Source organism: Rhinoderma darwinii, chromosome 6 (assembly GCF_050947455.1).
Source record: "Rhinoderma darwinii isolate aRhiDar2 chromosome 6, aRhiDar2.hap1, whole genome shotgun sequence".
In the NCBI taxonomy this organism is placed as follows: domain Eukaryota; kingdom Metazoa; phylum Chordata; class Amphibia; order Anura; family Rhinodermatidae; genus Rhinoderma; species Rhinoderma darwinii.
In genome coordinates this window covers 147,836,392-147,908,480 of record NC_134692.1, presented here as the reverse complement: position 1 = coordinate 147,908,480, position 72,089 = coordinate 147,836,392, and the positions used below count along the sequence as shown (strand labels likewise).

The 72,089-nt window shown below is 44.1% G+C and overlaps 1 protein-coding gene across 1 annotated transcript; it reads right to left on the bottom strand.

Moving 5' to 3' along the window:
* Positions 1 to 11,900: 11,900 nt before the first annotated feature.
* On the bottom strand, positions 11,901 to 63,488 carry LOC142656115 (E3 ubiquitin-protein ligase RNF25-like). The gene is made up of 10 exons (XM_075831006.1): positions 63,411 to 63,488; positions 44,361 to 44,432; positions 44,169 to 44,262; positions 17,012 to 17,079; positions 15,526 to 15,595; positions 13,278 to 13,349; positions 12,849 to 12,947; positions 12,635 to 12,721; positions 12,422 to 12,556; positions 11,901 to 12,340 (listed from the first exon to the last, which is right to left on the bottom strand). Exons 1-10 carry the CDS (start codon positions 63,431 to 63,433, stop codon positions 11,957 to 11,959), a joined length of 1,104 nt encoding a protein of 367 aa, XP_075687121.1. The 5' UTR covers positions 63,434 to 63,488; the 3' UTR covers positions 11,901 to 11,956.
* Positions 63,489 to 72,089: the final 8,601 nt, after the last annotated feature.

The following is a 72,089-nucleotide window of genomic DNA, read 5'->3' as shown; positions in this document are numbered from 1 at the left end:
ATTGGTGAGGCACAGCCGGATAGGCAGTTGTGACACAAGTGATTATAAGCTGCATGTTATGACGAGCAAGTTGTGGACCCACTGGGCTCCTCCATTGGTTTGGCCTGGGGCCACCTCTAAGCGTTATCTAAGTAGCCTCCCCGGTCTTCACCCTTTAACCCCTAAACAGGGATCTGTTCTTTGCTGTGGGGAGACTACCAGGTCTTGAGGTGGTCTCAGCGGAGTAGCTGTTGGCCAAGCGGACTAGAAACAGGCACTGGCAGATGGTATTTTGATGTCTGGAAAGTTTGTGCATGACACCTACAGTTGGACGATGGCTGACCTTGGAAACTCGATGGAAGCTGATAGTGGATTGCTGGACATTGGTGGATAGCAGATGACTGGACATGGGCAGATAACGAACAGCTGGACACTGGCAGATAACTGGATACTGGCTGACAACAGGCAGCAATAGTGGACTGGATACAGGCTGGTAGTGAATGACTGGATACAGGCTGACAACAGATAGCAATAGCGGACTGGAATCAGATGCACATGTGAACCTTTGCGGGATACAACTAGGTTGTTCCAATGTTGCTCAGGAACCAGGTAGCAGCGGTGCCTTAAATAGTCCTGGGGTAACAGGAATTGGATGAATGAATTTTGAATTTCACAGACACTGGCCCTTTAAGAGACTGCCGGAGCGTGAGTGCACTAGGGACACTACGGGCAGAAACACAGGACCCCTGCAGATGCTGAAGGGCCGCTGGGAGGGACAGGCCACCAGAGGAGTTGCGAGACCCATCAGCGGGCAATATACCGCACAAGAAGATGAACTGGAGGGTGGACTGAAGAATGGCCAAGAAGCTGGGCTGAAGGGTAGACTGGAGGGTGGGCTAGAGGATGGACTGGAGGACATGAAGCTGGGTTGGAGGGTGGATCGAAGGGTGGATTGAGGGGTGGGCTGGAGGTTGGACATGAGGTTGGGTTAGAGGATGGACAGGAGAGTGGGTTGGAAGATGGACATGAAGCTGGGCTGCAGGGTGGCTGGAAGATGGACTGGAGGATGGACATGAAGCTGGATTGAAGGGTGGACTGAAGGATGGACATGAAGCTGGGCTGGAGGATAGATGTGGGTGGGCTGGAGGATGGACTTAAGTAATGCTAGAAGGGGGTTGGAAGATGACATGAAGCTGGGCTGCAGGATAAACTGGAGGATGGATATGAACCTGAGCTGGAGGATAAACTGAAGGGGGCTAGAGGATGGGCTGGAGGATAGAAATGAAGCTGGGCTGCAGGATGGACTGAAGGGTGGGCTGGAGGATGGACTGAAGAGGGGCTAGAGGGTAACTGGAGGATGGATGGGAGGATGGACATGAAGCTGGGCTGGAGGGTGCACTGAAGGGTGGATAAGAAGATGGGCTGCAGAATGGGCTGGAGGGCGGACTGAGAGTGGATGAAAGAGTGGGCTGGAGGATGAACTGAAGGTTGACCACCTCTCAATTCTTATCATTGATGAGTTAGAATCAGTTCAGCTGCTGTCTCTTGATGTTGGACCTTCAGTAGTCGCTCTTCCTTGTGTTTCTGCTTCCACCTTCTTGATGAGTAGTAATGTAGACAAGTCCTGCCCGGGGCCAGGGATAAGACGTCAGCCACTTACTGTCAACCTCCGCACCATTGCATTTAGTGTCCTCCTATTTGTGACACACACACCTATGGAGAGTATGTTGGACGTGGCATAATGTAAAGGGTCATGTTTTGCTCGGACATTGGTTCTGTAGATTTTAGTTTGTTGAACAGATTTGGCCTAAATACAAATTAGTTTTATCAATTTCAGTTAAAAAAGCCTTAATTTCATGGATATTGTGTCCTGATATCCGTGTTCTCTTGCCCTGAATTATAATGTAATGTATATAGACAAATTGCCTCTGCACTTCAGAATCTAGACCATGACCCTGCTGCTCGCAGGACTTTTTTCCCCATACTGGTCATGAAGTCTTTTTTAATAGTCGGTTTGAAGGAACCAGTAACAACCGGCAAAATCAAACCTTTGGGCCCGAACACTTGTATGAGTGACATATGGTCTGAGCCTGTGTCTGTGTAACACCTACCAATGTCCACCAGCGGACGAGACCCCAAAATATTGTATTGTTTGAGTCATAATGCAAGATCGGTTTAGCATTAGGCCTAATTCACACGAGCGTTCGGTCCGTGATATACGGTCGGTACGTCGGCCGCGCTCCTCACATCATGGTTATATATGAGGCTCGGGGGCCTCGCTGCGGGATACGGTCCTGTACTGAAAACATGATTACACTACGGGATAGTTTCCGGCAGGGACTCCAGGAATCGTACATAACTATGAGGCTAGTAGCGTTCCTCCCTGCACTGTGTTCGGTCCGGGAAATACTGCCGACATGCGGACCATTATCACGGACCGAGCAAGGTCGTGTGCACGAGGCCCCAGAGTCATTGCACGGACGGAGATTGAGAAAGGCATTAATTTCCCAAACTGTATTAGGTGCAGAGTCGGAATTAGGGACTAGGTTATAGTAAAAGTGTTGGCTAAGGGCAAGGCCAGTATGACACAAGCGTAATTAGGGCCACAAATCCCGATCCAACCGCGGGTCTATTGACCCAAACTAACAGCATTATGGGGATTTACGATGCGGTCAGTTTGGATCATCAGACCCGTAGTCGGGTTAGGGCATGTGTGTCAGGTCCGTATTTCAGGGAGGCTTCCGTCCCGTTATTTCACACCGAATAACCACCTCTGTAAATTGAAAGCTGAAGGCATGCCTGGAAAGAAGTACACCACACAGACAAATGTTGGTAGACATCTTCCCCTCAGTCCAGCAGGAAGCGAACTAATTTTATTCAGAACAAAGAAACATACAGAGCAAAGACACATGCCCCTCCCTAGAGATGTGGGACTTGCTTAAGTCCCATTGGCTCCTCAGCTGTAAGTTTTCCTGTACATTCTTCTGCACACTCCTCTTTGCATTCCAGGGGGGCGGTGTCTTCCAGAGGCGTGTTATGCGGGCTCTTTGTGCTCCATGAATCCAATCTCTTTGTGTAATATACTGAATATATATATATATATATATATATATATATATATATATATATGGATAATATTTTTCAAACAATATATATGGTAATGATCCCTGACATGTGCACACGAGAAGTGGCTTTTACGTCTGAAAAGACAGACTGTTTTCAGTAGGAAACAGCTGCCTCGTTTCAGACGTAAAAGCTCCTCCTCGTATTATGCGAGGCGTCTTTGACGCTCGTAAATCTTGAGCTGCTCTTCATTGACTTCAATGAAGAACGGCTCAAATTACGTTGCAAAGAAGTGTCCCGCATATAATGTATATAAGTGTCCCGCATATAATGTATATAAGCGTCCTGCATATAATGTATATAAGTGTCCCGCATATAATGTATATAAGTGTCCCGCATATAATATATATAAGTGTCCCGCATATAATGTATATAAGTGTCCCGCATATAATGTATAGAAGTGTCCCGCATATAATGTATATAAGTGTCCTGCATATAATGTATATAAGTGTCCTGCATATAATGTATATAAGTGTCCCGCATATAATGTATATAAGTGTCCCGCATATAATGTATATAAGTGTCCTGCATATAATGTATATAAGTGTCCCGCATATAATGTATAGAAGTGTCCCGCATGTAATGTATATAAGTGTCCCGCATATAATGTATATAAGTGTCCCGCATATAATGTATATAAGTGTCCCGCATGTAATGTATATAAGCGTCCCGCATATAATGTATAGAAGCGTCCCGCATGTAATGTATATAAGTGTCCCGCATATAATGTATAGAAGTGCCCCGCATGTAATGTATATAAGTGTCCCGCATATAATGTATATAAGTGTCCCGCATATAATGTATATAAGCGTCCCGCATATAATGTATATAAGTGTCCCGCATATAATGTATATAAGTGTCCCGCATATAATATATATAAGCGTCCCGCATATAATGTATATAAGTGTCCCGCATATAATGTATAGAAGTGTCCCGCATATAATGTATATAAGTGTCCTGCATATAATGTATATAAGTGTCCCGCATATAATGTATATAAGTGTCCCGCATGTAATGTATATAAGTGTCCCGCATATAATGTATATAAGTGTCCCGCATATAATGTATATAAGTGTCCCGCATATAATGTATATAAGCGTCCCGCATGTAATGTATATAAGTGTCCCGCATATAATGTATATAAGTGTCCCGCATATAATGTATATAAGTGTCCCGCATATAATGTATATAAGTGTCCCGCATATAATGTATATAAGTGTCCCGCATATAATGTATATAAGTGTCCCGCATATAATGTATATAAGCGTCCCGCATATAATGTATATAAGTGTCCCGCATGTAATGTATATAAGTGTCCCGCATATAATGTATATAAGCGTCCCGCATGTAATGTATATAAGTGTCCCGCATATAATGTATATAAGTGTCCCGCATATAATGTATATAAGTGTCCCGCATATAATGTATATAAGTGTCCCGCATATAATGTATATAAGCGTCCCGCATATAATGTATATAAGTGTCCCGCATGTAATGTATATAAGTGTCCCGCATATAATGTATATAAGTGTCCCGCATATAATGTATATAAGTGTCCCGCATATAATGTATATAAGTGTCCCGCATATAATGTATATAAGTGTCCCGCATATAATGTATATAAGCGTCCCGCATATAATGTATATAAGCGTCCCGCATATAATGTATATAAGTGTCCCGCATATAATGTATATAAGTGTCCCGCATATAATGTATATAAGTGTCCCGCATATAATGTATATAAGTGTCCCGCATATAATGTATATAAGTGTCCCGCATATAATGTATATAAGTGTCCCGCATATAATGTATATAAGCGTCCCGCATATAATGTATATAAGCGTCCCGCATATAATGTATATAAGCGTCCCGCATATAATGTATATAAGCGTCCCGCATATAATGTATATAAGCGTCCCGCATATAATGTATATAAGTGTCCCGCATATAATGTATATAAGCGTCCCGCATATAATGTATATAAGCGTCCCGCATATAATGTATATAAGCGTCCCGCATATAATGTATATAAGTGTCCCGCATATAATGTATATAAGTGTCCCGCATATAATGTATATAAGTGTCCCGCATATAATGTATATAAGTGTCCCGCATATAATGTATATAAGTGTCCCGCATATAATGTATATAAGTGTCCCGCATATAATGTATATAAGTGTCCCGCATATAATGTATATAAGTGTCCCGCATATAATGTATATAAGTGTCCCGCATATAATGTATATAAGTGTCCCGCATGTAATGTATATAAGTGTCCTGCACTTCTTTGCCGAGGCAGTCATTTTACAGCTGTCAAACGACGAGGCGTAAATGACAGGTTGTCCGCACAATACGTCAAATGAATGGGCAGATGTTTGCCGACGTATTGGAGCCCTATTTTCAGACGTAAACGAGGCATAATACGCCTCGTTTACGTCTGAAAATAGGTTGTGTGAACCCAGCCTAAGAGTCACAGCACCGCAATAGAATTAGAGTTTATTTGGCAGTTTAGAATTGGGGTTAAAATAAAAAAGTAAAAGGTGAAGCAGAACAAAAAAATTAACCTACAAATTGACATTACAATAATTATTAAAAATATTTCAGAGATCTCCCATTCTTTTTGCGGAAAAAGTAAACTCTAATCCCCCTTTGCTCTAGTCCCCGGTGTTCTTTCTACTCTCTACTCCCCGCTGTTTCCACCTTTTAGCTCTTGTCCCCGGTGTCGTCCCCCCCTTTGGCTCTAGTCCCCGCTGTTTCTCCTTGCTTTAATCCCCAGTGTTCCCCCTTTGGCTCTAGTCCCCTGTCGTCCCACTTTGCTCTAGTCCTCAGTGTCCCTCCCCCTTTGCTCTAGTCCTCGGTGTCCCCCCCCCCCTTTGCTCTAGTCCTCGGTGTTCCCCACCCCCGTTGCCCCCCCTTTGGTCTAGTCCCCGATGTTCCCCTCCCTTTGTTCTAGTCTTCGGTGTCCGCCCCTTTGGTCTAGTCCCCGATGTCCCCCTCCCTTTGTTCTAGTCTTCGGTGTCCGCCCCTTTGGTCTAGTCCCCGGTGTTCCCCTCCCTTTGCTCTAGTCCCCGGTGTGTCCCCCCCTTTGCTCTAGTCCCCGGTGTGTATCCCCCTTTGCTCTAGTGCCTGGTGTCCCCTCCCCTTTGCTCTAGTCCCCGGTGTGTTACGCACTTTGCTCTAGTCCCCGGTGTGTTCCACACTTTGCTCTAGTCCCCGGTGTGTTACGCACTTTGCTCTAGTCCCCGGTGTGTTCCGCACTTTGCTCTAGTCCCCGGTGTTCCTCCCTCTTGCGGACACAACCTCCAGCCGGCGATTCTTATAACCGTCCACGTCTCTGACTTCAGCTGTGAGACATTTTCCCTCCTCCATGGTGAACGTCTCCCGCTGTGCGATGTTGGGGGGGGGGGGGGGGGGGGGGGTTTCTTCAGTTACTGGGATGTTGGGGGTTGAAGTCAATGAGTGTGTGAAAATCCCGCGCACCGTACTGAAGCCCTTCCGTGTGCCACGAGTGATTCGCGCAACAGCAGTAAAAAGTATGAATGAAAACAGAAAAGCACCACGTGCTACAAACATACAGAGTGTCATCATGATGGCGGCCGCGCGACAATCACGCATCATACGGGGTGACACATGGGGCTGTTAAGTGCTCGTGTAAATCCGGCCTAAGACAAATAGAAGCGCACAAATGTTTAAACCATTAGACATGCGGCGCGTTTATAAAGTCTGAGCTTTAATCTTCTGACGGATGGTCTCACATTATCCTCCAGCCGCCTCTGATACAATGAACAATTCATATAACGGTGAGCTGCCAGCCCTGTAACAGAGCATCCCTACCACCATGCTTTACACTGCAGGTATCAGCTTCTTGTGGTGAAATGCACACATTGTGACAAAAGCCCTGCTGTGTCCCAGATGTTCATGGGTAATCATTAGTCCTCCTGTAGATGTGATGTGTGCAGTGTCTCTCTAACAGTGGCCCGCTGCTCGGGAACCTCAGTCGCGGTGAGAAGGTCCTGTAGGTCCCGGGATAAGTCCTGACTTCTTTGAGACGACTTCCAGCACCTTCTGCTCTGGGTCTGATCCTGCTGGGACCCGCTGGAGAAGTTTTCTCCACTTGTAGATGATCCTCTGGATAAACCTCTCTCCAGCCTCTGGAACCGTCTATGTGAAGCATCAGAGATCCCCGTGGATCCGGAGCTGGCGATGGCGCACGTCGCACTAACACAAAGGCAGAAATAAGAAAGTCCCGGCCAGAGCCGCTCTGACAAGGTTCCCATTATTTGTGCCCGATTCAGAATTGAGGTCTTTCACCTAAAGAACCGCGGCAAGAGAGAACGTCACTTCTATTTCAGTGCTAGCGGCTTACAGCCACCGCCGCCCCCGCAGGAAAAAACGCCTCCGCCTCCCCTTGAAATCAAAGGAAAGCGGTTTTGGCTGTTTTTTCTCGCTGATTCTGACGCGGTGTGAACTGGTCCTTATATTGAGCGACTGAGGATCAGATACTGAGATTTCCACATCTGGTGTACTTACTTTCTGCCATGACTGTATATATGAGGTTTTTATCACTTCTATTTCCACAGGTCATGGACTCCGCTAATAAGTCGCAGCTAACAGTCCTATCGGAGCTGCTGGATAAAGTGTCCACTCCCGGTAAATATCTGACCAGACTCCACATCTTTTATTCTGCACTCGTTTTCGTGGCTCTCGTGGCCGTTGTTCCTTAATTAGCCCTAAACTCCCACGGGTCCATTGTTAAGGCTTCCTGGTATATGAGGCATGCGTAACATTACTAGTGGTTAGGAGGGGGTCTCCTCATCCTGACCCCCCACTGGTGACTGGCAGTACTCTCCCTTCCCCACCACCCCTTTCTGCTGGTCTGGAGACTTCCATGTCCATCCTGACCCCGTCACAGAGACACAATTGTTGTATCCGCGGGGCGGAGCGTGGACTGTATATATCTCCCTTCAGACGCTACGTGACCGTTCCTTTCATTGGTTTCTTAATTCCAGGAACATCGCTGCAGCTGAATTCTAGTTTATCTCTGGACGATCTGCTGGGCGACGTCAATCTTACCACGTACTACCGCTACAAGGGCTCCCTCACTACCCCCACGTGTGACGAGGTCGTGATCTGGACCGTCTTCAAAAACCCAATCACTGTCCCCTCCACAGTGGTGAGTATGACAATGTAATGGCGGGAATCTTCCCCAGGTCCAGACGACACAGGGAGCGCTTTGTTGGAGCAGCTTCTTCGCGCTCCTTCTGCTCGCCGCATTGACATGAACACTGTGGTCAGAGGCGGAACTTGAAGCTCCAGGGCCCCAGACCAGGGCCCCCACCTGCCGTATATCATTTATAATACTGATGTTTTCATATGAGGCTGAGGGGCTTTACCTCCGCACCCCCTATAGCTGCCCCACGACTGTGGGTCATTCTGAAGAAGGAGTCATTCGCACGGCCGGGTTTGTGAGGGTATGTTCACACGCACTAATTCCGGACGTAATTCAGGCGTTTTTGCCCCGAATTACGTCCGAAAATAGCGCCTCGACAGCGCTGACAAACATCTGCCCATTGAAAGCAATGGGCAGACGTTTGTCTGTTCACACGAGGCGTATATTTACGCGCCGCTGTCAAATGACGGCGCGTAAATAGACGCCCGCGTCAAAGAAGTGACCTGTCACTTCTTTGGCCGTAATTGGAACTGTTATTCATTGACTCCAATGAATAGCAGCGCCAATTACGTCCGTAATGGACGCGGCGTTCAAGCGCCTGCACATGCCGTTACAGCTGAAATTACGGGGATGTTTTCAGGTGGAAACATCCCCGTAATTTCAGCCGTTACGGACGCCCTCGTGTGAACATACCCTAAACAAAAACCGGGAGTGAAACCTACAAAGAGAAGCCGTGTGAGGGAAAGGTTTGTAACTATCCAGTGAGTTAGAAATACTCAAGCAGAATCCTGAGCACAACCCTGCAGTGTGAACGAGGCCTTAGCTCGAGGAAGAGAAGAATTATGTCAAGAGCTGAGAGGAGAATATAGTATGAGCCATCAATATTACTATAGACCGGAGAGATGTGGGATCAGTGGACAGGCAATGTGTATAGTGACGCGGGCTGAAGAGCTTGCACTTTTATTCTTGTATGGTCTCCTCATGTAATGCTGCCGCCTCCCATTTATTTTGGATAAAGCTGCCAATTTCTCTTGTATTTCAGGTTAAAGCTTTCGCGTCTGCTGTAAAACACAACATTTCAGGAAATTTCGAGATATTGCAAAATAATTTCCGTCCCCCTCAACCTCTGAATGGGCGCAGAGTACAAGCCTCATTCCCCATTTCAACGGCACTGTCTCTGACCAGTACAGCTGCATCCCAGGGGACGTCGGCCTTCAGCTCCAGCCCTGCACGCCACTCCTGCTTCTCCATGTCCGTGTTAACGCTGCTTCTACTTCTGACACAATAGCCTGTCAGGTGGAGCATGTTGTGTGATCTGCGGGCAGCACGTTATAGAGCAGGAGGAGCAGAATATAGTTATGTGGGAAGAGTCAGGACGAGGATGTATCCATTTCCCTGCTCACTGAGGGCTAAAGAGTCCAGCGGGCGGTCTCACCCATTGATTTTAGACCTCAGTGAGCAAGGAAGGCTGACAGAGTCCAGTGGGCGGTCTCACCCATTCATTGTCAGCTTTCCCTGTTCACTGAGGGGTAAGAGTCCAGTGGGCGGTCTCACCAATTCATTGTCAGCTTTCCCTGTTCACTGAGGGGTAAGAGTCCAGTGGGCAGTCTCACCCATTCATTGTCAGCTTTCCCTGTTCACTGAGGGGTAAGAGTCCAGCGGGCAGTCTCACCAATTCATTGTCAGCCTTCCCTGCTCACTGAGGGGTAAGAGTCCAGCGGGCGGTCTCACCAATTCATTGTCAGCTTTCCCTGTTCACTGAGGGGTAAGAGTCCAGTGGGCAGTCTCACCCATTCATTGTCAGCTTTCCCTGTTCACTGAGGGGTAAGAGTCCAGCGGGCGGTCTCACCCATTGATTTTAGACCTCAGTGAGCAGGGAAGGCTGACAGAGTCCAGTGGGCGGTCTCACCCATTCATTGTCAGCTTTCCCTGTTCACTGAGGGGTAAGAGTCCAGTGGGCGGTCTCACCCATTCATTGTCAGCTTTCCCTGTTCACTGAGGGGTAAGAGTCCAGTGGGCAGTCTCACCAATTCATTGTCAGCTTTCCCTGTTCACTGAGGGGTAAGAGTCCAGCGGGCAGTCTCACCAATTCATTGTCAGCCTTCCCTGCTCACTGAGGGGTAAGAGTCCAGCGGGCGGTCTCACCAATTCATTGTCAGCTTTCCCTGTTCACTGAGGGGTAAGAGTCCAGTGGGCAGTCTCACCCATTCATTGTCAGCTTTCCCTGTTCACTGAGGGGTAAGAGTCCAGCGGGCGGTCTCACCCATTGATTTTAGACCTCAGTGAGCAGGGAAGGCTGACAGAGTCCAGTGGGCGGTCTCACCCATTCATTGTCAGCTTTCCCTGTTCACTGAGGGGTAAGAGTCCAGTGGGCGGTCTCACCCATTCATTGTCAGCTTTCCCTGTTCACTGAGGGGTAAGAGTCCAGTGGGCAGTCTCACCAATTCATTGTCAGCTTTCCCTGTTCACTGAGGGGTAAGAGTCCAGTGGGCAGTCTCACCCATTCATTGTCAGCCTTCCCTGCTCACTGAGGGGTAAGAGTCCAGCGGGCGGTCTCACCAATTCATTGTCAGCTTTCCCTGTTCACTTAGGGGTAAGAGTCCAGTGGGCAGTCTCACCCATTCATTGTCAGCTTTCCCTGTTCACTGAGGGGTAAGAGTCCAGCGGGCAGTCTCACCAATTCATTGTCAGCCTTCCCTGCTCACTGAGGGGTAAGAGTCCAGCGGGCGGTCTCACACATTCATTGTCAGCTTTCCCTGTTCACTGAGGGGTAAGAGTCCAGTGGGCAGTCTCACCCATTCATTGTCAGCTTTCCCTGCTCACTGAGGGGTAAGAGTCCAGCGGGCGGTCTCACACATTCATTGTCAGCCTTCCCTGCTCAGCTCCTTCTGCTCTAGAACCTGCAGATCAGATAACATGTTTAACCTGCCGGGTTCCCTATAAAATCAGGCCGTAAGATCCAAGCAGATCCCTGAGCTGCATAAAATGCCAAGTGGAATGTAATTGGTTGAGCCACGTCAGGCTCTGTTCACACCTGGATTTTGGCGCTCCGGACCGGTTACACCACACGTGGGGTCGTGACGTCTACACTGAATGTCACACAGGATTGTACGTCACCTACTGACTCCCATTGTAAATTGAGGTGTTGTTTTTCCTACTTTATGAACAGGTCGGCGTATAAAACGAGGTGAAATCACGTATAATAACGGCCGCCGTATGTGACCGTCAATAAACCTGAATACATTCACGCTGCCGCAGATTCTCTTCATTTTACGCTCTCGTGATGTCGTGCGGTGTTTCTGCAGAGCGGGCGTCTTAGAGATTAACCACCGTATGACCGTAATTCACAAGCGCACGCTCATAAATGGCGGACATCCCTACATACGTTTATTACCTCCGCAGATTTACTGCTCCTCCTGCTCATGTTACATCCAATCTTATACTCACATGAACGGACAGGTCAATGCAACTGCACAAGGTCTGCACGCTCTCCTCCTAAAATACTCTGTGCTGCTGTGGGAGCCTGTTTTACCTCTTAGTATTCTACATCTTAGCAGTTACTCATGATCTTATACCCAGAGGGCCAGAATATTGTCCATGTCCAGCAGATCACTACTAAACGCATGAGCAGAGTCCCTTATACTTTATTCACTTATAACATGTGTTAGGGAGGAGGCTTTACCCCTAGTGAGCGTCACTGCCGCCCCTGGGAGGTGCCTGGACTGTCCCATTGCTCCGGCAGCTTCGCCCCATCACCCGTCCTCGGACTGTCGTTTGGTCCTCTTTAGCAGCAGTCTCTTCTCTCCAGACTCTTCGGGTGTCCGGCCGCCTCCTGCCGCGTGCTGCCCATCCTCGATCTCGCCACGGCTGGCCGTCTGGATGGTCATTACGGAAAGGTCTATTTCCACACAGATGCATCTTCACGCCGGCCCTGTGCCCCCCTACATGCGACTTAGAGACCACCGGAAGCAGATGGAGGTCTGGCCTGGTTTCTATGCCTGCATCAGTTTGTTGGGCAGAGACTTGCTCTTCTGGTAGCACCGGATGTTCATTTCCAGTGGCCGAGGTCTAGACCGGAGAAAAGGAATGAGCTTCACACGAGGCTACGAGGAGGTCATCAATAATGTAGGCAGTAAAACGTCTCCTCACCTCCTGGATACTGATAAAAAAGCGATTTCTCTCGGCCTCAAGATCAATTATTCCTCCATTTGCCAATTGCCGCTCATAAACCTGGCGCAACTCCTTCTCTCTCTGTAACGTGAGCGAGTCTGGAACGTAGAGCTCCTGGAAATGAAACACCGACCCAATCAGTCACAGCACAAAGAGAAAACGTGGGGGTTCAGGAAGATCTGGGGCTCCTACCTCGGGCTGCTGCGGTGGTCTGGCTGCCTGGATCTTGCTGAAGTCACAAGTCAAAGCTTCACGGCAAACCGGACAAACAACAGGTCCCTGAAAGAAGATTCATTAAAGGACCACAACAGGGTTCAGGTAACTGGGCTGCGAGGGGAACTGGGGAGTTATCCGTCAGCCCAGATATATATTTTATATACATATATATATACACACACTCACTCACCTCTCCATGGCTGTTATCCAGGCAGTGCTTGGCATAGTGTCCTAGACAGTACGAGTGGAAGTGATGGAAACACCGAGTCTTCGTGAGACAGTCCTCGTCCTACAGGAAATAGAATAGTGACGGCTGACAAAGACCCCAAGAGCTCCAACTAATGTCCCCAAAAAAAGCTGCAATCCTCCGGCAGAGCAACTATTCCAGCCCGGCCCGGCATCACACAGGTCACATCCGGTGGCATTTCTTAGGGTAGTTGATAGGACAACATTCTATACCCACAATGCTTTTTTTCTTCATGGCGTTTCGTTTTTTTACCCATTGCAGTGTCCGCCACACAACAAATCTCAGGTCTGCGCCCATTCTACCCCCAACATTACGGAGTCACACAAGAGAACCCCACAATCTCACACTGCCTTGTGACTGACACTAAATTACCTGAAATTCATAGAGGCAGATGACACAGTGACCGCGAGGAACATTACTGGCCGTCAGCATCTCCTTCCCTTTCTACAAACACAAGAAAGAAGATTGAGTTCTACAATATTATGACCACAGTTACTAATACAGGAGGCGACCCTGGCGATAGGACTTCATGAGGGTCAAACCAAAGTCTGAGTTCTTTACAAGATATAAACAAAGATCTGATCCAGTGATCCAGACGATCACCCCCACCATAACCCAGATCTGTCCCCTGAATGATCTCCTCCACCATATCCCAGATCTGTCTCCTGAATGATCTCCTCCACCATATCCCAGATATGTCCCCTGAATGATCTCCCCCACCATAACCCAGATCTGTCCCCTGAATGATCTCCCCCACCATATCCCAGATCTGTCTCCTGAATGATCTCCTCCACCATATCCCAGATCTGTCTCCTGAATGATCTCCCCCACCATAACCCAGATCTGTCTCCTGAATGATCTCCCCCACCATATCCCAGATCTGTCTCCTGAATGATCTCCTCCACCATATCCCAGATCTGTCTCCTGAATGATCTCCCCCACCACCATAACCCAGATGTCTCCTGAATAATCTCCTCCACCACCATAACCCAGATCTGTCTCCTGAATGATCTCCTCCACCATAACCCAGATCTGTCCCCTGAATGATCTCCTCCACCAGATCCCAGATCTGTCCCCTGAATGATCTCCCCCACCATAACCCAGATCTCTCTCCTGAATGATCTCCTCCACCAGATCCCAGATCTGTCCCCTGAATGATCTCCCCCACCATAACCCAGATCTGTCTCCTGAATGATCTCCACCACCACCATAACCCAGATCTGTCCCCTGAATGATCTCCACCACCACCATAACCCAGATCTGTCTCCTGAATGATCTCCTCCTCCACCATATCCCAGATCTGTCTCCTGAATGATCTCCTCCACCATAACCCAGATCTGTCTCCTGAATGATCTCCTCCACCATATCCCAGATCTGTCTCCTGAATGATCTCCTCCACCATATCCCAGATCTGTCTCCTCCTGAATGATCTCCTCCACCATATCCCAGATCTGTCTCCTCCTGAATGATCCCTATCACCATATCCCAGATCTGTCTCCTGAATGATCTCCTCCACCATATCCCAGATCTGTCTCCTGAATGATCTCCTCCACCATATCCCAGATCTGTCTCCTGAATGATCTCCTCCACCATATCCCAGATCTGTCTCCTCCTGAATGATCTCCTCCACCATAACCCAGATCTGTCCCCTGAATGATCTCCACCACCACCATAACCCAGATCTGTCTCCTGAATGATCTCCTCCCCCACCATAACCCAGATCTGTCTCCTGAATGATCTCCTCCCCCACCATAACCCAGATCTCTCTCCTGAATGATCTCCTCCACCAGATCCCAGATCTGTCCCCTGAATGATCTCCCCCACCATAACCCAGATCTGTCTCCTGAATGATCTCCTCCACCACCATAACCCAGATCTGTCTCCTGAATGATCTCCTCCACCATATCCCAGATCTGTCTCCTGAATGATCTCCTCCACCATATCCCAGATCTGTCTCCTCCAGAATGATCTCCTCCACCATAACCCAGATCTGTCTCCTGAATGATCTCCTCCACCATATCCCAGATCTGTCTCCTCCTGAATGATCTCCTCCACCATAACCCAGATCTGTCTCCTGAATGATTTCCTCCACCATATCCCAGATCTGTCTCCTGAATGATCTCCTCCACCATATCCCAGATCTGTCTCCTGAATGATCTCCTCCACCATAACCCAGATCTGTCTCCTGAATGATCTCCCCCACCATAACCCAGATCTGTCTCCTGAATGATCTCCCCCACCATATCCCAGATCTGTCTCCTGAATGATCTCCTCCACCATATCCCAGATCTGTCTCCTGAATGATCTCCTCCACCATATCCCAGATCTGTCCCCTGAATGATCTAATCCACCAGATCCCAGATCTGTCTCCTGAATGATCTCCTCCACCAGATCCCAGATCTGTCTCCTGAATGATCTCCTCCACCATATCCCAGATCTGTCTCCTGAATGATCTCCTCCACCATATCCCAGATCTGTCTCCTCCTGAATGATCTCCTCCACCATATCCCAGATCTGTCTCCTCCTGAATGATCTCCTCCACCATATCCCAGATCTGTCTCCTCCTGAATGATCTCCATGATAATTTAGAATAAGCTACATAATTACTAAGAAGACTAACCTCAATTAGTGCATAAAGAATTGGACATCCCACAGACTGTGTTGCAGTTGTGCGAAGAGTGCGAATAATACTGCAAGAAACATACTACAATTACAGACACCAGGGTGAGGCAAACACACAACAGACCTAACAGAATAAATATGAAGACATGTCTAGTGTACATTAGGATTGTGAAATACATCTTATGTCTTCTTTCTGCGTTGAGGTTTCAGGTTCTTTTTCCATTTTCTGCCAGTGTCGATCCTTGATCAGCCTTCTCACAAAGCTACTGTATGGGTTCAAGTCACCACGAACGTCCACCTTCTAGCAGGCTGCAATATGGGCAGTGGTCTGTTTATCTGTCTGGACATTGAGTGGCGGCCACTATCAGGTCACATAATTGCCCCTATGGCAACTGAAGTAAGAAACAACATAGGGCTTCTTCAAGCGAGCGCGTCCCGCGTCCGTCAGCAATGAAATAACTGACAGCACACGGACCCATGCAAACTAACGGGGCTATTCAGACATTGGCGCGGTCACGCAGCGTGACGCTCACTCCATGTCCAGTATTAGTATGTTTTTCGCGAACCTTGTTGCCTATTGAAGTCTACGGCTAAATGAAAACCAGGGACGACATCCGAGCGCTGCCCGCGGTTCACACATCAGTTGCTAAAGAAATTTAAAAAAAGGGAGCGCTGGCCGAGGAGAATCCCCGACATGAAAAACAAACGCCACACGCAAACATGAAGATGAAATGCAGGAAATGCGCTGCTTTTTGCGCAAGTAAATGGGACACGCTCGTGTGAATGAAGCCTATGGGCTAGATCAATACCTGATCACCGTTTTCATCCTTCTTTATAAAGCGTGACACGTGCTCAATAAACAGCCCCGTGTGCTGGGAAGAATGTAAGCAGAGGGGACTCTGTATAATTGGGTTCTCCTCACATGTAGCCAGGAATAAGAATCAGACACAGGCCGGCGCTGCACAGGGGAAATACAGGGAACTTATACACATTAAGGACACCTTCTTTAATACATCAGTCAGGGTGTTTAGTGTAACTTTGTAAATAGTTAAGAATTCGCTTTACTTTTTTTAGATACAGCTGCTTTGTATCCTCTATACAGAGCAGCTGTATCGCTCGTTCTACACTGAATCCGTCAGTCCCGTGGATCTGACTGGTTTAGAGTCGGCGGGTCCACGCAGGATCCACCTGTAAATCGATCACATCTAAGTTATGAACTGTCAAGAGACACATATGACCCGCCGAAACTGGACCCGTCAGCTCCACGGGAGGGACGGACTTTGTGTAAAACGAGCGATACAGCTGCTCTATATAGAGGATACAAAGCAATTATCTAAAAACGGAAAGCAAATGTAACTATTTACAAAGTTACACTAAACACCCTGACTGATCTATTAAAAAATAATTCCCCTCAAAAGGTGTCCACTGCCTGAAAACGCCATTTACACGGTCATTCTTTTACGCTTGCAGGAGAGGGATCTTACCTCTCTATCTGATCATCACACAGGCCGCGAGGGTTGGTCACGCTGATCTCCGGCGGCTCATCTGGATACTGCAGGAGATTGAACATGACAGCGTCAGATTCACGAGTAAAAAATGTCTTAGCTAAACTACACGATCCCTGATCCAGGACTGACCACTGCCGGCTTTATAGACCTACCCATGAGCCTACGAAGAGATCAAAAAGGGGACTACAACTACTCCACTAATTATTAATAAACGAGGACTCAACATACCAGGAGTAGAGGAAGGAGTATAAAGATACCAGGAGTAGAGGAAGGAGTATATAGATACCAGGAGTAGAGGAAGGAGTATATAGATACCAGGAGTAGAGGAAGGAGTACATAGATACCAGGAGTAGAGGAAGGAGTATATAGAGCCGGAGACACTGGATACCAGGAGTAGAGGAAGGAGTATATAGATACCAGGAGTAGAGGAAGGAGTATATAGATACCAGGAGTAGAGGAAGGAGTATATAGATACCAGGAGTAGAGGAAGGAGTATATAGATACCAGGAGTAGAGGAAGGAGTATATAGATACCAGGAGTAGAGGAAGGAGTACATAGATACCAGGAGTAGAGGAAGGAGTACATAGATACCAGGAGTAGAGGAAGGAGTATATAGATACCAGGAGTAGAGGAAGGAGTATATAGAGCCGGAGACACTGGATACCAGGAGTAGAGGAAGGAGTATATAGATACCAGGAGTAGAGGAAGGAGTATATAGATACCAGGAGTAGAGGAAGGAGTATATAGATACCAGGAGTAGAGGAAGGAGTATAAAAGATACCAGGAGTAGAGGAAGGAGTATATAGAGCCGGAGACACTGGATACATGAAGTAGAGGAAGGAGTATATAGAGCTGGAGACACTGGATACATGAAGTAGAGGAAGGAGTATATAGAGCCGGAGACACTGGATACCAGGAGTAGAGGAAGGAGTATATAGATACCAGGAGTAGAGGAAGGAGTATATAGAGCCGGAGACACTGGATACCAGGAGTAGAGGAAGGAGTATATAGAGCTGGAGACACTGGATACATGAAGTAGAGGAAGGAGTATATAGAGCTGGAGACACTGGATACATGAAGTAGAGGAAGGAGTATATAGAGCTGGAGACACTGGATACCAGGAGTAGAGGAAGGAGTATATAGATACCAGGAGTAGAGGAAGGAGTATATAGAGCCGGAGACACTGGATACCAGGAGTAGAGGAAGGAGTATATAGATACCAGGAGTAGAGGAAGGAGTATATAGATACCAGGAGTAGAGGAAGGAGTATATAGATACCAGGAGTAGAGGAAGGAGTATATAGATACCAGGAGTGGAGGAAGGAGTATATAGAGCCGGAGACACTGGATACCAGGAGTAGAGGAAGGAGTATATAGAGCCGGAGACACTGGATACATGAAGTAGAGGAAGGAGTATATAGAGCCGGAGACACTGGATACCAGAAGTAGAGGAAGGTGTATATAGAGCAGGAGACACTGGATACCAGGAGTAGAGGAGAGGAAGGAGTATATAGAGCTGGAGACACTGGATACCAGGAGTAGAGGAAGGAGTATATAGAGAGCCGGAGACACTGGATACCAGGAGTAGAGGAAGGAGTATATAGAGCTGGAGACACTGGATACCAGAAGTAGAGGAAGGAGTATATAGATACCAGGAGTAGAGGAAGGAGTATATAGAGCCGGAGACACTGGATACCAGGAGTAGAGGAAGAAGTATATAGAGCCGGAGACACTGGATACATGAAGTAGAGGAAGGAGTATATAGAGCCGGAGACACTGGATACCAGGAGTAGAAGAAGGAGTATATAGATACCAGGAGCAGATGAAGGAGTATATAGAGCCAGAGACACTGGATACCAGGAGTAGAGGAAGGAGTATATAGAGCCGGAGACACTGGATACCAGGAGTAGAGGAAGGAGTATATAGAGCTGGAGACACTGAATACCAGGAGTAGAGGAAGGAGTATATAGAGCCGGAGACACTGGATACCAGGAGTAGAGGAAGGAGTATATAGAGCCGGAGACACTGGATACCAGGAGTAGAGGAAGGAGTATATAGAGCTGGAGACACTGGATACCAGGAGTAGAGGAAGGAGTATATAGAGCCGGAGACAATGGATACCAGGAGTAGAGGAAGGAGTATATAGATACCAGGAGTAGAGGAAGGAGTATATAGAGCCGGAGACACTGGATACCAGGAGTAGAGGAAGGAGTATATAGAGCCGGAGACACTAGATACCAGGAGTAGAGGAAGGAGTATATAGAGCCGGAGACACTTCATACCAGGAGTAGAGGAAGGAGTATATAGATACCAGGAGTAGAGGAAGGAGTATATAGAGCCGGAGACACTGGATACCAGGAGTAGAGGAAGGAGTACATAGAGCCAGAGACACTGGATACCAGGAGTAGAGGAAGGAGTATATAGAGCCAGAGACACTGGATACCAGGAGTAGAAGAAGGAGTATATAGATACCAGGAGTAGAGGAAGGAGTATATAGAGCCGGAGATACTGGATACCAGGAGTAGAAGAAGGAGTATATAGAGCCGGAGACACTGGATACCAGGAGTAGAGGAAGGAGTATATAGAGCTGGAGACACTGGATACCAGGAGTAGAGGAAGGAGTATATAGAGCCGGAGACACTGGATACCAGGAGTAGAGGAAGGAGTATATAGAGCTGGAGACACTGGATACCAGGAGTAGAGGAAGGAGTATATAGAGCTGGAGACACTGGATACATGAAGTAGAGGAAGGAGTATATAGAGCCAGAGACACTGGATACCAGGAGTAGAGGAAGGAGTATATAGATACCAGGAGTAGAGGAAGGAGTATATAGAGCCGGAGACACTGGATACCAGGAGTAGAGGAAGGAGTATATAGAGCCGGAGACACTTCATACCAGGAGTAGAGGAAGAAGTATATAGATACCAGGAGTAGAGGAAGGAGTATATAGATACCAGGAGTAGAGGAAGGAGTATATAGAGCCGGAGACACTGGATACCAGGAGTAGAGGAAGGAGTACATAGAGCCGGAGACACTGGATACCAGGAGTAGAAGGAGTATATAGAGCCGGAGACACTTCATACCAGGAGTAGAGGAAGGAGTATATAGATACCAGGAGTAGAGGAAGGAGTATATAGATACCAGGAGTAGAGGAAGGAGTATAAAGATACCAGGAGTAGAGGAAGGAGTATATAGAGAGAGATGGAGACACTGGATACCAGGAGTAGAGGAAGGAGTATATAGAGCCGGAGACACTGGATACCAGGAGTAGAGGAAGGAGTACATAGAGCCGGAGACACTGGATACCAGGAGTAGAGGTAGGAGTATATAGAGCCGGAGACACTGGAAACCAGGAGTAGAGGAAGGAGTATATAGAGCCAGAGACACTGGATACCAGGAGTAGAGGAAGGAGTACATAGAGCCGGAGACACTGGATACCAGGAGTAGAAGAAGGAGTATATAGAGCCGGAGACACTGGATACCAGGAGTAGAAGAAGGAGTATATAGATACCAGGAGTAGAGGAAGGAGTATATAGAGCCGGAGATACTGGATACCAGGAGTAGAAGAAGGAGAATATAGAGCCGGAGACACTGGATACCAGGAGTAGAGGAAGGAGTATATAGAGCTGGAGACACTGGATACCAGGAGTAGAGGAAGGAGTATATAGAGCCGGAGACACTGGATACCAGGAGTAGAGGAAGGAGTATATAGAGCCGGAGACACTGGATACATGAAGTAGAGGAAGGAGTATATAGAGCCAGAGACACTGGATACCAGGAGTAGAGGAAGGAGTATATAGATACCAGGAGTAGAGGAAGGAGTATATAGAGCCGGAGACACTGGATACCAGGAGTAGAGGAAGGAGTACATAGAGCAGGAGACACTGGATACCAGGAGTAGAAGAAGGAGTATATAGATACCAGGAGTAGAGGAAGGAGTATATAGAGCCGGAGATACTGGATACCAGGAGTAGAAGAAGGAGTATATAGAGACGGAGACACTGGATACCAGGAGTAGAGGAAGGAGTATATAGAGCAGGAGACACTGGATACCAGGAGTAGAGGAAGGAGTATATAGAGCCGGAGACACTGGATACCAGGAGTAGAGGAAGGAGTATATAGATACCAGGAGTAGAGGAAGGAGTATATAGAGCCGGAGACACTGGATACCAGGAGTAGAGGAAGGAGTATATAGATACCAGGAGTAGAGGAAGGAGTATATAGATAAAAGGAGTAGAGGAAGGAGTATATAGATACCAGGAGTAGAGGAAGGAGTATATAGAGCCGGAGACACTGGATACCAGGAGTAGAGGAAGGAGTATATAGAGCTGGAGACACTGGATACCAGAAGTAGAGGAAGGAGTATATAGATACCAGGAGCAGATGAAGGAGTATATAGAGCCGGAGACACTGGATACCAGGAGTAGAGGAAGAAGTATATAGAGCCGGAGACACTGGATACATGAAGTAGAGGAAGGAGTATATAGAGCCGGAGACACTGGATACCAGGAGTAGAAGAAGGAGTATATAGATACCAGGAGCAGATGAAGGAGTATATAGAGCCAGAGACACTGGATACCAGGAGTAGAGGAAGGAGTATATAGAGCCGGAGACACTGGATACCAGGAGTAGAGGAAGGAGTATATAGAGCCGGAGACACTGAATACCAGGAGTAGAGGAAGGAGTATATAGAGCCAGAGACACTGGATACCAGGAGTAGAGGAAGGAGTATATACAGCCGGAGACACTACATACCAGGAGTAGAGGAAGGAGTATATAGAGCCGGAGACACTGGATACCAGGAGTAGAGGAAGGAGTATATAGAGCCGGAGACACTGGATACCAGGAGTAGAGGAAGGAGTATATAGAGCTGGAGACACTGGATACCAGGAGTAGAGGAAGGAGTATATAGATACCAGGAGTAGAGGAAGGAGTATATAGAGCCGGAGACACTGGATACCAGGAGTAGAGGAAGGAGTATATAGAGCCGGAGACACTAGATACCAGGAGTAGAGGAAGGAGTATATAGAGCCGGAGACACTTCATACCAGGAGTAGAGGAAGGAGTATATAGATACCAGGAGTAGAGGAAGGAGTACATAGAGCCAGAGACACTGGATACCAGGAGTAGAGGAAGGAGTATATAGAGCCGGAGACACTGGAAACCAGGAGTAGAGGAAGGAGTATATAGAGCCAGAGACACTGGATACCAGGAGTAGAGGAAGGAGTATATAGAGCCGGAGATACTGGATACCAGGAGTAGAAGAAGTAGTATATAGAGCCGGAGACACTGGATACCAGGAGTAGAGGAAGGAGTATATAGAGCTGGAGACACTGGATACCAGGAGTAGAGGAAGGAGTATATAGAGCCGGAGACACTGGATACCAGGAGTAGAGGAAGGAGTATATAGAGCTGGAGACACTGGATACCAGGAGTAGAGGAAGGAGTATATAGAGCTGGAGACACTGGATACATGAAGTAGAGGAAGGAGTATATAGAGCCAGAGACACTGGATACCAGGAGTAGAGGAAGGAGTATATAGATACCAGGAGTAGAGGAAGGAGTATATAGAGCCGGAGACACTGGATACCAGGAGTAGAGGAAGGAGTATATAGAGCCGGAGACACTTCATACCAGGAGTAGAGGAAGAAGTATATAGATACCAGGAGTAGAGGAAGGAGTATATAGATACCAGGAGTAGAGGAAGGAGTATATAGAGCCGGAGACACTGGATACCAGGAGTAGAAGGAGTATATAGAGCCGGAGACACTTCATACCAGGAGTAGAGGAAGGAGTATATAGATACCAGGAGTAGAGGAAGGAGTATATAGATACCAGGAGTAGAGGAAGGAGTATAAAGATACCAGGAGTAGAGGAAGGAGTATATAGAGAGAGATGGAGACACTGGATACCAGGAGTAGAGGAAGGAGTATATAGAGCCGGAGACACTGGATACCAGGAGTAGAGGAAGGAGTACATAGAGCCGGAGACACTGGATACCAGGAGTAGAGGTAGGAGTATATAGAGCCGGAGACACTGGAAACCAGGAGTAGAGGAAGGAGTATATAGAGCCAGAGACACTGGATACCAGGAGTAGAGGAAGGAGTACATAGAGCCGGAGACACTGGATACCAGGAGTAGAAGAAGGAGTATATAGAGCCGGAGACACTGGATACCAGGAGTAGAAGAAGGAGTATATAGATACCAGGAGTAGAGGAAGGAGTATATAGAGCCGGAGATACTGGATACCAGGAGTAGAAGAAGGAGAATATAGAGCCGGAGACACTGGATACCAGGAGTAGAGGAAGGAGTATATAGAGCTGGAGACACTGGATACCAGGAGTAGAGGAAGGAGTATATAGAGCCGGAGACACTGGATACCAGGAGTAGAGGAAGGAGTATATAGAGCCGGAGACACTGGATACCAGGAGTAGAGGAAGGAGTATATAGAGCTGGAGACACTGGATACATGAAGTAGAGGAAGGAGTATATAGAGCCAGAGACACTGGATACCAGGAGTAGAGGAAGGAGTATATAGATACCAGGAGTAGAGGAAAGAGTATATAGAGCCGGAGACACTGGATACCAGGAGTAGAGGAAGGAGTATATAGAGCCGGAGACACTGGATACCAGGAGTAGAGGAAGGAGTATATAGAGCCGGAGACACTTCATACCAGGAGTAGAGGAAGGAGTATATAGATACCAGGAGTAGAGGAAGGAGTATATAGATAAAAGGAGTAGAGGAAGGAGTATATAGATACCAGGAGTAGAGGAAGGAGTATATAGATACCAGGAGTAGAGGAAGGAGTATATAGAGCCGGAGACACTGGATACCAGGAGTAGAAGGAGTATATAGAGCCGGAGACACTTCATACCAGGAGTAGAGGAAGGAGTATATAGATACCAGGAGTAGAGGAAGGAGTATATAGATACCAGGAGTAGAGGAAGGAGTATAAAGATACCAGGAGTAGAGGAAGGAGTATATAGAGAGAGATGGAGACACTGGATACCAGGAGTAGAGGAAGGAGTATATAGAGCCGGAGACACTGGATACCAGGAGTAGAGGAAGGAGTACATAGAGCCGGAGACACTGGATACCAGGAGTAGAGGTAGGAGTATATAGAGCCGGAGACACTGGAAACCAGGAGTAGAGGAAGGAGTATATAGAGCCAGAGACACTGGATACCAGGAGTAGAGGAAGGAGTACATAGAGCCGGAGACACTGGATACCAGGAGTAGAAGAAGGAGTATATAGAGCCGGAGACACTGGATACCAGGAGTAGAAGAAGGAGTATATAGATACCAGGAGTAGAGGAAGGAGTATATAGAGCCGGAGATACTGGATACCAGGAGTAGAAGAAGGAGAATATAGAGCCGGAGACACTGGATACCAGGAGTAGAGGAAGGAGTATATAGAGCTGGAGACACTGGATACCAGGAGTAGAGGAAGGAGTATATAGAGCCGGAGACACTGGATACCAGGAGTAGAGGAAGGAGTATATAGAGCCGGAGACACTGGATACCAGGAGTAGAGGAAGGAGTATATAGAGCTGGAGACACTGGATACATGAAGTAGAGGAAGGAGTATATAGAGCCAGAGACACTGGATACCAGGAGTAGAGGAAGGAGTATATAGATACCAGGAGTAGAGGAAAGAGTATATAGAGCCGGAGACACTGGATACCAGGAGTAGAGGAAGGAGTATATAGAGCCGGAGACACTGGATACCAGGAGTAGAGGAAGGAGTATATAGAGCCGGAGACACTTCATACCAGGAGTAGAGGAAGAAGTATATAGATACCAGGAGTAGAGGAAGGAGTATATAGATACCAGGAGTAGAGGAAGGAGTATATAGATACCAGGAGTAGAGGAAGGAGTATATAGAGCCGGAGACACTGGATACCAGGAGTAGAGGAAGGAGTACATAGAGCCGGAGACACTGGATACCAGGAGTAGAAGAAGGAGTATATAGATACCAGGAGAAGAGGAAGGAGTATATAGAGCAGGAGACACTGGATACCAGGAGTAGAGGAAGGAGTATATAGAGCCGGAGACACTGGATACCAGGAGTAGAGGAAGGAGTATATAGATACCAGGAGTAGAGGAAGGAGTATATAGAGCCGGAGACACTGGATACCAGGAGTAGAGGAAGGAGTATATAGATACCAGGAGTAGAGGAAGGAGTATATAGATAAAAGGAGTAGAGGAAGGAGTATATAGAGCCGGAGACACTGGATACCAGGAGTAGAGGAAGGAGTATATAGAGCCGGAGACACTGGATTCATGAAGTAGAGGAAGGAGTATATAGAGCCGGAGACACTGGATACCAGGAGTAGAGGAAGGTGTATATAGAGCAGGAGACACTGGATACCAGGAGTAGAAGGAGTATATAGAGCCGGAGACACTTCATACCAGGAGTAGAGGAAGGAGTATATAGATACCAGGAGTAGAGGAAGGAGTATATAGATACCAGGAGTAGAGGAAGGAGTATATAGAGCCGGAGACACTGGATACCAGGAGTAGAGGAAGGAGTACATAGAGCCGGAGACACTGGATACATGAAGTAGAGGAAGGAGTATATAGAGCCGGAGACACTGGATACCAGGAGTAGAGGAAGGAGTACATAGAGCCGGAGACACTGGATACCAGGAGTAGAAGGAGTATATAGAGCCGGAGACACTTCATACCAGGAGTAGAGGAAGGAGTATATAGATACCAGGAGTAGAGGAAGGAGTATATAGATACCAGGAGTAGAGGAAGGAGTATATAGAGCCGGAGACACTGGATACCAGGAGTAGAGGAAGGAGTACATAGAGCCGGAGACACTGGATACCAGGAGTAGAGGTAGGAGTATATAGAGCCGGAGACACTGGAAACCAGGAGTAGAGGAAGGAGTATATAGAGCCAGAGACACTGGATACCAGGAGTAGAGGAAGGAGTACATAGAGCCGGAGACACTGGATACCAGGAGTAGAAGAAGGAGTATATAGAGCCGGAGACACTGGATACCAGGAGTAGAAGAAGGAGTATATAGATACCAGGAGTAGAGGAAGGAGTATATAGAGCCGGAGATACTGGATACCAGGAGTAGAGGAAGGAGTATATAGAGCCAGAGACACTGGATACCAGGAGTAGAGGAAGGAGTATATAGATACCAGGAGTAGAGGAAGGAGTATATAGAGCCGGAGACACTGGATACCAGGAGTAGAGGAAGGAGTATATAGAGCCGGAGACACTGGATACCAGGAGTAGAGGAAGGAGTATATAGAGCCGGAGACACTTCATACCAGGAGTAGAGGAAGAAGTATATAGATACCAGGAGTAGAGGAAGGAGTATATAGATACCAGGAGTAGAGGAAGGAGTATATAGATACCAGGAGTAGAGGAAGGAGTATATAGAGCCGGAGACACTGGATACCAGGAGTAGAGGAAGGAGTACATAGAGCCGGAGACACTGGATACCAGGAGTAGAAGGAGTATACAGAGCCGGAGACACTGGATACCAGGAGTAGAAGAAGGAGTATATAGATACCAGGAGTAGAGGAAGGAGTATATAGAGCCGGAGATACTGGATACCAGGAGTAGAAGAAGGAGTATATAGAGACGGAGACACTGGATACCAGGAGTAGAGGAAGGAGTATATAGATACCAGGAGTAGAGGAAGGAGTATATAGAGCCGGAGACACTGGATACCAGGAGTAGAGGAAGGAGTATATAGATACCAGGAGTAGAGGAAGGAGTATATAGAGCCGGAGACACTGGATACCAGGAGTAGAGGAAGGAGTACATAGAGCCGGAGACACTGGATACCAGGAGTAGAGGTAGGAGTATATAGAGCCGGAGACACTGGAAACCAGGAGTAGAGGAAGGAGTATATAGAGCCAGAGACACTGGATACCAGGAGTAGAGGAAGGAGTACATAGAGCCGGAGACACTGGATACCAGGAGTAGAAGAAGGAGTATATAGAGCCGGAGACACTGGATACCAGGAGTAGAAGAAGGAGTATATAGATACCAGGAGTAGAGGAAGGAGTATATAGAGCCGGAGATACTGGATACCAGGAGTAGAGGAAGGAGTATATAGAGCCAGAGACACTGGATACCAGGAGTAGAGGAAGGAGTATATAGATACCAGGAGTAGAGGAAGGAGTATATAGAGCCGGAGACACTGGATACCAGGAGTAGAGGAAGGAGTATATAGAGCCGGAGACACTGGATACCAGGAGTAGAGGAAGGAGTATATAGAGCCGGAGACACTTCATACCAGGAGTAGAGGAAGAAGTATATAGATACCAGGAGTAGAGGAAGGAGTATATAGATACCAGGAGTAGAGGAAGGAGTATATAGATACCAGGAGTAGAGGAAGGAGTATATAGAGCCGGAGACACTGGATACCAGGAGTAGAGGAAGGAGTACATAGAGCCGGAGACACTGGAAACCAGGAGTAGAAGGAGTATACAGAGCCGGAGACACTGGATACCAGGAGTAGAAGAAGGAGTATATAGATACCAGGAGTAGAGGAAGGAGTATATAGAGCCGGAGATACTGGATACCAGGAGTAGAAGAAGGAGTATATAGAGACGGAGACACTGGATACCAGGAGTAGAGGAAGGAGTATATAGATACCAGGAGTAGAGGAAGGAGTATATAGAGCCGGAGACACTGGATACCAGGAGTAGAGGAAGGAGTATATAGAGCCAGAGACACTGGATACCAGGAGTAGAGGAAGGAGTATATAGATACCAGGAGCAGATGAAGGAGTATATAGAGCCAGAGACATTGGATACCAGGAGTAGAGGAAGGAGTATATAGAGCCAGAGACACTGGATACCAGGAGTAGAGGAAGGAGTATATACAGCCGGAGACACTACATACCAGGAGTAGAGGAAGGAGTATATAGAGCCGGAGACACTGGATACCAGGAGTAGAGGAAGGAGTATATAGAGCTGGAGACACTGGATACCAGAAGTAGAGGAAGGAGTATATAGAGCCGGAGACACTGGATACCAGGAGTAGAGGAAGGAGTATATAGAGCCGGAAACACTGGATACCAGGAGTAGAGGAAGGAGTATATAGAGCTGGAGACACTGGATACCAGGAGTAGAGGAAGGAGTATATAGAGCTGGAGACACTGGATACATGAAGTAGAGGAAGGAATATATAGAGCCAGAGACACTGGATACCAGGAGTAGAGGAAGGAGTATATAGATACCAGGAGTAGAGGAAGGAGTATATAGAGCCGGAGACACTGGATACCAGGAGTAGAGGAAGGAGTACATAGAGCCGGAGACACTGGATACCAGGAGTAGAGGAAGGAGTATATAGAGCCGGAGACACTGGAAACCAGGAGTAGAGGAAGGAGTATATAGAGCCAGAGACACTGGATACCAGGAGTAGAGGAAGGAGTACATAGAGCCGGAGACACTGGATACCAGGAGTAGAAGGAGTATATAGAGCCGGAGACACTGGATACCAGGAGCAGAAGAAGGAGTATATAGATACCAGGAGTAGAGGAAGGAGTATATAGAGCCGGAGACACTGGATACCAGGAGTAGAGGAAGGAGTACATAGAGCCGGAGACACTGGATACCAGGAGTAGAAGGAGTATATAGAGCCGGAGACACTTCATACCAGGAGTAGAGGAAGGAGTATATAGATACCAGGAGTAGAGGAAGGAGTATATAGATACCAGGAGTAGAGGAAGGAGTATATAGAGCCGGAGCCACTGGATACCAGGAGTAGAGGAAGGAGTATATAGAGCCGGAGACACTGGAAACCAGGAGTAGAGGAAGGTGTATATAGAGCTGGAGACACTGGATACCAGGAGTAGAGGAAGGAGTATATAGAGCCGGAGACACTGGATACCAGGAGTAGAGGAAGGAGTATATAGAGCTGGAGACACTGGATACCAGGAGTAGAGGAAGGAGTATATAGAGCTGGAGACACTGGATACATGAAGTAGAGGAAGGAGTATATAGAGCCAGAGACACTGGATACCAGGAGTAGAGGAAGGAGTATATAGATACCAGGAGTAGAGGAAGGAGTATATAGAGCCGGAGACACTGGATACCAGGAGTAGAGGAAGGAGTATATAGAGCCGGAGACACTGGATACCAGGAGTAGAGGAAGGAGTATATAGAGCCGGAGACACTTCATACCAGGAGTAGAGGAAGAAGTATATAGATACCAGGAGTAGAGGAAGGAGTATATAGATACCAGGAGTAGAGGAAGGAGTATATAGATACCAGGAGTAGAGGAAGGAGTATATAGAGCCGGAGACACTGGATACCAGGAGTAGAGGAAGGAGTACATAGAGCCGGAGACACTGGATACCAGGAGTAGAAGGAGTATATAGAGCCGGAAACACTGGATACCAGGAGTAGAAGAAGGAGTATATAGATACCAGGAGTAGAGGAAGGAGTATATAGAGCCGGAGATACTGGATACCAGGAGTAGAAGAAGGAGTATATAGAGACGGAGACACTGGATACCAGGAGTAGAGGAAGGAGTATATAGAGCCAGAGACACTGGATACCAGGAGTAGAGGAAGGAGTATATAGAGCCGGAGACACTGGATACCAGGAGTAGAGGAAGGAGTATATAGAGCCAGAGACACTGGATACCAGGAGTAGAGGAAGGAGTATATAGATACCAGGAGCAGATGAAGGAGTATATAGAGCCAGAGACATTGGATACCAGGAGTAGAGGAAGGAGTATATAGAGCCAGAGACACTGGATACCAGGAGTAGAGGAAGGAGTATATACAGCCGGAGACACTACATACCAGGAGTAGAGGAAGGAGTATATAGAGCCGGAGACACTGGATACCAGGAGTAGAGGAAGGAGTATATAGAGCTGGAGACACTGGATACCAGGAGTAGAGGAAGGAGTATATAGAGCCGGAGACACTGGATACCAGGAGTAGAGGAAGGAGTATATAGAGCCGGAAACACTGGATACCAGGAGTAGAGGAAGGAGTATATAGAGCTGGAGACACTGGATACCAGGAGTAGAGGAAGGAGTATATAGAGCTGGAGACACTGGATACATGAAGTAGAGGAAGGAATATATAGAGCCAGAGACACTGGATACCAGGAGTAGAGGAAGGAGTATATAGAGCCGGAGACACTGGATACCAGGAGTAGAGGAAGGAGTACATAGAGCCGGAGACACTGGATACCAGGAGTAGAGGAAGGAGTATATAGAGCCGGAGACACTGGAAACCAGGAGTAGAGGAAGGAGTATATAGAGCCAGAGACACTGGATACCAGGAGTAGAGGAAGGAGTACATAGAGCCGGAGACACTGGATACCAGGAGTAGAAGGAGTATATAGAGCCGGAGACACTGGATACCAGGAGCAGAAGAAGGAGTATATAGATACCAGGAGTAGAGGAAGGAGTATATAGAGCCGGAGATACTGGATACCAGGAGTAGAAGAAGGAGTATATAGAGACGGAGACACTGGATACCAGGAGTAGAGGAAGGAGTATATAGAGCAGGAGACACTGGATACCAGGAGTAGAGGAAGGAGTATATAGAGCCGGAGACACTGGATACCAGGAGTAGAGGAAGGAGTATATAGATACCAGGAGTAGAGGAAGGAGTATATAGAGCCGGAGACACTGGATACCAGGAGTAGAGGAAGGAGTATATAGAGCCGGAGACACTGGATACCAGGAGTAGAGGAAGGAGTATATAGAGCTGGAGACACTGGATACCAGGAGTAGAGGAAGGAGTATATAGAGAGCCGGAGACACTACATACCAGGAGTAGAGGAAGGAGTATATAGAGACGGAGACACTGGATACCAGGAGTAGAGGAAGGAGTATATAGAGCAGGAGACACTGGATACCAGGAGTAGAGGAAGGAGTATATAGAGCCGGAGACACTGGATACCAGGAGTAGAGGAAGGAGTATATAGAGCCGGAGACACTGGATACCAGGAGTAGAGGAAGGAGTATATAGAGCCAGAGACACTGGATACCAGGAGTAGAGGAAGGAGTATATAGAGCCGGAGACACTGGATACCAGGAGTAGAGGAAGGAGTATATAGAGCCAGAGACACTGGATACCAGGAGTAGAGGAAGGAGTATATAGATACCAGGAGCAGATGAAGGAGTATATAGAGCCAGAGACATTGGATACCAGGAGTAGAGGAAGGAGTATATAGAGCCAGAGACACTGGATACCAGGAGTAGAGGAAGGAGTATATACAGCCGGAGACACTACATACCAGGAGTAGAGGAAGGAGTATATAGAGCCGGAGACACTGGATACCAGGAGTAGAGGAAGGAGTATATAGAGCTGGAGACACTGGATACCAGGAGTAGAGGAAGGAGTATATAGAGCCGGAGACACTGGATACCAGGAGTAGAGGAAGGAGTATATAGAGCCGGAAACACTGGATACCAGGAGTAGAGGAAGGAGTATATAGAGCTGGAGACACTGGATACCAGGAGTAGAGGAAGGAGTATATAGAGCTGGAGACACTGGATACATGAAGTAGAGGAAGGAATATATAGAGCCAGAGACACTGGATACCAGGAGTAGAGGAAGGAGTATATAGATAACAGGAGTAGAGGAAGGAGTATATAGATACCAGGAGTAGAGGAAGGAGTATATAGAGCCGGAGACACTGGATACCAGGAGTAGAGGAAGGAGTACATAGAGCCGGAGACACTGGATACCAGGAGTAGAGGAAGGAGTATATAGAGCCGGAGACACTGGAAACCAGGAGTAGAGGAAGGAGTATATAGAGCCAGAGACACTGGATACCAGGAGTAGAGGAAGGAGTACATAGAGCCGGAGACACTGGATACCAGGAGTAGAAGGAGTATATAGAGCCGGAGACACTGGATACCAGGAGCAGAAGAAGGAGTATATAGATACCAGGAGTAGAGGAAGGAGTATATAGAGCCGGAGATACTGGATACCAGGAGTAGAAGAAGGAGTATATAGAGACGGAGACACTGGATACCAGGAGTAGAGGAAGGAGTATATAGAGCAGGAGACACTGGATACCAGGAGTAGAGGAAGGAGTATATAGAGCCGGAGACACTGGATACCAGAAGTAGAGGAAGGAGTATATAGATAACAGGAGTAGAGGAAGGAGTATATAGAGCTGGAGACACTGGATACCAGGAGTAGAGGAAGGAGTATATAGAGCCGGAGACACTGGATACCAGGAGTAGAGGAAGGAGTATATAGATACCAGGAGCAGATGAAGGAGTATATAGAGCCAGAGACACTGGATACCAGGAGTAGAGGAAGGAGTATATAGAGCCGGAGACACTGGATACCAGGAGTAGAGGAAGGAGTATATAGAGCCGGAGACACTGGATACCAGGAGTAGAGGAAGGAGTATATAGAGCCGGAGACACTGGATACCAGGAGTAGAGGAAGGAGTATATAGAGCCAGAGACACTGGATACCAGGAGTAGAGGAAGGAGTATATACAGCCGGAGACACTACATACCAGGAGTAGAGGAAGGAGTATATAGAGCCGGAGACACTGGATACCAGGAGTAGAGGAAGGAGTATATAGAGCTGGAGACACTGGATACCAGGAGTAGAGGAAGGAGTATATAGAGCCGGAGACACTGGATACCAGGAGTAGAGGAAGGAGTATATAGAGCCGGAAACACTGGATACCAGGAGTAGAGGAAGGAGTATATAGAGCTGGAGACACTGGATACAAGGAGTAGAGGAAGGAGTATATAGAGCTGGAGACACTGGATACATGAAGTAGAGGAAGGAGTATATAGAGCCAGAGACACTGGATACCAGGAGTAGAGGAAGGAGTATATAGATACCAGGAGTAGAGGAAGGAGTATATAGATACCAGGAGTAGAGGAAGGAGTATATAGAGCCGGAGACACTGGATACCAGGAGTAGAGGAAGGAGTACATAGAGCCGGAGACACTGGATACCAGGAGTAGAGGAAGGAGTATATAGAGCCGGAGACACTGGAAACCAGGAGTAGAGGAAGGAGTATATAGAGCCAGAGACACTGGATACCAGGAGTAGAGGAAGGAGTACATAGAGCCGGAGACACTGGATACCAGGAGTAGAAGAAGGAGTATATAGAGCCGGAGACACTGGATACCAGGAGTAGAAGAAGGAGTATATAGATACCAGGAGTAGAGGAAGGAGTATATAGAGCCGGAGATACTGGATATCAGGAGTAGAAGAAGGAGTATATAGAGCCGGAGACACTGGATACCAGGAGTAGAGGAAGGAGTATATAGAGCTGGAGACACTGGATACCAGGAGTAGAGGAAGGAGTATATAGAGCCGGAGACACTGGATACCAGGAGTAGAGGAAGGAGTATATAGAGCTGGAGACACTGGATACCAGGAGTAGAGGAAGGAGTATATAGAGCTGGAGACACTGGATACATGAAGTAGAGGAAGGAGTATATAGAGCCAGAGACACTGGATACCAGGAGTAGAGGAAGGAGTATATAGAGCCGGAGACACTGGATACCAGGAGTAGAGGAAGGAGTACATAGAGCCGGAGACACTGGATACCAGGAGTAGAAGGAGTATATAGAGCCGGAGACACTTCATACCAGGAGTAGAGGAAGGAGTATATAGATACCAGGAGTAGAGGAAGGAGTATATAGATACCAGGAGTAGAGGAAGGAGTATATAGAGCCGGAGAAACTGGATACCAGGAGTAGAGGAAGGAGTACATAGAGCCGGAGACACTGGATACCAGGAGTAGAAGAAGGAGTATATAGAGCCGGAGACACTGGATACCAGGAGTAGAAGAAGGAGTATATAGATACCAGGAGTAGAGGAAGGAGTATATAGAGCCGGAGATACTGGATACCAGGAGTAGAGGAAGGAGTATATAGAGCCAGAGACACTGGATACCAGGAGTAGAGGAAGGAGTATATAGATACCAGGAGTAGAGGAAGGAGTATATAGAGCCGGAGACACTGGATACCAGGAGTAGAGGAAGGAGTATATAGAGCCGGAGACACTGGATACCAGGAGTAGAGGAAGGAGTATATAGAGCCGGAGACACTTCATACCAGGAGTAGAGGAAGAAGTATATAGATACCAGGAGTAGAGGAAGGAGTATATAGATACCAGGAGTAGAGGAAGGAGTATATAGATACCAGGAGTAGAGGAAGGAGTATATAGAGCCGGAGACACTGGATACCAGGAGTAGAGGAAGGAGTACATAGAGCCGGAGACACTGGATACCAGGAGTAGAAGGAGTATACAGAGCCGGAGACACTGGATACCAGGAGTAGAAGAAGGAGTATATAGATACCAGGAGTAGAGGAAGGAGTATATAGAGCCGGAGATACTGGATACCAGGAGTAGAAGAAGGAGTATATAGAGACGGAGACACTGGATACCAGGAGTAGAGGAAGGAGTATATAGATACCAGGAGTAGAGGAAGGAGTATATAGAGCCGGAGACACTGGATACCAGGAGTAGAGGAAGGAGTATATAGATACCAGGAGTAGAGGAAGGAGTATATAGAGCCGGAGACACTGGATACCAGGAGTAGAGGAAGGAGTATATAGATACCAGGAGTAGAGGAAGGAGTATATAGATAAAAGGAGTAGAGGAAGGAGTATATAGATACCAGGAGTAGAGGAAGGAGTATATAGAGCCGGAGACACTGGATACCAGGAGTAGAGGAAGGAGTACATAGAGCCGGAGACACTGGATACCAGGAGTAGAGGAAGGAGTATATAGATACCAGGAGTAGAGGAAGGAGTATATAGAGCCGGAGACACTGGATACCAGGAGTAGAGGAAGGAGTATATAGATACCAGGAGTAGAGGAAGGAGTATATAGATAAAAGGAGTAGAGGAAGGAGTATATAGATACCAGGAGTAGAGGAAGGAGTATATAGAGCCGGAGACATTGGATACCAGGAGTAGAGGAAGGAGTACATAGAGCCAGAGACACTGGATACCAGGAGTAGAGGAAGGAGTATATAGATACCAGGAGTAGAGGAAGGAGTATATAGAGCCGGAGACACTGGATACCAGGAGTAGAGGAAGGAGTATATAGAGCCGGAGACACTGGATACCAGGAGTAGAGGAAGGAGTATATAGAGCCGGAGACACTTCATACCAGGAGTAGAGGAAGAAGTATATAGATACCAGGAGTAGAGGAAGGAGTATATATATACCAGGAGTAGAGGAAGGAGTATATAGATACCAGGAGTAGAGGAAGGAGTATATAGAGCCGGAGACACTGGATACCAGGAGTAGAGGAAGGAGTACATAGAGCCGGAGACACTGGATACCAGGAGTAGAAGGAGTATATAGAGCCGGAGACACTTCATACCAGGAGTAGAGGAAGGAGTATATAGATACCAGGAGTAGAGGAAGGAGTATATAGATACCAGGAGTAGAGGAAGGAGTATATAGAGCCGGAGCCACTGGATACCAGGAGTAGAGGAAGGAGTATATAGAGCCGGAGACACTGGAAACCAGGAGTAGAGGAAGGTGTATATAGAGCTGGAGACACTGGATACCAGGAGTAGAGGAAGGAGTATATAGAGCCGGAGACACTGGATACCAGGAGTAGAGGAAGGAGTATATAGAGCCGGAGACACTGGATACCAGGAGTAGAGGAAGGAGTATATAGAGCTGGAGACACTGGATACCAGGAGTAGAGGAAGGAGTATATAGAGCTGGAGACACTGGATACATGAAGTAGAGGAAGGAGTATATAGAGCCAGAGACACTGGATACCAGGAGTAGAGGAAGGAGTATATAGATACCAGGAGTAGAGGAAGGAGTATATAGAGCCGGAGACACTGGATACCAGGAGTAGAGGAAGGAGTATATAGAGCCGGAGACACTTCATACCAGGAGTAGAGGAAGAAGTATATAGATACCAGGAGTAGAGGAAGGAGTATATAGATACCAGGAGTAGAGGAAGGAGTATATAGAGCCAGAGACACTGGATACCAGGAGTAGAGGAAGGAGTACATAGAGCCGGAGACACTGGATACCAGGAGTAGAAGAAGGAGTATATAGAGCCGGAGACACTGGATACCAGGAGTAGAAGAAGGAGTATATAGATACCAGGAGTAGAGGAAGGAGTATATAGAGCCGGAGATACTGGATACCAGGAGTAGAGGAAGGAGTATATAGAGCCAGAGACACTGGATACCAGGAGTAGAGGAAGGAGTATATAGATACCAGGAGTAGAGGAAGGAGTATATAGAGCCGGAGACACTGGATACCAGGAGTAGAGGAAGGAGTATATAGAGCCGGAGACACTGGATACCAGGAGTAGAGGAAGGAGTATATAGAGCCGGAGACACTTCATACCAGGAGTAGAGGAAGAAGTATATAGATACCAGGAGTAGAGGAAGGAGTATATAGATACCAGGAGTAGAGGAAGGAGTATATAGATACCAGGAGTAGAGGAAGGAGTATATAGAGCCGGAGACACTGGATACCAGGAGTAGAGGAAGGAGTACATAGAGCCGGAGACACTGGATACCAGGAGTAGAAGGAGTATACAGAGCCGGAGACACTGGATACCAGGAGTAGAAGAAGGAGTATATAGATACCAGGAGTAGAGGAAGGAGTATATAGAGCCGGAGATACTGGATACCAGGAGTAGAAGAAGGAGTATATAGAGACGGAGACACTGGATACCAGGAGTAGAGGAAGGAGTATATAGATACCAGGAGTAGAGGAAGGAGTATATAGAGCCGGAGACACTGGATACCAGGAGTAGAGGAAGGAGTATATAGATACCAGGAGTAGAGGAAGGAGTATATAGAGCCGGAGACACTGGATACCAGGAGTAGAGGAAGGAGTATATAGATACCAGGAGTAGAGGAAGGAGTATATAGATAAAAGGAGTAGAGGAAGGAGTATATAGATACCAGGAGTAGAGGAAGGAGTATATAGAGCCGGAGACACTGGATACCAGGAGTAGAGGAAGGAGTACATAGAGCCGGAGACACTGGATACCAGGAGTAGAGGAAGGAGTATATAGATACCAGGAGTAGAGGAAGGAGTATATAGAGCCGGAGACACTGGATACCAGGAGTAGAGGAAGGAGTATATAGATACCAGGAGTAGAGGAAGGAGTATATAGATACCAGGAGTAGAGGAAGGAGTATATAGATACCAGGAGTAGAGGAAGGAGTATATAGAGCCGGAGACATTGGATACCAGGAGTAGAGGAAGGAGTACATAGAGCCAGAGACACTGGATACCAGGAGTAGAGGAAGGAGTATATAGATACCAGGAGTAGAGGAAGGAGTATATAGAGCCGGAGACACTGGATACCAGGAGTAGAGGAAGGAGTATATAGAGCCGGAGACACTGGATACCAGGAGTAGAGGAAGGAGTATATAGAGCCGGAGACACTTCATACCAGGAGTAGAGGAAGAAGTATATAGATACCAGGAGTAGAGGAAGGAGTATATATATATACCAGGAGTAGAGGAAGGAGTATATAGATACCAGGAGTAGAGGAAGGAGTATATAGAGCCGGAGACACTGGATACCAGGAGTAGAGGAAGGAGTACATAGAGCCGGAGACACTGGATACCAGGAGTAGAAGGAGTATATAGAGCCGGAGACACTTCATACCAGGAGTAGAGGAAGGAGTATATAGATACCAGGAGTAGAGGAAGGAGTATATAGATACCAGGAGTAGAGGAAGGAGTATATAGAGCCGGAGCCACTGGATACCAGGAGTAGAGGAAGGAGTATATAGAGCCGGAGACACTGGAAACCAGGAGTAGAGGAAGGTGTATATAGAGCTGGAGACACTGGATACCAGGAGTAGAGGAAGGAGTATATAGAGCCGGAGACACTGGATACCAGGAGTAGAGGAAGGAGTATATAGAGCCGGAGACACTGGATACCAGGAGTAGAGGAAGGAGTATATAGAGCTGGAGACACTGGATACCAGGAGTAGAGGAAGGAGTATATAGAGCTGGAGACACTGGATACATGAAGTAGAGGAAGGAGTATATAGAGCCAGAGACACTGGATACCAGGAGTAGAGGAAGGAGTATATAGATACCAGGAGTAGAGGAAGGAGTATATAGAGCCGGAGACACTGGATACCAGGAGTAGAGGAAGGAGTATATAGAGCCGGAGACACTTCATACCAGGAGTAGAGGAAGAAGTATATAGATACCAGGAGTAGAGGAAGGAGTATATAGATACCAGGAGTAGAGGAAGGAGTATATAGATACCAGGAGTAGAGGAAGGAGTATATAGATACCAGGAGTAGAGGAAGGAGTATATAGATACCAGGAGTAGAGGAAGGAGTATATAGAGCCGGAGACACTGGATACCAGGAGTAGAGGAAGGAGTACATAGAGCCGGAGACACTGGATACCAGGAGTAGAAGGAGTATATAGAGCCGGAAACACTGGATACCAGGAGTAGAAGAAGGAGTATATAGATACCAGGAGTAGAGGAAGGAGTATATAGAGCCGGAGATACTGGATACCAGGAGTAGAAGAAGGAGTATATAGAGACGGAGACACTGGATACCAGGAGTAGAGGAAGGAGTATATAGAGCAGGAGACACTGGATACCAGGAGTAGAGGAAGGAGTATATAGAGCCGGAGACACTGGATACCAGGAGTAGAGGAAGGAGTATATAGAGCCGGAGACACTGGATACCAGGAGTAGAGGAAGGAGTATATAGAGCCAGAGACACTGGATACCAGGAGTAGAGGAAGGAGTATATAGAGCCGGAGACACTGGATACCAGGAGTAGAGGAAGGAGTATATAGAGCCAGAGACACTGGATACCAGGAGTAGAGGAAGGAGTATATAGATACCAGGAGCAGATGAAGGAGTATATAGAGCCAGAGACATTGGATACCAGGAGTAGAGGAAGGAGTATATAGAGCCAGAGACACTGGATACCAGGAGTAGAGGAAGGAGTATATACAGCCGGAGACACTACATACCAGGAGTAGAGGAAGGAGTATATAGAGCCGGAGACACTGGATACCAGGAGTAGAGGAAGGAGTATATAGAGCCGGAAACACTGGATACCAGGAGTAGAGGAAGGAGTATATAGAGCTGGAGACACTGGATACCAGGAGTAGAGGAAGGAGTATATAGAGCTGGAGACACTGGATACATGAAGTAGAGGAAGGAATATATAGAGCCAGAGACACTGGATACCAGGAGTAGAGGAAGGAGTATATAGATAACAGGAGTAGAGGAAGGAGTATATAGATACCAGGAGTAGAGGAAGGAGTATATAGAGCCGGAGACACTGGATACCAGGAGTAGAGGAAGGAGTACATAGAGCCGGAGACACTGGATACCAGGAGTAGAGGAAGGAGTATATAGAGCCGGAGACACTGGAAACCAGGAGTAGAGGAAGAAGTATATAGAGCCAGAGACACTGGATACCAGGAGTAGAGGAAGGAGTACATAGAGCCGGAGACACTGGATACCAGGAGTAGAAGGAGTATATAGAGCCGGAGACACTGGATACCAGGAGCAGAAGAAGGAGTATATAGATACCAGGAGTAGAGGAAGGAGTATATAGAGCCGGAGATACTGGATACCAGGAGTAGAAGAAGGAGTATATAGAGACGGAGACACTGGATACCAGGAGTAGAGGAAGGAGTATATAGAGCAGGAGACACTGGATACCAGGAGTAGAGGAAGGAGTATATAGAGCCGGAGACACTGGATACCAGGAGTAGAGGAAGGAGTATATAGATACCAGGAGTAGAGGAAGGAGTATATAGAGCCGGAGACACTGGATACCAGGAGTAGAGGAAGGAGTATATAGAGCCGGAGACACTGGATACCAGGAGTAGAGGAAGGAGTATATAGAGCTGGAGACACTGGATACCAGGAGTAGAGGAAGGAGTATATAGAGAGCCGGAGACACTGGATACCAGGAGTAGAGGAAGGAGTATATAGAGCTGGAGACACTGGATACCAGAAGTAGAGGAAGGAGTATATAGATAACAGGAGTAGAGGAAGGAGTATATAGAGCTGGAGACACTGGATACCAGGAGTAGAGGAAGGAGTATATAGAGCCGGAGACACTGGATACCAGGAGTAGAGGAAGGAGTATATAGATACCAGGAGCAGATGAAGGAGTATATAGAGCCAGAGACACTGGATACCAGGAGTAGAGGAAGGAGTATATAGAGCCGGAGACACTGGATACCAGGAGTAGAGGAAGGAGTATATAGAGCTGGAGACACTGGATACCAGGAGTAGAGGAAGGAGTATATAGAGCCGGAGACACTGGATACCAGGAGTAGAGGAAGGAGTATATAGAGCCAGAGACACTGGATACCAGGAGTAGAGGAAGGAGTATATACAGCCGGAGACACTACATACCAGGAGTAGAGGAAGGAGTATATAGAGCCGGAGACACTGGATACCAGGAGTAGAGGAAGGAGTATATATAGAGCTGGAGACACTGGATACCAGGAGTAGAGGAAGGAGTATATAGAGCCGGAAACACTGGATACCAGGAGTAGAGGAAGGAGTATATAGAGCTGGAGACACTGGATACCAGGAGTAGAGGAAGGAGTATATAGAGCTGGAGACACTGGATACATGAAGTAGAGGAAGGAGTATATAGAGCCAGAGACACTGGATACCAGGAGTAGAGGAAGGAGTATATAGATACCAGGAGTAGAGGAAGGAGTATATAGATACCAGGAGTAGAGGAAGGAGTATATAGAGCCGGAGACACTGGATACCAGGAGTAGAGGAAGGAGTACATAGAGCCGGAGACACTGGATACCAGGAGTAGAGGAAGGAGTATATAGAGCCGGAGACACTGGATACCAGGAGTAGAGGAAGGAGTATATAGATACCAGGAGCAGATGAAGGAGTATATAGAGCCAGAGACACTGGATACCAGGAGTAGAGGAAGGAGTATATAGAGCCGGAGACACTGGATACCAGGAGTAGAGGAAGGAGTATATAGAGCTGGAGACACTGGATACCAGGAGTAGAGGAAGGAGTATATAGAGCCGGAGACACTGGATACCAGGAGTAGAGGAAGGAGTATATAGAGCCAGAGACACTGGATACCAGGAGTAGAGGAAGGAGTATATACAGCCGGAGACACTACATACCAGGAGTAGAGGAAGGAGTATATAGAGCCGGAGACACTGGATACCAGGAGTAGAGGAAGGAGTATATATAGAGCTGGAGACACTGGATACCAGGAGTAGAGGAAGGAGTATATAGAGCCGGAAACACTGGATACCAGGAGTAGAGGAAGGAGTATATAGAGCTGGAGACACTGGATACCAGGAGTAGAGGAAGGAGTATATAGAGCTGGAGACACTGGATACATGAAGTAGAGGAAGGAGTATATAGAGCCAGAGACACTGGATACCAGGAGTAGAGGAAGGAGTATATAGATACCAGGAGTAGAGGAAGGAGTATATAGATACCAGGAGTAGAGGAAGGAGTATATAGAGCCGGAGACACTGGATACCAGGAGTAGAGGAAGGAGTACATAGAGCCGGAGACACTGGATACCAGGAGTAGAGGAAGGAGTATATAGAGCCGGAGACACTGGAAACCAGGAGTAGAGGAAGGAGTATATAGAGCCAGAGACACTGGATACCAGGAGTAGAGGAAGGAGTACATAGAGCCGGAGACACTGGATACCAGGAGTAGAAGAAGGAGTATATAGAGCCGGAGACACTGGATACCAGGAGTAGAAGAAGGAGTATATAGATACCAGGAGTAGAGGAAGGAGTATATAGAGCCGGAGATACTGGATATCAGGAGTAGAAGAAGGAGTATATAGAGCCGGAGACACTGGATACCAGGAGTAGAGGAAGGAGTATATAGAGCTGGAGACACTGGATACCAGGAGTAGAGGAAGGAGTATATAGAGCCGGAGACACTGGATACCAGGAGTAGAGGAAGGAGTATATAGAGCTGGAGACACTGGATACCAGGAGTAGAGGAAGGAGTATATAGAGCTGGAGACACTGGATACATGAAGTAGAGGAAGGAGTATATAGAGCCAGAGACACTGGATACCAGGAGTAGAGGAAGGAGTATATAGATACCAGGAGTAGAGGAAGGAGTATATAGAGCCGGAGACACTGGATACCAGGAGTAGAGGAAGGAGTATATAGAGCCGGAGACACTGGATACCAGGAGTAGAGGAAGGAGTATATAGAGCCGGAGACACTTCATACCAGGAGTAGAGGAAGAAGTATATAGATACCAGGAGTAGAGGAAGGAGTATATAGATACCAGGAGTAGAGGAAGGAGTATATAGATACCAGGAGTAGAAGAAGGAGTATATAGAGCCGGAGACACTGGATACCAGGAGTAGAGGAAGGAGTACATAGAGCCGGAGACACTGGATACCAGGAGTAGAAGGAGTATATAGAGCCGGAGACACTTCATACCAGGAGTAGAGGAAGGAGTATATAGATAACAGGAGTAGAGGAAGGAGTATATAGATACCAGGAGTAGAGGAAGGAGTATATAGAGCCGGAGACACTGGATACCAGGAGTAGAGGAAGGAGTATATAGAGCCGGAGACACTGGATACCAGGAGTAGAGGAAGGAGTATATAGAGCCGGAGACACTTCATACCAGGAGTAGAGGAAGAAGTATATAGATACCAGGAGTAGAGGAAGGAGTATATAGATACCAGGAGTAGAGGAAGGAGTATATAGATACCAGGAGTAGAAGAAGGAGTATATAGAGCCGGAGACACTGGATACCAGGAGTAGAGGAAGGAGTACATAGAGCCGGAGACACTGGATACCAGGAGTAGAAGGAGTATATAGAGCCGGAGACACTTCATACCAGGAGTAGAGGAAGGAGTATATAGATAACAGGAGTAGAGGAAGGAGTATATAGATACCAGGAGTAGAGGAAGGAGTATATAGAGCCGGAGACACTGGATACCAGGAGTAGAGGAAGGAGTACATAGAGCCGGAGACACTGGATACCAGGAGTAGAGGAAGGAGTATATAGAGCCGGAGACACTGGAAACCAGGAGTAGAGGAAGGTGTATATAGAGCAGGAGACACTGGATACCAGGAGTAGAAGAAGGAGTATATAGAGCCGGAGACACTGGATACCAGGAGTAGAAGAAGGAGTATATAGAGCCGGAGACACTGGATACCAGGAGTAGAAGAAGGAGTATATAGATACCAGGAGTAGAGGAAGGAGTATATAGAGCCGGAGATACTGGATACCAGGAGTAGAAGAAGGAGTATATAGAGCCGGAGACACTGGATACCAGGAGTAGAGGAAGGAGTATATAGAGCTGGAGACACTGGATACCAGGAGTAGAGGAAGGAGTATATAGAGCCGGAGACACTGGATACCAGGAGTAGAGGAAGGAGTATATAGAGCAGGAGACACTGGATACATGAAGTAGAGGAAGGAGTATATAGAGCCAGAGACACTGGATACCAGGAGTAGAGGAAGGAGTATATAGATACCAGGAGTAGAGGAAGGAGTATATAGAGCTGGAGACACTGGATACCAGGAGTAGAGGAAGGAGTATATAGAGCTGGAGACACTGGATACATGAAGTAGAGGAAGGAGTATATAGAGCCGGAGACACTGGATACCAGGAGTAGAGGAAGGAGTATATAGAGCCGGAGACACTGGATACCAGGAGTAGAGGAAGAAGTATATAGATACCAGGAGTAGAGGAAGGAGTATATAGATACCAGGAGTAGAGGAAGGAGTATATAGATACCAGGAGTAGAGGAAGGAGTATATAGAGCCGGAGACACTGGATACCAGGAGTAGAGGAAGGAGTATATAAAGACGGAGACACTGGATACCAGGAGTAGAAGGAGTATATAGAGCCGGAGACACTGGATACCAGGAGTAGAAGAAGGAGTATATAGATACCAGGAGTAGAGGAAGGAGTATATAGAGCCGGAGATACTGGATACCAGGAGTAGAAGAAGGAGTATATAGAGACGGAGACACTGGATACCAGGAGTAGAGGAAGGAGTATATAGAGCCGGAGACACTGGATACCAGGAGTAGAGGAAGGAGTATATAGAGACGGAGACACTGGATACCAGGAGTAGAGGAAGGAGTATATAGACCCGGAGACACTGGATACCAGGAGTAGAGGAAGAAGTATATAGAGCAGGTGATATATTGGTCTTACCTGAGGCGGTAGGGAGAGCTGCAGAGTCAGACGCACAAATTGAGTCTCCGGGTCGTCACAAGTGGTAGGATGTAAAGTGATCCTCAGCACCAATCTATAACAAACACAATGTCAGCGATAGAGGAGAATAAAAACAAACTCCCGAAAAAGAAGCTGGAGCCTATACATTGCGTAGGGGTAGAAAATGTAAACCTGTCCTCCTGAGACTCCTCCAATTCATCGAGATATATGGACTGAAGGACTTGAAGCTCCTGAGAGAGTGACCTGAAGAAACAGAAAAAACCCTAAACGTGAGCCATACAAAAGACATATAATACCCCCCAGTACTGAGAGCAGAGTATAATAATACCAGACATATAATACCCCCCCCAGTACTGAGAGAAGAGTATAATAATACCAGACATATAATACCCCCCCCCAGTACTGAGAGCAGAGTATAATAACACCAGACATATAATACTCCCCAGTACTGAGAGCAGAGTATAATACCAGACATATAATACCCCCCCCAGTACTGAGAGCAGAGTATAATAATACCAGACATATAATACCCCCCCCCCCAGTACTGAGAGCAGAGTATAATAATACCAGACATATAATACCCCCCCAGTACTGAGAGCAGAGTATAATAATACCAGACATATAATACCCCCCCCCCAGTACTGAGAGCAGAGTATAATAATACCAGACATATAATACCCCCCAGTACTGAGAGCAGAGTATAATAATACCAGACATATAATACCCCCCAGTACTGAGAGCAGAGTATAATAACACCAGACATATAATACCCCCCAGTACTGAGAGCAGAGTATAATAATACCAGACATATAATACCCCCCAGTACTGAGAGCAGAGTATAATAATACCAGACATATAATACCCCCCCCCAGTACTGAGAGCAGAGTATAATAATACCAGACATATAATACCCCTCAGTACTGAGAGCAGAGTATAATAATACCAGACATATAATACCCCCCAGTACTGAGAGCAGAGTATAATAACACCAGACATATAATACCCCCCAGTACTGAGAGCAGAGTATAATACCAGACATATAATACCCCCCCCCAGTACTGAGAGCAGAGTATAATACCAGACATATAATACCCCCCAGTACTGAGAGCAGAGTATAATAATACCAGACATATAATACCCCCCAGTACTGAGAGCAGAGTATAATACCAGACATATAATACCCCCCAGTACTGAGAGCAGAGTATAATAATACCAGACATATAATACCCCCCAGTACTGAGAGCAGAGTATAATAATACCAGACATATAATACCCCCCAGTACTGAGAGCAGAGTATAATAACACCAGACATATAATACCCCCCAGTACTGAGAGCAGAGTATAATAATACCAGACATATAATACCCCCCGGTACTGAGAGCAGAGTATAATAATACCAGACATATAATACCCCCCAGTACTGAGAGCAGAGTATAATAATACCCCCCAGTACTGAGAGCAGAGTATAATAATACCAGACATATAATACCCCCCAGTACTGAGAGCAGAGTATAATAATACCAGACATATAATACCCCCCAGTACGGAGAGCAGAGTATAATAATACCAGACATATAATACCCCCCAGTACTGAGAGCAGAGTATAATAATACCAGACATATAATACCCCCCAGTACTGAGAGCAGAGTATAATAATACCCCCCAGTACTGAGAGCAGAGTATAATAATACCAGACATATAATACCCCCCAGTACTGAGAGCAGAGTATAATAATACCCCCCAGTACTGAGAGCAGAGTATAATACCAGACATATAATACCCCCCAGTACTGAGAGCAGAGTATAATAATACCAGACATATAATACCCCTCAGTACTGAGAGCAGAGTATAATACCAGACATATAATACCCCCCAGTACTGAGAGCAGAGTATAATAATACCAGACATATAATACCCCCCAGTACTGAGAGCAGAGTATAATAATACCCCCCAGTACTGAGAGCAGAGTATAATACCAGACATATAATACCCCCCAGTACTGAGAGCAGAGTATAATAATACCAGACATATAATACCCCTCAGTACTGAGAGCAGAGTATAATACCAGACATATAATACCCCCCAGTACTGAAAGCAGAGTATAATAACACCAGACATATAATACCCCCCCAGTACTGAGCAGAGTATAATAATACCAGACATATAACACCCCCCAGTACTGAGAGCAGAGTATAATAATACCAGACATATAATACCCCCCAGTACTGAGAGCAGAGTATAATAATACCAGACATATAATACCCCCCAGTACTGAGGGCAGAGTATAATAATACCAGACATATAATACCCCCCAGTACTGAGAGCAGAGTATAATAACACCAGACATATAATAACCCCCAGTACTGAGAGCAGAGTATAATAATACCAGACATATAATACCCCCCAGTACTGAGAGCAGAGTATAATAATACCAGACATATAATACCCCCCAGTACTGAGAGCAGAGTATAATAATACCCCCCAGTACTGAGAGCAGAGTATAATAATACCAGACATATAATACCCCCCAGTACTGAGAGCAGAGTATAATACCAGACATATAATACCCCTCAGTACTGAGAGCAGAGTATAATACCAGACATATAATACCCCCCAGTACTGAGAGCAGAGTATAATAACACCAGACATATAATACCCCCCCAGTACTGAGAGCAGAGTATAATAATACCAGACATATAACACCCCCCAGTACTGAGAGCAGAGTATAATAATACCAGACATATAATACCCCCCAGTACTGAGAGCAGAGTATAATAATACCAGACATATAATACCCCCCCAGTACTGAGAGCAGAGTATAATAATACCAGACATATAATACCCCCCCAGTACTGAGAGCAGAGTATAATAATACCAGACATATAATACCCCCCCAGTACTGAGAGCAGAGTATAATAACACCAGACATATAATACCCCCCAGTACTGAGAGCAGAGTATAATAACACCAGACATATAATACCCCTCAGTACTGAGAGCAGAGTATAATACCAGACATATAATACCCCCCAGTACTGAGAGCAGAGTATAATAACACCAGACATATAATACCCCCCAGTACTGAGAGCAGAGTATAATAATACCAGACATATAATACTCCCCCCCAGTACTGAGAGCAGAGTATAATAACACCAGACATATAATACCCCCCAGTACTGAGAGCAGAGTATAATAATACCAGACATATAATACTCCCCCCCAGTACTGAGAGCAGAGTATAATACCAGACATATAATACACCCCCCCCAGTACTGAGAGCAGAGTATAATAATACCAGACATATAATACCCCCCCAGTACTGAGAGCAGAGTATAATAATACCCCCCAGTACTGAGAGCAGAGTATAATAATACCAGACATATAATACCCCCCAGTACTGAGAGCAGAGTATAATAATACCAGACATATAATACCCCCCCAGTACTGAGGGCAGAGTATAATAACACCAGACATATAATACCCCCCAGTACTGAGAGCAGAGTATAATACCAGACATATAATACCCCCCAGTACTGAGAGCAGAGTATAATAATACCAGACATATAATACCCCCCAGTACTGAGAGCAGAGTATAATAATACCAGACATATAATACCCCCCAGTACTGAGAGCAGAGTATAATAACACCCCCCAGTACTGAGAGCAGAGTATAATAATACCAGACATATAATACCCCCCCAGTACTGAGGGCAGAGTATAATAACACCAGACATATAATACCCCCCAGTACTGAGAGCAGAGTATAATACCAGACATATAATACCCCCCAGTACTGAGAGCAGAGTATAATAACACCAGACATATAATACCCCCCAGTACTGAGAGCAGAGTATAATAATACCAGACATATAATACTCCCCAGTACTGAGAGCAGAGTATAATAATACCAGACATATAATACCCCCCAGTACTGAGAGCAGAGTATAATAATACCCCCCAGTACTGAGAGCAGACATATAATACCCCCCAGTACTGAGAGCAGAGTATAATAATACCCCCCAGTACTGAGAGCAGAGTATAATACCAGACATATAATACCCCCCAGTACTGAGAGCAGAGTATAATAATACCAGACATATAATACCCCGCAGTACTGAGAGCAGAGTATAATAACACCAGACATATAATACCCCCCCAGTACTGAGAGCAGAGTATAATAACACCAGACATATAATACCCCCCCAGTACTGAGCAGAGTATAATAATACCAGACATATAATACCCCCCAGTACTGAGAGCAGAGTATAATAACACCAGACATATAATACCCCCCCAGTACTGAGCAGAGTATAATAATACCAGACATATAACACCCCCCAGTACTGAGAGCAGAGTATAATAACACCAGACATATAATACCCCCCCAGTACTGAGCAGAGTATAATAATACCAGACATATAACACCCCCCAGTACTGAGAGCAGAGTATAATAATACCAGACATATAATACCCCCCAGTACTGAGAGCAGAGTATAATAACACCAGACATATAATACCCCCCAGTACTGAGAGCAGAGTATAATAATACCAGACATATAATACCCCCCAGTACTGAGAGCAGAGTATAATAATACCAGACATATAATAACCCCCAGTACTGAGGGCAGAGTATAATAATACCAGACATATAATACCCCCCAGTACTGAGAGCAGAGTATAATAACACCAGACATATAATACCCCCCCAGTACTGAGAGCAGAGTATAATAACACCAGACATATAATACCCCCCCAGTACTGAGCTGAGAGCAGAGTATAATAATACCAGACATATAACACCCCCCAGTACTGAGAGCAGAGTATAATAATACCAGACATATAATACCCCCCAGTACTGAGAGCAGAGTATAATAATACCAGACATATAATACCCCCCCAGTACTGAGGGCAGAGTATAATAACACCAGACATATAATACCCCCCAGTACTGAGAGCAGAGTATAATGCCAGACATATAATACCCCCCAGTACTGAGAGCAGAGTATAATAACACCAGACATATAATACCCCCCAGTACTGAGAGCAGAGTATAATAATACCAGACATATAATACTCCCCAGTACTGAGAGCAGAGTATAATAATACCAGACATATAATACCCCCCAGTACTGAGAGCAGAGTATAATACCAGACATATAATACCCCCCAGTACTGAGAGCAGAGTATAATACCAGACATATAATACCCCCCAGTACTGAGAGCAGAGTACAATAATACCAGACATATAATACCCCCCCCCAGTACTGAGGGCAGAGTATAATACCCCCCCAGTACTGAGGGCAGAGTATAATAATACCAGACATATAATACCCCCCAGTACTGAGAGCAGAGTATAATAATACCAGACATATAATACCCCCCCAGTACTGAGAGCAGAGTATAATAATACCAGACATATAATACCCCCCAGTACTGAGAGCAGAGTATAATAACACCAGACATATAATACCCCCCAGTACTGAGAGCAGAGTATAATAACACCAGACATATAATACCCCCCCAGTACTGAGAGCAGAGTATAATAATACCAGACATATAATACCCCCCAGTACTGAGAGCAGAGTATAATAACACCAGACATATAATACCCCCCCAGTACTGAGAGCAGAGTATAATAATACCAGACATATAATACCCCCCAGTACTGAGAGCAGAGTATAATAATACCAGACATATAATACCCCCCAGTACTGAGAGCAGAGTATAATAATACCAGACATATAATACCCCCAGTACTGAGAGCAGAGTATAATAATACCAGACATATAATACTCCCCAGTACTGAGAGCAGAGTATAATACCAGACATATAATACCCCCCAGTACTGAGAGCAGAGTATAATACCAGACATATAATACCCCCCAGTACTGAGAGCAGAGTATAATAACACCAGACATATAATACCCCCCCAGTACTGAGAGCAGAGTATAATAACACCAGACATATAATACTCCCCCCCAGTACTGAGAGCAGAGTATAATAACACCAGACATATAATACTCCCCCCCAGTACTGAGAGCAGAGTATAATAATACCAGACATATAATACCCCCCCAGTACTGAGGGCAGAGTATAATACCCCCCCCCAGTACTGAGGGCAGAGTATAATAATACCAGACATATAATACCCCCCAGTACTGAGAGCAGAGTATAATAATACCAGACATATAATACCCCCCCAGTACTGAGAGCAGAGTATAATAACACCAGACATATAATACCCCCCCAGTACTGAGGGCAGAGTATAATAATACCAGACATATAATACCCCCCCAGTACTGAGAGCAGAGTATAATACCAGACATATAATACCCCCCAGTACTGAGAGCAGAGTATAATAATACCAGACATATAATAACCCCCAGTACTGAGAGAAGAGTATAATAACACCAGACATATAATACCCCCCCAGTACTGAGAAGAGTATAATAATACCAGACATATAATACCCCCCCAGTACTGAGAGCAGAGTATAATAACACCAGACATATAATACCCCCCCAGTACTGAGAAGAGTATAATAATACCAGACATATAATACCCCCCCAGTACTGAGAGCAGAGTATAATAACACCAGACATATAATACCCCCCCAGTACTGAGAGCAGAGTATAATAACACCAGACATATAATACACCCCAGTACTGAGAGCAGGGTATAATAATACCAGACATATAATACCCCCCCCCAGTACTGAGGGCAGAGTATAATACCCCCCCAGTACTGAGGGCAGAGTATAATAATACCAGACATATAATACCCCCCAGTACTGAGAGCAGAGTATAATAACACCAGACATATAATACCCCCCAGTACTGAGAGCAGAGTATAATAACACCAGACATATAATACCCCCCAGTACTGAGAGCAGAGTATAATAACACCAGACATATAATACCCCCCAGTACTGAGAGCAGAGTATAATACCAGACATATAATACCCCCCCAGTACTGAGAGCAGAGTATAATAACACCAGACATATAATACCCCCCAGTACTGAGAGCAGAGTATAATAATACCAGACATATAATACTCCCCAGTACTGAGAGCAGAGTATAATAACACCAGACATATAATACCCCCCAGTACTGAGAGCAGAGTATAATAACACCAGACATATAATACCCCCCAGTACTGAGAGCAGAGTATAATACCAGACATATAATACCCCCCAGTACTGAGAGCAGAGTATAATAATACCAGACATATAATACCCCCCCAGTACTGAGAGCAGAGTATAATAACACCAGACATATAATACCCCCCCAGTACTGAGAAGAGTATAATAATACCAGACATATAATACCCCCCCAGTACTGAGAGCAGAGTATAATAACACCAGACATATAATACCCCCCCAGTACTGAGAGCAGAGTATAATAACACCAGACATATAATACCCCCCAGTACTGAGAGCAGAGTATAATAACACCAGACATATAATACCCCCCAGTACTGAGAGCAGAGTATAATACCAGACATATAATACCCCCCCAGTACTGAGAGCAGAGTATAATAACACCAGACATATAATACCCCCCAGTACTGAGAGCAGAGTATAATAATACCAGACATATAATACTCCCCAGTACTGAGAGCAGAGTATAATAATACCAGACATATAATACCCCCCAGTACTGAGAGCAGAGTATAATAATACCCCCCAGTACTGAGAGCAGAGTATAATACCAGACATATAATACCCCCCCAGTACTGAGAGCAGAGTATAATAACACCAGACATATAATACCCCCCAGTACTGAGAGCAGAGTATAATAATACCAGACATATAATACCCCCCAGTACTGAGAGCAGAGTATAATAATACCAGACATATAATACCCCCCAGTACTGAGAGCAGAGTATAATAACACCAGACATATAATACCCCCCAGTACTGAGAGCAGAGTATAATAACACCCCCCAGTACTGAGAGCAGACATATAATACCCCCCAGTACTGAGAGCAGAGTATAATAATACCAGACATATAATACTCCCCAGTACTGAGAGCAGAGTATAATAACACCAGACATATAATACCCCCCAGTACTGAGAGCAGAGTATAATAATACCAGACATATAATACCCCCAGTACTGAGAGCAGAGTATAATAACACCAGACATATAATACCCCCCCAGTACTGAGAGCAGAGTATAATAATACCAGACATATAATACCCCCCCAGTACTGAGAGCAGAGTATAATAATACCAGACATATAATACCCCCCAGTACTGAGAGCAGAGTATAATAATACCAGACATATAATACCGCCCAGTACTGAGAGCAGAGTATAATAATACCAGACATATAATACTCCCCCCCAGTACTGAGAGCAGAGTATAATAATACCAGACATATAATACACCCCCCCCAGTACTGAGAGCAGAGTATAATAATACCAGACATATAATACCCCCCAGTACTGAGAGCAGAGTATAATAACACCAGACATATAATACCCCCCAGTACTGAGAGCAGAGTATAATAACACCAGACATATAATACCCCCCCAGTACTGAGCAGAGTATAATAATACCAGACATATAACACCCCCCAGTACTGAGAGCAGAGTATAATAATACCAGACATATAATACCCCCCAGTACTGAGAGCAGAGTATAATAACACCAGACATATAATACCCCCCAGTACTGAGAGCAGAGTATAATAATACCAGACATATAATACCCCCCAGTACTGAGAGCAGAGTATAATAATACCAGACATATAATAACCCCCAGTACTGAGGGCAGAGTATAATAATACCAGACATATAATACCCCCCAGTACTGAGAGCAGAGTATAATAACACCAGACATATAATACCCCCCCAGTACTGAGAGCAGAGTATAATAACACCAGACATATAATACCCCCCCAGTACTGAGCTGAGAGCAGAGTATAATAATACCAGACATATAACACCCCCCAGTACTGAGAGCAGAGTATAATAATACCAGACATATAATACCCCCCAGTACTGAGAGCAGAGTATAATAATACCAGACATATAATACCCCCCCAGTACTGAGGGCAGAGTATAATAACACCAGACATATAATACCCCCCAGTACTGAGAGCAGAGTATAATACCAGACATATAATACCCCCCAGTACTGAGAGCAGAGTATAATAACACCAGACATATAATACCCCCCAGTACTGAGAGCAGAGTATAATAATACCAGACATATAATACTCCCCAGTACTGAGAGCAGAGTATAATAATACCAGACATATAATACCCCCCAGTACTGAGAGCAGAGTATAATACCAGACATATAATACCCCCCAGTACTGAGAGCAGAGTATAATACCAGACATATAATACCCCCCAGTACTGAGAGCAGAGTACAATAATACCAGACATATAATACCCCCCCCCAGTACTGAGGGCAGAGTATAATACCCCCCCAGTACTGAGGGCAGAGTATAATAATACCAGACATATAATACCCCCCAGTACTGAGAGCAGAGTATAATAATACCAGACATATAATACCCCCCCAGTACTGAGAGAAGAGTATAATAATACCAGACATATAATACCCCCCAGTACTGAGAGCAGAGTATAATAACACCAGACATATAATACCCCCCAGTACTGAGAGCAGAGTATAATAACACCAGACATATAATACCCCCCCAGTACTGAGAGCAGAGTATAATAATACCAGACATATAATACCCCCCAGTACTGAGAGCAGAGTATAATAACACCAGACATATAATACCCCCCCAGTACTGAGAGCAGAGTATAATAATACCAGACATATAATACCCCCCAGTACTGAGAGCAGAGTATAATAATACCAGACATATAATACCCCCCAGTACTGAGAGCAGAGTATAATAATACCAGACATATAATACCCCCAGTACTGAGAGCAGAGTATAATAATACCAGACATATAATACTCCCCAGTACTGAGAGCAGAGTATAATACCAGACATATAATACCCCCCAGTACTGAGAGCAGAGTATAATACCAGACATATAATACCCCCCAGTACTGAGAGCAGAGTATAATAACACCAGACATATAATACCCCCCCAGTACTGAGAGCAGAGTATAATAACACCAGACATATAATACTCCCCCCCAGTACTGAGAGCAGAGTATAATAACACCAGACATATAATACTCCCCCCCAGTACTGAGAGCAGAGTATAATAATACCAGACATATAATACCCCCCCAGTACTGAGGGCAGAGTATAATACCCCCCCCCCAGTACTGAGGGCAGAGTATAATAATACCAGACATATAATACCCCCCAGTACTGAGAGCAGAGTATAATAATACCAGACATATAATACCCCCCCCAGTACTGAGAGCAGAGTATAATAACACCAGACATATAATACCCCCCCAGTACTGAGGGCAGAGTATAATAATACCAGACATATAATACCCCCCCAGTACTGAGAGCAGAGTATAATACCAGACATATAATACCCCCCAGTACTGAGAGCAGAGTATAATAATACCAGACATATAATAACCCCCAGTACTGAGAGAAGAGTATAATAACACCAGACATATAATACCCCCCCAGTACTGAGAAGAGTATAATAATACCAGACATATAATACCCCCCCAGTACTGAGAGCAGAGTATAATAACACCAGACATATAATACACCCCAGTACTGAGAGCAGGGTATAATAATACCAGACATATAATACCCCCCCCCAGTACTGAGGGCAGAGTATAATACCCCCCCAGTACTGAGGGCAGAGTATAATAATACCAGACATATAATACCCCCCAGTACTGAGAGCAGAGTATAATAACACCAGACATATAATACCCCCCAGTACTGAGAGCAGAGTATAATAACACCAGACATATAATACCCCCCAGTACTGAGAGCAGAGTATAATAACACCAGACATATAATACCCCCCAGTACTGAGAGCAGAGTATAATACCAGACATATAATACCCCCCCAGTACTGAGAGCAGAGTATAATAACACCAGACATATAATACCCCCCAGTACTGAGAGCAGAGTATAATAATACCAGACATATAATACTCCCCAGTACTGAGAGCAGAGTATAACAACACCAGACATATAATACCCCCCAGTACTGAGAGCAGAGTATAATAACACCAGACATATAATACCCCCCAGTACTGAGAGCAGAGTATAATACCAGACATATAATACCCCCCAGTACTGAGAGCAGAGTATAATAATACCAGACATATAATACCCCCCCAGTACTGAGAGCAGAGTATAATAACACCAGACATATAATACCCCCCAGTACTGAGAAGAGTATAATAATACCAGACATATAATACCCCCCCAGTACTGAGAGCAGAGTATAATAACACCAGACATATAATACCCCCCAGTACTGAGAGCAGAGTATAATAACACCAGACATATAATACCCCCAGTACTGAGAGCAGAGTATAATAACACCAGACATATAATACCCCCCAGTACTGAGAGCAGAGTATAATACCAGACATATAATACCCCCCCAGTACTGAGAGCAGAGTATAATAACACCAGACATATAATACCCCCCAGTACTGAGAGCAGAGTATAATAATACCAGACATATAATACTCCCCAGTACTGAGAGCAGAGTATAATAATACCAGACATATAATACCCCCCAGTACTGAGAGCAGAGTATAATAATACCCCCCAGTACTGAGAGCAGAGTATAATACCAGACATATAATACCCCCCCAGTACTGAGAGCAGAGTATAATAACACCAGACATATAATACCCCCCAGTACTGAGAGCAGAGTATAATAATACCAGACATATAATACCCCCCAGTACTGAGAGCAGAGTATAATAATACCAGACATATAATACCCCCCAGTACTGAGAGCAGAGTATAATAACACCAGACATATAATACCCCCCAGTACTGAGAGCAGAGTATAATAACACCCCCCAGTACTGAGAGCAGACATATAATACCCCCCAGTACTGAGAGCAGAGTATAATAATACCAGACATATAATACACCCCCCCCAGTACTGAGAGCAGAGTATAATAATACCAGACATATAATACCCCCCAGTACTGAGAGCAGAGTATAATAACACCAGACATATAATACCCCCCAGTACTGAGAGCAGAGTATAATAACACCAGACATATAATACCCCCCCAGTACTGAGAAGAGTATAATAATACCAGACATATAATACCCCCCCAGTACTGAGAGCAGAGTATAATAACACCAGACATATAATACCCCCCCAGTACTGAGAGCAGAGTATAATAACACCAGACATATAATACCCCCCAGTACTGAGAGCAGAGTATAATAACACCAGACATATAATACCCCCCAGTACTGAGAGCAGAGTATAATACCAGACATATAATACCCCCCCAGTACTGAGAGCAGAGTATAATAACACCAGACATATAATACCCCCCAGTACTGAGAGCAGAGTATAATAATACCAGACATATAATACTCCCCAGTACTGAGAGCAGAGTATAATAATACCAGACATATAATACCCCCCAGTACTGAGAGCAGAGTATAATAATACCCCCCAGTACTGAGAGCAGAGTATAATACCAGACATATAATACCCCCCCAGTACTGAGAGCAGAGTATAATAACACCAGACATATAATACTCCCCAGTACTGAGAGCAGAGTATAATAATACCAGACATATAATACTCCCCAGTACTGAGAGCAGAGTATAATAATACCAGACATATAATACTCCCCAGTACTGAGAGCAGAGTATAATAACACCAGACATATAATACCCCCCAGTACTGAGAGCAGAGTATAATAATACCAGACATATAATACCCCCAGTACTGAGAGCAGAGTATAATAACACCAGACATATAATACCCCCCCAGTACTGAGAGCAGAGTATAATAATACCAGACATATAATACCCCCCCAGTACTGAGAGCAGAGTATAATAATACCAGACATATAATACCCCCCAGTACTGAGAGCAGAGTATAATAATACCAGACATATAATACCCCCCAGTACTGAGAGCAGAGTATAATAACACCAGACATATAATACCCCCCAGTACTGAGAGCAGAGTATAATAACACCAGACATATAATACACCCCAGTACTGAGAGCAGGGTATAATAATACCAGACATATAATACCCCCCCCCCAGTACTGAGGGCAGAGTATAATACCCCCCCAGTACTGAGGGCAGAGTATAATAATACCAGACATATAATACCCCCCAGTACTGAGAGCAGAGTATAATAATACCAGACATATAATACCCCCCCCCAGTACTGAGGGCAGAGTATAATACCCCCCCAGTACTGAGGGCAGAGTATAATAATACCAGACATATAATACCCCCCAGTACTGAGAGCAGAGTATAATAACACCAGACATATAATACCCCCCAGTACTGAGAGCAGAGTATAATAACACCAGACATATAATACCCCCCAGTACTGAGAGCAGAGTATAATAACACCAGACATATAATACCCCCCAGTACTGAGAGCAGAGTATAATACCAGACATATAATACCCCCCCCAGTACTGAGAGCAGAGTATAATAACACCAGACATATAATACCCCCCAGTACTGAGAGCAGAGTATAATAATACCAGACATATAATACTCCCCAGTACTGAGAGCAGAGTATAATAACACCAGACATATAATACCCCCCAGTACTGAGAGCAGAGTATAATAACACCAGACATATAATACCCCCCAGTACTGAGAGCAGAGTATAATACCAGACATATAATACCCCCCAGTACTGAGAGCAGAGTATAATAATACCAGACATATAATACCCCCCCAGTACTGAGAGCAGAGTATAATAACACCAGACATATAATACCCCCCCAGTACTGAGAAGAGTATAATAATACCAGACATATAATACCCCCCCAGTACTGAGAGCAGAGTATAATAACACCAGACATATAATACCCCCCCAGTACTGAGAGCAGAGTATAATAACACCAGACATATAATACCCCCCAGTACTGAGAGCAGAGTATAATAACACCAGACATATAATACCCCCCAGTACTGAGAGCAGAGTATAATACCAGACATATAATACCCCCCCAGTACTGAGAGCAGAGTATAATAACACCAGACATATAATACCCCCCAGTACTGAGAGCAGAGTATAATAATACCAGACATATAATACTCCCCAGTACTGAGAGCAGAGTATAATAATACCAGACATATAATACCCCCCAGTACTGAGAGCAGAGTATAATAATACCCCCCAGTACTGAGAGCAGAGTATAATACCAGACATATAATACCCCCCCAGTACTGAGAGCAGAGTATAATAACACCAGACATATAATACCCCCCAGTACTGAGAGCAGAGTATAATAACACCAGACATATAATACCCCCCCAGTACTGAGAGCAGAGTATAATAACACCAGACATATAATACTCCCCCCCAGTACTGAGAGCAGAGTATAATAACACCAGACATATAATACCCCCCAGTACTGAGAGCAGAGTATAATAATACCAGACATATAATACCCCCCAGTACTGAGAGCAGAGTATAATAATACCAGACATATAATACCCCCCAGTACTGAGAGCAGAGTATAATAACACCAGACATATAATACCCCCCAGTACTGAGAGCAGAGTATAATAACACCCCCCAGTACTGAGAGCAGACATATAATACCCCCCAGTACTGAGAGCAGAGTATAATAATACCAGACATATAATACTCCCCAGTACTGAGAGCAGAGTATAATAACACCAGACATATAATACCCCCCAGTACTGAGAGCAGAGTATAATAATACCAGACATATAATACCCCCAGTACTGAGAGCAGAGTATAATAACACCAGACATATAATACCCCCCAGTACTGAGAGCAGAGTATAATAATACCAGACATATAATACCCCCCAGTACTGAGAGCAGAGTATAATAATACCAGACATATAATACCCCCCAGTACTGAGAGCAGAGTATAATAATACCAGACATATAATACTCCCCCCCAGTACTGAGAGCAGAGTATAATAATACCAGACATATAATACCCCCAGTACTGAGAGCAGAGTATAATAACACCAGACATATAATACCCCACCAGTACTGAGAGCAGAGTATAATAATACCAGACATATAATACCCCCCAGTACTGAGAGCAGAGTATAATAATACCAGACATATAATACCCCCCAGTACTGAGAGCAGAGTATAATAATACCAGACATATAATACTCCCCCCCAGTACTGAGAGCAGAGTATAATAATACCAGACATATAATACTCCCCCCCAGTACTGAGAGCAGAGTATAATAATACCAGACATATAATACACCCCCCCCAGTACTGAGAGCAGAGTATAATACCAGACATATAATACCCCCCCAGTACTGAGAGCAGAGTATAATAACACCAGACATATAATACCCCCCAGTACTGAGAGCAGAGTATAATAACACCAGACATATAATACCCCCCCAGTACTGAGAGCAGAGTATAATAACACCAGACATATAATACCCCCCAGTACTGAGAGCAGAGTATAATAACACCAGACATATAATACCCCCCAGTACTGAGAGCAGAGTATAATACCAGACATATAATACCCCCCCAGTACTGAGAGCAGAGTATAATAACACCAGACATATAATACCCCCCAGTACTGAGAGCAGAGTATAATAATACCAGACATATAATACTCCCCAGTACTGAGAGCAGAGTATAATAATACCAGACATATAATACCCCCCAGTACTGAGAGCAGAGTATAATAATACCCCCCAGTACTGAGAGCAGAGTATAATACCAGACATATAATACCCCCCCAGTACTGAGAGCAGAGTATAATAACACCAGACATATAATACCCCCCAGTACTGAGAGCAGAGTATAATAATACCAGACATATAATACCCCCCAGTACTGAGAGCAGAGTATAATAATACCAGACATATAATACCCCCCAGTACTGAGAGCAGAGTATAATAACACCAGACATATAATACCCCCCAGTACTGAGAGCAGAGTATAATAACACCCCCCAGTACTGAGAGCAGACATATAATACCCCCCAGTACTGAGAGCAGAGTATAATAATACCAGACATATAATACTCCCCAATACTGAGAGCAGAGTATAATAACACCAGACATATAATACCCCCCAGTACTGAGAGCAGAGTATAATAATACCAGACATATAATACCCCCAGTACTGAGAGCAGAGTATAATAACACCAGACATATAATACCCCCCCAGTACTGAGAGCAGAGTATAATAATACCAGACATATAATACCCCCCCAGTACTGAGAGCAGAGTATAATAATACCAGACATATAATACCCCCCAGTACTGAGAGCAGAGTATAATAACACCAGACATATAATACCCCCCCAGTACTGAAAAGAGTATAATAATACCAGACATATAATACCCCCCCAGTACTGAGAGCAGAGTATAATAACACCAGACATATAATACCCCCCCAGTACTGAGAGCAGAGTATAATAACACCAGACATATAATACCCCCCAGTACTGAGAGCAGAGTATAATAACACCAGACATATAATACCCCCCAGTACTGAGAGCAGAGTATAATACCAGACATATAATACCCCCCCAGTACTGAGAGCAGAGTATAATAACACCAGACATATAATACCCCCCAGTACTGAGAGCAGAGTATAATAATACCAGACATATAATACTCCCCAGTACTGAGAGCAGAGTATAATAATACCAGACATATAATACCCCCCAGTACTGAGAGCAGAGTATAATAATACCCCCCAGTACTGAGAGCAGAGTATAATACCAGACATATAATACCCCCCCAGTACTGAGAGCAGAGTATAATAACACCAGACATATAATACCCCCCAGTACTGAGAGCAGAGTATAATAATACCAGACATATAATACCCCCCAGTACTGAGAGCAGAGTATAATAATACCAGACATATAATACCCCCCAGTACTGAGAGCAGAGTATAATAACACCAGACATATAATACCCCCCAGTACTGAGAGCAGAGTATAATAACACCCCCCAGTACTGAGAGCAGACATATAATACCCCCCAGTACTGAGAGCAGAGTATAATAATACCAGACATATAATACTCCCCAGTACTGAGAGCAGAGTATAATAACACCAGACATATAATACCCCCCAGTACTGAGAGCAGAGTATAATAATACCAGACATATAATACCCCCAGTACTGAGAGCAGAGTATAATAACACCAGACATATAATACCCCCCCAGTACTGAGAGCAGAGTATAATAATACCAGACATATAATACCCCCCCAGTACTGAGAGCAGAGTATAATAATACCAGACATATAATACCCCCCAGTACTGAGAGCAGAGTATAATAATACCAGACATATAATACCCCCCAGTACTGAGAGCAGAGTATAATAACACCAGACATATAATACCCCCCCAGTACTGAGAAGAGTATAATAATACCAGACATATAATACCCCCCCAGTACTGAGAGCAGAGTATAATAACACCAGACATATAATACCCCCCCAGTACTGAGAGCAGAGTATAATAACACCAGACATATAATACCCCCCAGTACTGAGAGCAGAGTATAATAACACCAGACATATAATACCCCCCAGTACTGAGAGCAGAGTATAATAACACCAGACATATAATACCCCCCAGTACTGAGAGCAGAGTATAATACCAGACATATAATACCCCCCCAGTACTGAGAGCAGAGTATAATAACACCAGACATATAATACCCCCCAGTACTGAGAGCAGAGTATAATAATACCAGACATATAATACTCCCCAGTACTGAGAGCAGAGTATAATAATACCAGACATATAATACCCCCCAGTACTGAGAGCAGAGTATAATAATACCCCCCAGTACTGAGAGCAGAGTATAAATACCAGACATATAATACCCCCCCAGTACTGAGAGCAGAGTATAATAACACCAGACATATAATACCCCCCAGTACTGAGAGCAGAGTATAATAATACCAGACATATAATACCCCCCAGTACTGAGAGCAGAGTATAATAATACCAGACATATAATACCCCCCAGTACTGAGAGCAGAGTATAATAACACCAGACATATAATACCCCCCAGTACTGAGAGCAGAGTATAATAACACCCCCAGTACTGAGAGCAGACATATAATACCCCCCAGTACTGAGAGCAGAGTATAATAATACCAGACATATAATACTCCCCAGTACTGAGAGCAGAGTATAATAACACCAGACATATAATACCCCCCAGTACTGAGAGCAGAGTATAATAATACCAGACATATAATACCCCCCAGTACTGAGAGCAGAGTATAATAACACCAGACATATAATACCCCCCAGTACTGAGAGCAGAGTATAATAATACCAGACATATAATACCCCCCCCCAGTACTGAGAGCAGAGTATAATAACACCCCCCAGTACTGAGAGCAGACATATAATACCCCCCAGTACTGAGAGCAGAGTATAATAACACCAGACATATAATACCCCCCAGTACTGAGAGCAGAGTATAATAATACCAGACATATAATACCCCCCAGTACTGAGAGCAGAGTATAATAACACCAGACATATAATACCCCCCAGTACTGAGAGCAGAGTATAATAACACCAGACATATAATACCCCCCAGTACTGAGAGCAGAGTATAATAATACCAGACATATAATACCCCCCAGTACTGAGAGCAGAGTATAATAATACCCCCCAGTACTGAGAGCAGAGTATAATAACACCAGACATATAATACCCCCCAGTACTGAGAGCAGAGTATAATAATACCAGACATATAATACCCCCCAGTACTGAGAGCAGAGTATAATAACACCAGACATATAATACCCCCCCAGTACTGAGAGCAGAGTATAATAATACCAGACATATAATACCCCCCAGTACTGAGAGCAGAGTATATAACACCAGACATATAATACCCCCAGTACTGAGAGCAGAGTATAATAACACCAGACATATAATACCCCCCAGTACTGAGAGCAGAGTATAATAATACCAGACATATAATACCCCCCAGTACTGAGAGCAGAGTATAATAACACCAGACATATAATACCCCCCAGTACTGAGAGCAGAGTATAATAACACCAGACATATAATACCCCCCCCCCCCACCACCAGTACTTGTATAACCCATCTCACCCGTCTTCCTGCTCTTCCGCCATCTTGTTCAGGGCTTCCGGTCGCCGCTGATGACGTCAGAGCTGCGCCAGGGTTTCTAGGCAACTATTGTTACCGGAAGTCGTGGATCCGTGTCCGGGAATCTTGCTGAAAGCGGGTAAGAGGGAGGCGGCGTGTCCTGTCACTGTCCCCGATACATATATACCCTGCTAGTGTGTGTGTATATATATCTATCCTGCTAGTGTGTGTATATATCTATCCTGCTAGTGTGTGTGTATATATATATCCTGCTAGTGTGTATATATATATATCTATCCTGCTAGTGTGTGTGTATATATCTATCCTGCTAGTGTGTATATATATATCTATCCTGCTAGTGTGTGTATATATCTATCCTGCTAGTGTGTGTATATATATCTATCCTGCTAGTGTGTGTATATATCTATCCTGCTAGTGTGTGTATATATATCTATCCTGCTAGTGTGTGTGTATATATCTATCCTGCTAGTGTGTGTATATATATATCTATCCTGCTAGTGTGTGTGTATATCTATCCTGCTAGTGTGTGTATATATATATCTATCCTGCTAGTGTGTGTATATATATCTATCCTGCTAGTGTGTGTGTATATATCTATCCTGCTAGTGTGTGTATATATATATCTATCCTGCTAGTGTGTGTATATATATCTATCCTGCTAGTGTGTGTGTATATATCTATCCTGCTAGTGTGTGTATATATATATCTATCCTGCTAGTGTGTGTATATCTATCCTGCTAGTGTGTGTATATATCTATCCTGCTAGTGTGTGTATATATATCTATCCTGCTAGTGTGTGTGTATATATCTATCCTGCTAGTGTGTGTATATATATATCTATCCTGCTAGTGTGTGTGTATATCTATCCTGCTAGTGTGTATATATATCTATCCTGCTAGTGTGTGTATATATATCTATCCTGCTAGTGTGTGTGTATATATCTATCTGCTAGTGTGTGTATATATATCTATCCTGCTAGTGTGTGTATATATATATATATATCTATCCTGCTAGTGTGTATATATATCTATCCTGCTAGTGTGTGTATATATATATCTATCCTGCTAGTGTGTGTGTGTATATATCTATCCTGCTAGTGTGTGTGTATATCTATCCTGCTAGTGTGTGTATATATCTATCCTGCTAGTGTGTGTGTATATCTATCCTGCTAGTGTGTATATATATATATATCCTGCTAGTGTGTGTATATATCTATCCTGCTAGTGTGTGTATATATATCTATCCTGCTAGTGTGTATATATATATATATCCTGCTAGTGTGTGTATATATCTATCCTGCTAGTGTGTGTATATATATCTATCCTGCTAGTGTGTGTATATATATATCTATCCTGCTAGTGTGTGTATATATATATCTATCCTGCTAGTGTGTGTATATATATATCCTGCTAGTGTGTGTATATATCTATCCTGCTAGTGTGTGTATATATATCTATCCTGCTAGTGTGTATATATATCTATCCTGCTAGTGTGTATATATATCTATCCTGCTAGTGTGTGTATATATATCTATCCTGCTAGTGTGTATATATATCTATCCTGCTAGTGTGTGTATATATATATCTATCCTGCTAGTGTGTGTGTATATATATATCCTGCTAGTGTGTGTATATATATCTATCCTGCTAGTGTGTGTATATATATCTATCCTGCTAGTGTGTGTATATATATCTATCCTGCTAGTGTGTGTGTATATATCTATCCTGCTAGTGTGTGTGTATATATATATCTATCCTGCTAGTGTGTGTGTATATATCTATCTATCCTGCTAGTGTGTGTATATATATCTATCCTGCTAGTGTGTGTATATATCTATCCTGCTAGTGTGTGTATATATATCTATCCTGCTAGTGTGTGTGTATATATATCTATCCTGCTAGTGTGTGTGTATATATATATCCTGCTAGTGTGTGTATATATATCTATCCTGCTAGTGTGTGTATATATATCTATCCTGCTAGTGTGTGTATATATATCTATCCTGCTAGTGTGTGTGTATATATATCTATCCTGCTAGTGTGTGTATATATATCTATCCTGCTAGTGTGTGTGTATATATATATCCTGCTAGTGTGTGTATATATATATCTATCCTGCTAGTGTGTGTGTATATATCTATCCTGCTAGTGTGTGTATATATCTATCCTGCTAGTGTGTGTATATATCTATCCTGCTAGTGTGTGTATATATCTATCCTGCTAGTGTGTGTATATATATCTATCCTGCTAGTGTGTGTATATATATATCCTGCTAGTGTGTGTATATATATCTATCCTGCTAGTGTGTGTATATATATCTATCCTGCTAGTGTGTGTATATATATATCTATCCTGCTAGTGTGTGTGTATATATATATCCTGCTAGTGTGTGTATATATATATCTATCCTGCTAGTGTGTGTATATCTATCTATCCTGCTAGTGTGTGTATATATATCTATCCTGCTAGTGTGTATATATATATCTATCCTGCTAGTGTGTGTATATATATCTATCCTGCTAGTGTGTGTATATATATCTATCCTGCTAGTGTGTGTATATATATCTATCCTGCTAGTGTGTGTATATATATCTATCCTGCTAGTGTGTGTGTATATATATATCCTGCTAGTGTGTGTGTATATATATCTATCCTGCTAGTGTGTGTATATCTATCCTGCTAGTGTGTGTGTATATATATCTATCCTGCTAGTGTGTGTGTATATATCTATCCTGCTAGTGTGTGTGTATATATCTATCCTGCTAGTGTGTGTATATCTATCCTGCTAGTGTGTGTATATATATATCTATCCTGCTAGTGTGTATATATATCTATCCTGCTAGTGTGTGTATATATATCTATCCTGCTAGTGTGTGTGTATATATATCTATCCTGCTAGTGTGTGTATATATATCTATCCTGCTAGTGTGTGTATATATATCTATCCTGCTAGTGTGTGTATATATATCTATCCTGCTAGTGTGTGTGTATATATATCTATCCTGCTAGTGTGTGTATATATATCTATCCTGCTAGTGTGTGTATATATATCTATCCTGCTAGTGTGTGTATATATATCTATCCTGCTAGTGTGTATATATATCTATCCTGCTAGTGTGTGTATATATATCTATCCTGCTAGTGTGTGTATATATCTATCCTGCTAGTGTGTGTATATATCTATCCTGCTAGTGTGTGTATATATATCTATCCTGCTAGTGTGTGTATATATATCTATCCTGCTAGTGTGTGTATATATATCTATCCTGCTAGTGTGTGTGTATATATATCTATCCTGCTAGTGTGTGTATATATATCTATCCTGCTAGTGTGTGTATATATATCTATCCTGCTAGTGTGTGTATATATATCTATCCTGCTAGTGTGTATATATATCTATCCTGCTAGTGTGTGTATATATATCTATCCTGCTAGTGTGTGTATATATATCTATCCTGCTAGTGTGTGTGTATATATATCTATCCTGCTAGTGTGTGTGTATATATCTATCCTGCTAGTGTGTGTGTATATATATATCTATCCTGCTAGTGTGTATATATATATCTATCCTGCTAGTGTGTGTGTATATATCTATCCTGCTAGTGTGTGTATATATATCTATCCTGCTAGTGTGTGTATATATCTATCCTGCTAGTGTGTGTATATATATCTATCTATCCTGCTAGTGTGTGTGTATATATCTATCCTGCTAGTGTGTGTATATATATCTATCCTGCTAGTGTGTGTATATATATATCTATCCTGCTAGTGTGTATATATATCTATCCTGCTAGTGTGTGTATATATATATATATCTATCCTGCTAGTGTGTGTATATATATCTATCCTGCTAGTGTGTGTATATATCTATCCTGCTAGTGTGTGTGTATATATCTATCCTGCTAGTGTGTGTATATATATATATCTATCCTGCTAGTGTGTATATATATCTATCCTGCTAGTGTGTGTATATATATATATCTATCCTGCTAGTGTGTGTATATATATATCTATCCTGCTAGTGTGTGTATATATCTATCCTGCTAGTGTGTGTGTATATATATCTATCCTGCTAGTGTGTGTATATATATATCTATCCTGCTAGTGTGTGTATATATCTATCCTGCTAGTGTGTGTATATATATCTATCCTGCTAGTGTGTATATATATCTATCCTGCTAGTGTGTATATATATATCTATCCTGCTAGTGTGTGTATATATATATATCTATCCTGCTAGTGTGTGTATATATCTATCCTGCTAGTGTGTGTATATATATATCTATCCTGCTAGTGTGTGTATATATCTATCCTGCTAGTGTGTGTATATATATCTATCCTGCTAGTGTGTGTATATATATCTATCCTGCTAGTGTGTGTGTATATATCTATCCTGCTAGTGTGTGTATATATATCTATCCTGCTAGTGTGTGTATATCTATCCTGCTAGTGTGTGTGTATATATCTATCCTGCTAGTGTGTGTATATATATCTATCCTGCTAGTGTGTGTATATATATCTATCCTGCTAGTGTGTGTATATATATATCTATCCTGCTAGTGTGTGTATATATCTATCCTGCTAGTGTGTGTATATCTATCCTGCTAGTGTGTGTGTATATATATCTATCCTGCTAGTGTGTGTGTATATATATCTATCCTGCTAGTGTGTGTGTATATATATCTATCCTGCTAGTGTGTGTATATATCTATCCTGCTAGTGTGTGTATATATATCTATCCTGCTAGTGTGTGTATATATCTATCCTGCTAGTGTGTGTATATATATCTATCCTGCTAGTGTGTGTGTATATCTATCCTGCTAGTGTGTATATATATCTATCCTGCTAGTGTGTGTATATATATCTATCCTGCTAGTGTGTGTATATATATCTATCCTGCTAGTGTGTGTATATATATATATCTATCCTGCTAGTGTGTGTATATATCTATCCTGCTAGTGTGTGTATATATATATCTATCCTGCTAGTGTGTGTATATATATCTATCCTGCTAGTGTGTATATATATCTATCCTGCTAGTGTGTGTATATATCTATCCTGCTAGTGTGTATATATATATATCTATCCTGCTAGTGTGTGTATATATATCTATCCTGCTAGTGTGTATATATATATATCTATCCTGCTAGTGTGTATATATATCTATCCTGCTAGTGTGTGTATATATATCTATCCTGCTAGTGTGTGTGTATATATATCTATCCTGCTAGTGTGTGTATATCCTATCCTGCTAGTGTGTGTATATATATCTATCCTGCTAGTGTGTGTGTATATATATCTATCCTGCTAGTGTGTGTATATATCTATCCTGCTAGTGTGTGTATATATATATCTATCCTGCTAGTGTGTATATATATCTATCCTGCTAGTGTGTGTGTATATATCTATCCTGCTAGTGTGTGTATATATATATCTATCCTGCTAGTGTGTATATATATCTATCCTGCTAGTGTGTGTATATATATCTATCCTGCTAGTGTGTGTGTATATATCTATCCTGCTAGTGTGTGTGTATATATATCTATCCTGCTAGTGTGTGTATATATATCTATCCTGCTAGTGTGTGTGTATATATCTATCCTGCTAGTGTGTGTATATATATATCTATCCTGCTAGTGTGTATATATATCTATCCTGCTAGTGTGTGTATATATATCTATCCTGCTAGTGTGTGTATATATATATCTATCCTGCTAGTGTGTGTGTATATATATCTATCCTGCTAGTGTGTGTGTATATATATCTATCCTGCTAGTGTGTATATATATCTATCCTGCTAGTGTGTGTGTATATATATCTATCCTGCTAGTGTGTGTTGTATATATATCTATCCTGCTAGTGTGTATATATATATCTATCCTGCTAGTATGTGTGTATATATCTATCCTGCTAGTGTGTGTATATATCTATCCTGCTAGTGTGTATATATATATCTATCCTGCTAGTGTGTGTATATAATCTATCCTGCTAGTGTGTGTTATATATATCTATCCTGCTAGTGTGTGTATATATCTATCCTGCTAGTGTGTGTGTATATATCTATCCTGCTAGTGTGTGTATATATATATCTATCCTGCTAGTGTGTGTATATATATCTATCCTGCTAGTGTGTGTATATATATCTATCCTGCTAGTGTGTATATATATCTATCCTGCTAGTGTGTATATATATATCTATCCTGCTAGTGTGTGTATATATATATCTATCCTGCTAGTGTGTTGTATATATCTATCCTGCTAGTGTGTGTATATATAATCTATCCTGCTAGTGTGTGTGTATATATATCTATCCTGCTAGTGTGTGTATATATATCTATCCTGCTAGTGTGTGTATATATATCTATCCTGCTAGTGTGTGTATATAATCTATCCTGCTAGTGTGTGTATATATATCTATCCTGCTAGTGTGTGTATATATATCTATCCTGCTAGTGTGTGTATATATCTATCCTGCTAGTGTGTGTATATATCTATCCTGCTAGTGTGTGTATATATATATCTATCCTGCTAGTGTGTGTGTATATATCTATCCTGCTAGTGTGTGTGTATATATCTATCCTGCTAGTGTGTGTATATATATATCTATCCTGCTAGTGTGTGTATATATATCTATCCTGCTAGTGTGTGTATATATATCTATCCTGCTAGTGTGTGTATATATATCTATCCTGCTAGTGTGTGTATATATCTATCCTGCTAGTGTGTGTGTATATATCTATCCTGCTAGTGTGTATATATATATCTATCCTGCTAGTGTGTGTGTATATCTATCCTGCTAGTGTGTGTATATATATATCTATCCTGCTAGTGTGTATATATATCTATCCTGCTAGTGTGTGTATATATCTATCCTGCTAGTGTGTGTATATATCTATCCTGCTAGTGTGTGTATATATATCTATCCTGCTAGTGTGTGTATATATATCTATCCTGCTAGTGTGTGTATATATCTATCCTGCTAGTGTGTGTATATATATATCTATCCTGCTAGTGTGTATATATATCTATCCTGCTAGTGTGTGTATATATATCTATCCTGCTAGTGTGTGTATATATATCTATCCTGCTAGTGTGTGTGTATATATCTATCCTGCTAGTGTGTATATATATATATCTATCCTGCTAGTGTGTGTATATATCTATCCTGCTAGTGTGTATATATATCTATCCTGCTAGTGTGTGTGTTATATATATCTATCCTGCTAGTGTGTGTATATATATCTATCCTGCTAGTGTGTGTGTATATATATCTATCCTGCTAGTGTGTGTATATATATATCCTGCTAGTGTGTGTATATATATCTATCCTGCTAGTGTGTGTATATATATCTATCCTGCTAGTGTGTGTGTATATATCTATCCTGCTAGTGTGTGTATATATATCTATCCTGCTAGTGTGTGTATATATATCTATCCTGCTAGTGTGTGTATATATATCTATCCTGCTAGTGTGTGTATATATATCTATCCTGCTAGTGTGTGTATATATATCTATCCTGCTAGTGTGTGTATATATATCTATCCTGCTAGTGTGTGTATATATATCTATCCTGCTAGTGTGTGTATATATATATCTATCCTGCTAGTGTGTATATATATCTATCCTGCTAGTGTGTGTATATATATATCTATCCTGCTAGTGTGTATATATATCTATCCTGCTAGTGTGTGTGTATATATATCTATCCTGCTAGTGTGTGTATATATCTATCCTGCTAGTGTGTGTGTATATATATCTATCCTGCTAGTGTGTGTATATATCTATCCTGCTAGTGTGTGTATATATATATCTATCCTGCTAGTGTGTATATATATCTATCCTGCTAGTGTGTATATATATATCTATCCTGCTAGTGTGTGTATATATCTATCCTGCTAGTGTGTGTATATATCTATCCTGCTAGTGTGTGTATATATCTATCCTGCTAGTGTGTGTATATATATCTATCCTGCTAGTGTGTGTGTATATATCTATCCTGCTAGTGTGTGTGTATATATCTATCCTGCTAGTGTGTGTATATATCTATCCTGCTAGTGTGTGTATATATCTATCCTGCTAGTGTGTGTGTATATATCTATCCTGCTAGTGTGTGTATATATCTATCCTGCTAGTGTGTGTATATATCTATCCTGCTAGTGTGTGTGTATATATCTATCCTGCTAGTGTGTGTATATATCTATCCTGCTAGTGTGTGTATATATATCTATCCTGCTAGTGTGTATATATATATCTATCCTGCTAGTGTGTGTATATATATCTATCCTGCTAGTGTGTGTATATATATCTATCCTGCTAGTGTGTGTAATATATCTATCCTGCTAGTGTGTGTATATATATCTATCCTGCTAGTGTGTGTGTATATATCTATCCTGCTAGTGTGTGTGTATATCTATCCTGCTAGTGTGTATATATATCTATCCTGCTAGTGTGTGTATATATATCTATCCTGCTAGTGTGTGTGTATATATCTATCCTGCTAGTGTGTGTATATATCTATCCTGCTAGTGTGTATATATATCTATCCTGCTAGTGTGTGTATATATATCTATCCTGCTAGTGTGTGTATATATATCTATCCTGCTAGTGTGTATATATATATCTATCCTGCTAGTGTGTGTGTATATCTATCCTGCTAGTGTG

Excerpts from the sequence above, each read along its gene's own strand:
- LOC142656115 (XM_075831006.1), bottom strand. The coding sequence starts at position 63,433 with ATGGCGGAAGAGCAGGAAGACGG. Across the intron at positions 44,433-63,410 it reads GCGGAAGAGCAGGAAGACGG|GTCACTCTCTCAGGAGCTTC; the intron begins GTGAGATGGGTT and ends CTGTTTCTTCAG. Across the intron at positions 12,722-12,848 it reads TGGATAACAGCCATGGAGAG|GGACCTGTTGTTTGTCCGGT; the intron begins GTGAGTGAGTGT and ends ATCTTCTTTCAG.